Source organism: Dioscorea cayenensis, chromosome 6 (assembly GCF_009730915.1).
Source record: "Dioscorea cayenensis subsp. rotundata cultivar TDr96_F1 chromosome 6, TDr96_F1_v2_PseudoChromosome.rev07_lg8_w22 25.fasta, whole genome shotgun sequence".
In the NCBI taxonomy this organism is placed as follows: domain Eukaryota; kingdom Viridiplantae; phylum Streptophyta; class Magnoliopsida; order Dioscoreales; family Dioscoreaceae; genus Dioscorea; species Dioscorea cayenensis.
Window position 1 is genome coordinate 17,788,433 of NC_052476.1, and position 72,089 is coordinate 17,860,521.

Consider the following 72,089-nt stretch of genomic DNA (forward strand, 5'->3'; position numbering starts at 1 on the left):
TATTGAGGCTGAGAGAGCAAGAGAATTCACAAAATCAAAGAACATACAAGGTTTTCTGATTGTTAGAAATTTCAATGAAATTTATAGCACATTGGTCTTTATGCATATGAAATCAATATTGAACCAATGGTTGATATTCTTTCCGTTGTGTTGTTTGTTGTTCTCTATTCAAAAATTTATCAGTGAATGAGATTAATCTATTTTGGTTTTTTCTTTATTGGTATGGATAGTAGTCCAATATGCGGATCTTGGTGACTGGCGGTGCTGGCTTCATTGGATCTCATCTTGTTGACAAATTGATGGAGAATGAAAAATATGAGGTGATCATCTTTGTTGAAAGAATTTTATTTTGATTATTGTACTTGTAAACACTCTTATGCTAGATGGTTCCTCAGGAAATACTTAGATTGATTCATGCTTATAAGCGTTTGGTGAGTAAAGAAAATGTTTGTTTGAGAATTGGTTGAGTGTTACTTAAATTGTTGTAATTCAAGTTCTAATTAGGGAATAGAGATTTTTTTTACCCGAAATTGGAGAAATTTTGTGGTTTTCCTTATCTTGACTTGGATGACTGATGTATATGATGGTTCTTTTATTCAGGTAATTGTTGTTGATAAGGAAAATAAGATTCATCAGAAGTGGTGTAAGGTGACAGTTTAGCTGTTTCGAATTTTTAGAGATTAGTTTCTATCTTGAGACAGTATCTCCCTCTTCCTCATCATTATATCTTGAGCATGAAAACATGTCCTTAGTTCTTGAGTCTTAGATCTTTTTTCTATGGGAGTGTGATTTTCTGCTCTTACATGCCAATTTTAGGTTTTATCAGTTGTAAGCAATTGGTGGTGCTAGAAGGATCGGTGCATTAGAATTTTATCTAGGTCCACCATCCTTTTGTGAAGATGGTGTCTTGTGTGCAACATTTATCGCAGATGCATTGATTTATGATTCCAGATATGAGGATCCTCAATTTTAACATTCTTTCTGCATCATGTATTCATCTTGCATAGCTAATATAATAGCTCTAAAGACAGTCTACATGTATGCTTTACCATCTTGCTTTAGAAATCTTACAATTTTAAAAAAGATCCACTGAATATGATTTAGTATTTGGGCTTACTTGTAAATTTGCAGAATTCATTTTCAGAGCCGGAATAATGTATGCTTCCGATAATGCTGAAGATGCACAGCTTTTAAAATCAAATATGTTCTCCTTAAGTGGGGCTCAATTCTTTGGAGCTGTCAACCGTAGCATAAACTTGGGTAACTTTTGATTATGCCATATTTTAAATTGCATGCCTAAGATGTTCAAGAAATCCTCTTTTAAAATGCATATTATAGAAGCCCCTTATCCATGCTCTGCTTGTTAGCATTTTCCCAGTGGCTAAGAAGGATTTGCAAACTGAGAATTTAATCAGCTAACACAACCTTACTGTGCTTTCCTAAGAATAATCAAGAATGCTTTATGATGCATTGTAATTTGTAACAAAGCTTCTCATAATTGGCCATAACCTAAAGTTTATTTATCATAGATTACAACTGAATATCCTTTTTCATCAATTAATTGCACTTTTCGACTGGTTTTTTGTTGTAAGTATGAATAATAATTAGAAATAAAATGGTATTGGATGTAATTTTTTGTATAACCTGCATATGAGGCATAATACAGAACAGCGGTTAATAGGTGGGAAGCATTTGTCCAACATACTTGAAAAGCCATACAGAAAAAAATATGTGGATGACAGGGGGTCAAAGTTCTTTGGCTTTGCGATTGCTATTAGCAGTTTTCTCTTCAAAGATCTCTTCTAGTGTAAACCGGAGCAATCGTAAAGTCAAAGTGCTTTGGCTTTGCGATTGCTTTTAGCAACTTTATACAAATAAATTAGTATTTTAGTTTAGTTCAAGTGCACCAACCCTTCTGTACTTCTAATCATGAATTTGTTTTTTTGTATATATATATATATATATGATTTTAAATTTTGCAGTTTCGAACTGCTAGGAAAACTTCTGAAGAAGTGGGAGCTCAAATTGTTTTAGGAGATCGACCAATTGAAATAATTGTTGAGTATAAGCCAGGATATATGAATACTCTTACAAAATATCTTGCATTTAGCATCTTGTTATGAATCCTTGTAATTTACTTGGGATGGAAAATTTGCTTAGCTTGTAAAATAATTATATTTCAACATTTTTCTCTATGTCAAACTTATGTCTGCTAGTGAGTTCATTTGCAATTGTAAGTTTGTAACTATGGTATCCACTATCCAGTTTATTGTGCATGTGTTTGTTTTGATAAAGCTTTTACCTTGTCGAGCTTAAACGAGCTGAGCTCGAGCACCAAAAACATGGCTCGAACGAGCTCGAGCCGAGCTCAAGCTTGGTGATACTCGGCTCTGCTCGGTTCGTTTACACCCCTACTCCTACCTTCCTCCCATAACTATTGTGTGTAAAGAAGTTATGCCCGGGGTGGGTTTGGGGGCATTTGTTTATGTAGACTTTGAATAAAAATAATAAATAAAAGAAAGTCAATTTAAAAAAAAAAGAAGAGAAGAAATAAAAAAACAAATAAAAAGGTATAGGAGGGCCGAAAAAACATTTTAAAAAATTGTCACATGCGAAATACCAAAGAAATAGAGAATATATGAAGATTTTTTAAAAAAAAAAACAAAAGAGAAAATAAAAAAATTTGAAAGAAGATAAAAGGAGTTGATTAAAAAAAATTTTGAAATTCAAAATTTAAAATTCAAAAAGAATGTTTAAAATTTAAAATTTTAAAAAAAATTGGATTGAAGTTTTGAAAAAAAAAAAATACTCTCTCGCAACATATGGGGAGTTGGCGATATTGTGGAATAGAGAAAAAAAAAAAAAGAAAGAAAAGAAGGAGAGAGAGCTTTGAGAAGAAAAAAAAAAGAAAAAGAAGAAGAGGGCTCAGAGAAGTGGAAGGAGAAGAAAGGTGGAGTAAAAAAAAAAGAAATAGCTAAAAAGAATCCTTTTGAGAGATCTCCATAGCTTAGAGAGGGAAAACTTGGAGGAGTTTTGCCAGAGGACAACCGACGACAAGGTGTGAGCTTACTCTACTAACGTTCACCATCAAGGTACCGAGATTTATCTCCATAGAAGAAGGATACATCATATAATAGAAGCAATAGAAAGTATTTTCCTTTTTAAACCCAGGTTTACACAATACATGCATGGATGATGGTGTGTCCCACCAATTCATAATTTTTTAATAAACCATATGTCATGCATATCCAGGCTATCTTGAATACATATATGTATGTATGTTTAACATAACCCCTATTGTGAAGATATGCAAGCATGTTTTTTCTACAGGATTTCTTTGTCTCATATGGGTTAGATCATGTATGAAATCTTACAAAAAAAAAAAAAATCACGTTGTTTCCCTCCTATGCCCACGATGTCTCTTTGAATCCAACTAATAAGCTTGACAATTTTGATCAAGTTCCAAGAGAAATTAAATTATCTCTTTCTCTTCAAAATCATTTTATCTTTTCATTATGAGAATCAACCCTTGTACTTAACACCCAGCAACTCATGTTTATTTCATCTGACTACTACATGACGTGCCTATGTTCCTCCTTATCATGCCTCTCTTTTCCTCTGAACCTCTGTTCCATTGATGGCACCATAAAAAAGATCATAGTTTCCATGTTTGCCAATCATTTCCACCATCATCATCCATGTTAGTTTCCATAGATTCTCAAAGTAACCATATAGATAATGATATTGATTCAAGATTCTACTTGTTAAGTGCCATCTTAAGTTTGTAAATAAAGGGTCACTATAGAATCATAGCATGACAATGTTAAACACTATGGCAAATCCTTCATCCGTTTGATGCAAAAACACACCCGTTCTATGTTGTTACTATCATGGTATCTTTCTAAAAGTCACTACTAAAATTTCGTGTGTAGTTTGTTTGCATGAATTCATAAGGTGATGGCAACTAGAATCTTTTCCTGAATGGGTGTATGTGAAATGATTATTGGTGACAACTATTATCATGCAAAATTGGTGTTTTGTCATAGGTTATGATTATTAGTAAGTCATGTGAAGTAGACAGGTACTAATGTTAGGTGTTAGGTATAGAATGAAGAGAGTGCAGAAGTGTGGAAATATATATATTTGGATATGATTGTGGAAAGAAAATATTTAGGCCATGATGTGAAGATTAGAGTGCTTTTATTTGCATTAAAAAAAAGTGAGAGGAATGGGAGTTTGGGGGCGTATTTCGTGAAACTTGCAAGAAAAAAAGTATAAATGAATAAATGAATGTAGGAAGATTGGGCTTCTTTGCAGTTTAAAAAAATAAAAATAAAAGAGGTGAAAATATGGAGATTCAAGGCCTCAATTGCAAAATTCTTAGGTGTAATGTGAGAGATGTAAGAACTTCAGGTTTATTTGCAAAAGTGGTCAAAGATGTGAAAATGAAGAAATTGAAGGATTTGTTTGAAAATAAAGGAGGAAATATGGAAAAGTAAAGCTTTAAGGGGTTTGGTTGAATAAATCTTGAACTTTCATGAAAAGAGAAAAAAATAGAGAGAAAAAAAAAATCAAGGGTTGATGTGAAAAAATGGCATGGGATGACTTAATATGAAATCTGGAGAAAAATAGTGACTCTAATTGATATGGGGGTATTTTCATAATTTTCACAAAAACTCCTCTTGAAAAATTTTATGAGCACTTTCTTCAAACTTACCTTGAGGTCTTAACACTCTGGGGGTAGAGAAAATAAATTATAAAATTTCTTGAAACCCACCTTGAGGTCTTGACACTCTTAGGGGTATAGAGAAAATATTTATAAATTTTCTTGAAACCTACTTTGAGGTATTAACACTCTTGGGGTTAGAGAGAAAACTTATAAAATTTCTTAAAACTTATCTTGAGGTCTTGACACTCTTGGGAGTAGAGAGAAAATATTTATAAAATTTCTTCAAAACCCACCTTGAGGTCTTATTACTCTTGGTGGTAGAGAGAAAACTTTATAAATTTTCTTGAAACCTACCTTGAGGTCTTGACACTCTTCGGGTTATAGAGAAAACTTTATAAAACTTCTTAAAACCTACCTTCAGGTCTTGGCACTCTTTGGGGTAGAGAGAAAGACTTAAAAAAAATTCTTGAAACCTACCTAGAGGTCTTGACAATCTTAGTGTAGAAAGTAAATTTTATAAAATTTCTTGAAACTTACCTTGAGGTCCTGACACTCCTGGGGGTAGAGAGAAAATTTTATAAAATTTCTTGAAACCTACCTTGAGGTCTTGATACTCTTGGGGGTAGGTAGAGAGAAAATTTTATAAAATCTTTTGAAACCTACCATGACATCTTGACACTCTTGGGGGTAAAAAGAAAATTTAGAAACATTCTTTGAACTCACTTTGAGATCTTTTGACACTCATTGGAGTGAAAGGAAGAGTAAATGAAAAAAGTTATGAAAATCTCTCTTTGAACCAACTTTGAGGTCTTTCAACACTCATTGGAGTGAAAAGAAGAGTAAATGAAAAAAAAAATTATGAAAATATCTTTTTGAACTCACTTTGAGGTCTTTTGACAGTGAAAGGAAGAGTAAATGAAAATTTTATAAAAATCTCTCTTTGAACCCACTTTGAGGTCTTTTGACACTCATTGGAGTGAAAGGAAGAGTAAATGAAAATTTTATAAAAATCTCTCTTTGAACTCACTTTGAGGTTTATTAACACTCATTCGAGTGAAAGGAAGAGTAAATGAAAGTTTTATAAAAAATCTCCCTTTGAAATCACTTTGAGGTCTTTCAATACTCATTGGAGTGAGATGAAGAGTAAATAAAAATTTTATAAAAAATCTCTCTTTGAACCCACTTTGAGATCTTTTGACACTCATTGGAGTGAAAGGAAGAGTAAATGAAACTTTTGTAAAAATCTCTCTTTGAACTCACTTTGAGGTCTTTTGACACTCATTGGAGTGAAAGGAAGAGTAAATGAAAATTTTATGAAAATCTCTCTTTGAACTCACTTTGAGGTCTTTTGATACTATTTGGAGTGAAAAGAAGAGTAAATGGAAATTTTATGGAAATCTTTCTTTGAACTCACTTTAAGGTCTTTTAACACTCATTGGAGTGAAAGGAAGAGTAAATGAAAATTTTATGAAAATCTCTCTTTAAACTTACTTTGAGATCTTTTGATACTCTTTGGAGTGAAAGGAAGAGTAAATAAAAATTTTATAGAAATCTCTCTTTGACCTCACTTTGAGGTCTTTTGACACTCATTGGAGTGATAGGAAGAGTAAATGAAAATTTTATAGAAATCTCTATTTGAACTCACTTTGAGGTCTTTCGACACTCATTGGAGAGAAAGGAAGAGTAAATGAAAATTTTATAAAAATCTTTCTTTGAACTCACTTTGAGGTCTTTTGACACTCATTGAAGTGGAAGGAATAGTAAATGAAAAATTTTATTAAAATATCTCTTTGACCTCACTTTGAGGTCTCTTGACACTCATTGGAGTAAGAAAAAAAGTATTGACAAAAATTATCTTGAAACCCATTGTGAGGTCTAATGTTTGATATTCACATGGGTGATGAGAACTTTTGCTCTCTCAAGATTTTCATCTCAGAACTACTATAAGGTCTAGCGTTAGATGTTCACAAGGATGAATTGGAGAACTCAATTGATGACTTAGTTAACAGGACTCAAGTTCATAATTACAGCTTGAGATCCATTCTAAAAGCAAGTCAAAATTGTCAAGTTAATAACCCAATCACGTTGAACACCACGACTTGAAGATTTGATGGTAAAGGCTCAAAAGCATCGAAGAGTCAAGACCTAAATATTTCATATAAATGACGAATGCAACTTTGAAATCTTAAGACACAAAGAAGTCAAAGATCTTAGTAGTTTCACAAGTCAGAGAACTGAAGATTTCACAATCATAAAATGTCAAAGTCTTCAGTAATAAAAATGTCAAAGATAATTAAGTAGGCAACTCACAAATGTAGAGTGTGTGTGCAGCTTGAGAGTTATGCGATGTGTCATGATGCAAACGCACATAAAAAAAAATCAAATAAGGTCACAGTTACCAAGCTAAAAGGGTCTTTCAATATGCTTTTAGCAAAGGAGTCAAGAGCATCAACCAAGTCATGCAAATAAAAAAAAAGAGTCTGAAGAGCATGAAAAAAAATAGTTCTCTTAATATTTTTGTATTCACGCTCATGATTTTATGTACTCATATGCTCTTTGAAATCAATAGGAAAATTAATTTTATGTTTTCTCAGTCATTTTTTATTCACACTTGTTTCTTAATCGGAGGTTCCTACGACATTGTTTGGTGTAATTAATATTAGGGGATTGCCCCTAATAGAAGTCATGAACCTGTGATTATTTGAAATATAAAAATAATTAAAATTTGATTTGTGATCCATGATTTTTAACGGATCAATCCAAATTAAAGGTTGGGTAAGAATGAAGGAGGCCACAAGGATATATATATATATATATATATATAACAACTGGGATAACTAAAAGAAGGAAAGAAAATAGTTTTTTAATTGCACTTATCCTTGGTTAGATAGTTATGGGAACGAAAAAACAAACGTGTGAAAAAGGAAAAAGAAAAAAGACAGATTAATTAAAAAAAAAATCAGAAGGAAATAGAGAGGATAAAAAAGATAGAGATATAGAAGAGAAGGGAGGATTACCCTTTGTTGGTACAAAAGGGGAAAAAAGGAGGAGGGGAATGAGAAAGAGAGGGCAGAAAAGGAGAATTTAGGGTTTGAAAAAAAAAATATTATGTTTAGTTCAATGGATGAGTATGGAGGGATAATCTATTTATTTTTGTTTGGTTGGAGGGAGTAAGGAGTGAAGAGAGGTGTACAGTGTATTTTACTAATTTGTCTTTTTATATAAAATTGATCATAATTAATTTTTTTATACATATTTAGGATTATTTATGTACCAACTTTTTAATATTAATATTAGTAATATCATTATTTTTATAAAATTATGGTTTAATTCTCTGAATAATCCCTCTACTTTTTTAAATGTGCACTTTGGGTCCTCATACTTTCAACTGTAACCTTGTAGTTCGATTACTGCTTAAATTGAGCCATGTTAGTCCTTCTAAACCCTAAACCCTAACCCTAATAAGAACTAACATAGCTCAATTTAATCATAAGTGGGACTAAAAATTTACAGTTTAAAGTATATGGACCTAAAGAGCACATTTGAAAATGTAGAGGGACTATTCAGAGAATTATTCCTAACTTATTAATATTATGTAAATAAACAATATTATTATTAAACTAATACTATAATCACTTTTTTTAAAAATATTTTTTGGTATGTTTTACAAATGTTTGGTATAATTTATAACATTATTTTTAATCTCAAAAAAATTATAATATTCAATTGAGACATTAAAAATAACAAAAATAACATCAGAGAAATGAAATTAGATTTTAGAAAGATATTAAAGTAATTTCTTAAATTGATGAAAGGTAATATAATCTTTTTTATATAGGTTTTAAGTTTAAATTTTTTTCAATAATCCTACCCCACCCTAAGATCCCGATTTGGAGAGGTGGGTATGAGGGGTTTGGAGAGATGAAACGCCCCTCTAAACTATTCTTCCTCCTCCTTACTCCCTAATCAAAGAACCATCACTCGTCGTCGCTCTTTATTACCCTTTCAAAATTCCCCAACCAAACAATGTAAAAAGTCATAGAACACTTAAAGAAAGGAATAGCTCATTGTCATCAGCAAAGAAGGTGCTTTTCTTAACCAACAAATCTAAGCTTTTGAAAGAAAACACCATGAGACATGCATGTTTTCAAGATCAGTCCTTTGAGTTTTAGGACCATACTAAGGCCTTGTTTGGATTGGCTTATCAAAAAAGTGCTTTTTTTTAGTTTAGTAGAAGTGCTTCTGAAAAAAGTGCTTCTCCAGAGTAAGTTAAACAATTTTTATATTTTCTGTTTGGATTAGCTTTTATGTAGAAGCATAAGCTGTAAAAATAAGCTAAAAAATAGCTTTTTTCATAAGCTGGTCATGACTAACTTTTGAAAAAAGCTGCTTTTCAGCTTTTTTTCACAGCTTCTGCTTTTTCAAAAAAGCCAATACAAACAAGAAACAACATTTTTGGAACCCAGTGCTTAACTTATAAAAAAGCACTTCTAGGTTTTCCAAAAGCCAAGGCCTAAATTTGTAATGCCTTCATTCTTATGGTTGTGATTTGTGAAGTTGAATCCATTGATTTATTTTATGTTGCTTGAGGAATTTTACTCAAGATGAATGATGAAAAATTAGGACTTTCTTTATGATTAACACGTCTTGTTACTTATAACTTGAATTTAGGTGTGGTTGTTTTCATGTTTCATGGAAAGCTTACATTTGAGATTAGCATCTGTTCTAATTTATTAAAAAAATTTGTAGCCATTGATTATTGATTTGTAGAATTATTGCTTTATTAGGCATACATCAAATAAAAAGGAGATGTTGTGTAGAAATTTATTTGAAATTTTATGGACAAGATGAAAGTATGGGTTGATCTGCAAATAAATTAAAAAAAGAAAATAACATTTTAGGGTTTATTTATAAATGTGTGAAAAATGTGAAAAGGCGAAACCTTTGGGCTTATTTGCAAGATTGCAGAAAGAAAAAAAAAAAGAAAGATTGGGTTTTTTCAGATAACTCACCGAACTTTTTATTTTCATTTTTTTTACCAATTTTGTGAATAAACCCAATCTTTCTTTTTTTTTCTTTTTACAATCTTGTAAATAAGCCCAAAGGTTTCGCCTTTTCATTTTTTTTTCTCGCATTTATAAATAAACCTTCAAATATATTTTTTTTCTTCTTTTTTTTTATTTATTTTTTGATCAATCCTCATACTTTTCATCTTTGTCCATAAAATTTTCAAATAAATTTCTGCACAACATCATCACCATGATGTTTCACCTATGCCTAATAAAACAATAATTTTACAAATTAATAATCAATGGCTACAAAATTTTATAATAAATTTGAATAGACACTACTTCATATGTAAGCTTCCCACCCAACATGAAAACGACCATGTAATACCCTGAACCTGTGGATAACTGTTGGAAAATATATTCAGGGTATTACTACAGTGGTAGTAAGATTTTTCTACAGAATAATCTTGTTGAGAAACCCCAAGTGAAAAAAATAAGGACTTAAATGTGAAAGTTTATAAAAGATTTTGCGTTAAAGAGTAATAGAAAAAGGATTGATATGAAATGTTTCAGGAAACCAAGGACTGGAAGGTAAGGCGGTAGGGATCTTTTTGAAATATTGTGTTATAATCCAGGGACCATTGGATAATTTAAAAGCACCTTTTGAGAATACTATTTCATAATTCAGAGACTATTTGTGAGTTTGTCAGGGACTGTTTTTTTAAGAAATTGTATTTCGAGGAACTAAAAGTGAATTTCGGCTGAAGAGTTAATTGAGAGAAAAATCTAGAGCTTGAGTGTTGTTCATCTTCTTCTCCACCATTCTGCTACAGTAACCCGAGAAGAAAAAAAAATAAAAATAAAAATCGAAGAAAAAAAATGGAAAATTTTGATATCTGAATTGGAGAATTTGGAGATCGCCGGAGGGAGTTCGCCAGAGTGGTTACTTGCTTGGTAAGGGTTTATTTGGTGTAGTTTTTGTTTAATGTTTGTGTATGTATTTTTGGGCTGATTTTGGAGAAAATAATGAAATTGTTTTGAAGAAATTATGATGGAGTTTATGAGGGTGTTGCTATGAAATGATTTTTGTGTTGAAAACCATTGTAAACATGATGAAATTGCTTGAAATGGAGGATGAGATTTTCGGTTTTACTGTGGTATTACTGTAGCACTGAGATTAGGGTTTAGTTTGGTTAATTAAGTTGATGATGATGATGATTAAGGTGTTAATGATGATGGTTGGATTGAATTGGTTGAGTTAGCCAAGTTGATTTGGTTGGATCAAACCAAGTTAGAATTGATTTGGTTGAGTTGAATTGAATTGATTGAGTTGGGTTTGATTTGGTTGAGTTGAATTGAATTGATTGAGTTGAGTTTGATTTAGTTTAACCAAGTTCATTTTAATTGAATTGAAATTGGGTTTGGATGAGAATTGAAGTGGTTGGGTTTAATTGAATTGATCTGGTCTGGGTTTGATCAAATCAAGTTAAGTGTGGTTGGACTTGAATGGTTTGGTTGAATTAAATTGGTTGAAGTTGATTTGGGTTTGGTTTGGATGTTGGGCTAAGGGTGTTTGGGCCGAACCAAGTTGGTTCAACAGAATTTGTATAAGAATTAAGTTGGTTCAAGGCTGGTTGGTTTAATTAAACCTAGTTCAGTGAATTTGAGTTTGGTTCAGTGAATTTGAGCTTGGTTCAGTGGAATTGAGGTTGGTTCAGGTTGGTTCAGAATGGTCTAGCCCAAATTGAGTTGGCTTAAGTGCAATTGGAGACCAATTTGATTATGCAGGGTCAGGTTTGAACCGATTGGAGTGAGTGGGTCCAATAGAGAGTCTATTATTGTTTATTGTATTTTATTTTGAGTTTAAATGTGTTATTTATTTTTTATTATATTATTCTTGTTAGGGGTTGTTCAGTCTTGGGATGAGAGTTCTAGGTATAGTAAGAAACCCAAGGAAGACCAGGTGAGTTGATAGTGGCTATTATTTACATTATTGTATAAATATGATTATTCTGGAAATGATGGTTTAATTATAATTATTTAATTATTATTATTTTAAAATAATTATTTAATGGCTAGTATTTTGGAAGTGATGTTTTAATTATTTCATTTTATTATGTTTAATTGCGTATATTGTTGGAATATTATTATTTATTTGTTGTTATTGTGTCATGACGATCGTATTGATATACATGATTTTGTATAATTATACGTATTTTCAAATAGTGGAAATACATGTATATATAATTAAATTATTTGATTCATGTATTTATTTTTGAATGGGTATATATGCTTTCATTTGGAGTGATTTGCGAAACCATGTGAGCATATTAAAAATGTTTTATCGAGCATTGTTAGTGTAATTGGTTTTCCTTCCTGGTATAGGAATGGTATCGTGGATCTGGGCTTTACTGGTATTATGCATTGTTATACTTTTGGCATTGGCTTTGTGGAAAATAATGGTTATTTCCGTGATGTGAATGCTTTGTCCTGGATAAGGATCCTGTGATATGATTTATACCGATTGTATTATTGTTGTATCTACTTGATGATTTGGATGGTGACGGCGGGCTAAGGCCCGACTACTACAGTAGTGGGTCCCCATGGGGCCGACCTTTAGAGGTGGCGTGGTGGACCTGAGTATTGATTTCTACGGTCGGGTTCGGTGGGAGCGAGAGCCTCAGCTGGATATTCATCGGGTGGTCGGGGGTCACCGGCCGGTGAACCCAGATGGGTCAGCGTTAAGGACATGAGTTCCTCGACGGCTCGAACCTAGCCGCGGCCACGGCGAAGGTTTAGAGATTTTTCTAGACCATGTTATGCTGGGTGAGTGTTGGGTATTACTTTATTTTAAATTTGAGATTTATGTTATATTTTTTAATTGTGATGACAGAAGTCTCTCGCAAAATTTGTGTTTTCTGGGAAAATCGATTTGATGTTGATTTCTATTGAATTTATGTTTTCAAAAAGCTCTTTAAAGTTGTATTTTTCTAAAATACTAGTATTTGTGAAAGTTGGGAAAATTATTTGAGAAATTGATATTTATATGCTTTATGTATATTACTTTTAAATTATTTGAAATTATTGAGCCACTATCGACCAACTGAATGTGTCTGTAGTTGCAGGAGAAGGACCTTAGTAGATCACTGTTCGACTATAGAGCTAGTCAGGGTTGAGTCCAGGACTGCAGTGGATTCCCCCTTTCTTTCTTTCTTGTTATTGGTGTTGTAATCTTGTAGCGGTTATACCCTCAAATTTGAGTAGTTATATTTGTTGTATTTATGTATTTGAACATGTAGTTGGTGTAAAGTTGTAAATTGTAATCTGTAAGTCTGATTTGATTTTGAGGAGCGTCAAGTTTCCAATTAAAAAGGAATTTTTAACTGATGGGTGCCACATTTACCTTGGTGGAAGGGGTGGGTGTGACAGACCATATCTAAAATCAAGTTATGGTAATAAGAAGAATTAATTATAAAGGGAACCCTGATTTTTATCATTCATCTAAAATAAAATTTCTCAAAGAACGTAAAATAAATGAAGGGATTCATCTGATTTTCTCAAATCACAGCCATATGGATGCATTACAAATTTAATATGGTTTCAAAACTCAAAGATCGATTTTGAAAGCATGCAAATTTCATGGTGTTTTCTTTCCAAAACTTGAGATCTGTTTGTGAAGAAAAATACCTTTTCATGTTGGTGAAAATGAGCTATTTCTTTCTTAGGCGTCCTATGATCTTCGCCTTGTCCCTTTTGAAAAGCTTGATCCCCTCCTCTCTTTCATTTTTTTTTTTCTCATCAGTTTCTTTTGATTATTTTTTTTTCGGCATTCTTTGATTTCGGGATTTTTTTCACTGATTCTTTAACATAAAAGAGATATATATATATATATATAAATCTAGAACAGAAATTATGACCTAGATATCGTATCGTATCAAATGGAGATATTTTAGATCAATGAGCAAATCGTTAAATTATGAAGAATATAACGCAAAAAGATTATATCCTAAAATTTCCAATCCAAAACCTTAATTCTTCTCAGAAATTGGGTTAATTTTTATTTAATTTTATAATTTTTATTTCCTTGAAAATATTAGTCAATCTAACCATATTATACACGCCAATGTAAATATGAATTTTTCCAGGGCTATATATAGAATTTTCCCATTAAAATAAAAAAGGGATGAAAATGAAAAATCCACAATTTGGTCATGACTGAACTACAAACTTCGAACCCAAACGTTAGACTCACGGCAATATGGGTTTCACCCTGATTAATACTATATTATCTATATATATATATATATTAATAGGTTCTCTCCGAAGATTCTTAAAACATTCAAAGAGGATGAAAGATAGAAAGGTAGAAGAGCAAGACATAGACAAGGTTGAAGAGAGAGACCGGACACAAGAACAGTAACAGTGGTGAAAGTTTTAAATAAAAAAAGTGGTAAAAGGTTGTACTCGGTTTGTTCGTTTGTTTAAAAAAAAAAAATCTCTCCTGGTGGTGCAAAATTTGTTTGGATAACTATATGAGATTGCATAGGCACTGTTGCGATGGTGAACGAGTTATGATACAAAGAGCTGTAGATCCCACTTTACAAGGTTAGCCTCCAACTCCCTCTAGTGCTATAAAATATATAGTCAGATGTTTGGCACGTGTCAATGGATATAATTCAAAATTCGCTCAAAATATTTTTTTTTATATACACTATTTCATGTTTTAGGTTTGTTTTAAATTTGGTCCCTCTTTCTTTGTTTTTATATTTTAAAAATCTAGTGCCAAAATCCATATACAAAATTCTATTTAAATATTAATTTTTATTTTACAAAAACTAACTCTATATTCTACAACAATTTTTTGTTTATGTTTTTACTTTTTATCTTTATTTTTAGATTTTAGAAAATAAACTTTATTATCTTCTACAATTGGAACAATTTGTTATTTTTAAAAAATGTAAAATCTTCATTATCTTTATATGTTTGTATGATCTATTGTTTCAAAAAATAATTAAATGAAGAATAAATAGAGGTAATTAAAAAATATTTAAAAATTGATTCTCAAATTTAAAAAAATTAAGGAGAATATTTTTGTTTTTAATCAAACTTCAAAGTGTTGCTCATGTTAAATTTCATAATTAAACACCATGTAAGATTTCATAATAAAGAAAAATATGTATATTTTGTCTAAATATATTGAATCTTGACCATTGAAAATATATATGACACATATCAAATATCTAAATATGTATTGAAAAATAATGGAGATCAGAACTTACATTAGAGGGTGGAGCACTTTTTCATTGTGTATCACATTAAGGACCCAATTGGCTTACAGTAATTACCAGAATACTATGCCCCAGAATACTATATGCTTAGGAATATTGTGGATCTTATGGTAATTTGTGATTATCATTCCCAAAATACCCTTGTATCTAGAGCAAATTTAGATTAAAGTCAAACAAAATTTGGGATCAAAATAATTAAATTATAACAGATAAATTTTTGTATATTTTCCCAATGCCTTTATATAAAATTTTGAGCAAATTGAAAATTCAGATAAAATAAAATTTTTACTTGGAAAAAAATTAATTATAATAAAAAAAATAAATTTCTGAAGTTGAAGATATTTTCAAAATAACGTCATCCAAAATTAATTTTTTTTAATCCAACAAGTAAAGTATGTAGTCTTTTAAAATTATTTTTTTTAAACAAAGGGTATATTTATCTAAAAAAACTTTAGGCTATCTTGCTAATCCAATATAGTCATTTGTTTTGGTGGTAATGGGATTATCATGTTATAATATTCTAAGGTTAGTAATCACAAATTACCATTAATATTACCACCGTTATTAATCTAATCCAAACATGGTAACACGTAATGGGTGATAAAATATTATCTGGAATTAAACAACCCCTCAATACTATTCATAATATTGTTGATGCATTTTATTCATTCACTATTCACCCAGTTAGGTGATGTGTAGCCGTTGGATGCTTTTCTACGGACATTAGATTGACCCTCAATCTAGTTAATAAAAAACAATGTCACCAAAAAACATTAGCTACCAATTCCACTCTCAAAACCATCAGCTTTAAAATCCACTAAATACATTTGCTTAAACAATGGATTACAAATCAGCATGCACCCATTTTCAAAAGTCAGAAATTGTGGCTTGGTTTGGTGAGGTGTAGCACACCATTTCCTCTCTATAAATAGAGAAGGATGAAGCTCATTTATCTTTCATAACTTGAGTGAATGAGTGTGAGAGTGTGAAAGTGAAGAAGTGGGAGAGAAAATAGAAGAGTGAGAGTATAATTAAAAAAAAATGTATATATTTTGGAGAGTCGGTATTTCTCCTAGTATAAGAAGGAGTAGTTGTTTTCTCTTTATTATTAGAGAGAGTTTGTAACTCATAATTTTTTTTTTCACTTAGTAAATTTTTCTATCCTTTCATATGGTTTTTACTTTAATTATTTAGGGAGGTTTTCACGGAACATCCGTGTCATTTATTTTTCATCATTATTATTCATTTCTTTTGTTGTGACCTTGCTCTATTTGATCCTACTTTTTATAACAAGTGGACCGGTAGAAGAAAAAGCTGAAGCCACACCTATTAAGGAGAGAAATCAGCACAATCAAGAGCCTCATAACTGAAATGATTCTAGATTAATATGCCATCATGTAATCATCTTTATTTCTATTTATAATCCTAGAATTCTGGATCGTAGCTAGAATTGTCGATCGTGATAGCAAGATAGAATACATGTATAAATGTATGCTCTTGTACAATTGAAGAGATTGAAAAAGACATTAGAGTAAATTCTCACATTGTTCTTCACAAACATATCAAATTCTTTCATGGTAGCAGAGAAAATTGTTCTTGAGACCTAAAGAATCCAGACCAAGCATCAAGACATTACTTCATGGGCAAGGAAGACATTCTGAAATTGGAGGCCGACAAGAAAGGGTCTGTAGTTTCACATATCTCAAAAACATGGGAGAAGTCAAGCCATTCTCTCTACATACACTACACAGATCAAGCTGGAGTTGTTCTTGTCCCACAACTCTTGATGGAAGATAATTACACCGATTGGACACTATCGATGATAATGGCCCTAACAATCAAGAACAAGAAAGGACTTGTTGATATATCAATCAAGAGACCCTCCCACAATGAGGCAAAGCAACAACAATGGGATAGAGTGGACATGCTTGTCAAAGCATGGCTACTTGCATCCATGTCGAAGGAGATATCAAAGAGTGTTTGGCATTACGGCACTGTAAGAGCTATGTGGCTCGAATTAAAGGAGAGATTTTTCTCGTACCAACACAATTCAATTATTCCAACTTGAAAAAGCTATTCATGATTGTGAGCAAGGAACTACCTCTGTCACCACATTCTTCACAAAGCTAAAGGCGTTATGGGATGGAAAAGATTCTGTTTGTGCATTTCCTTCTTGCACATGTGAGGCAGCTGCAGACACAAGGAAGTATATGGAGACACAAAAAGACTATACAATTTTTGATGGGGTTGAACAATCATTTTGCTTTAATTCGAAGTAATGTTATTGGCTTGGATCCCTTACCTAAACTTAACAAGGCATACTCCACAGCCTTACTCCATGAGAAACAAGCAGAGGTATCATATGGCAAGGCTGTAGCACCGGTGAAAGCTACTGCATTTGTTGCCAAGAAATTCAGTAAAGGTGCCACAAGGTCAAAAGGAGAATTAAGATGTGAAATTTGTAATTACACAAATCATAGCACTAAGAATTGCCATGCTCATCTCAAATGTACCACTTGCAATGGACAAGGTCATACACAAGAGTATTGGCGTGCACACCTTAAGTGCATTCACTGTAATGGGAAGGGCCACACACAAGAGACTTGTTGAAAAAAGAGGAATGCCAAAGCTAACCAGACAAGTTCTTCAAGCAATGGTGAGTGATTTCCTTTGTCAAGGACTGAATGCCAACAAATGTTGGGGTTTTTGAGCAAAATAAAGAATGGAGCAGGGACCTCAAATGGAGATTAGTTGCTTAAGATACTAGGCGCAGGCAAGGAATCTGTGGCCAATGTGGTTGGTAACATTCCTAACTATGAGAAAATCTCAGGTAAAGTACATGCTATTTATCAAAATAAAGGAACATCCATATGGATCCTTGATAGTGGTGCCAATGACCACATAGTCTGTTATTTTTCCTTTCTCACCACATCCAAGCCCACACACAATCATTTTGTTAAATTTCCTAATGAAACTAAACTCAAAGTCTCCCACATTGGAACGGTAACATTCACTTCTGAATTCATTCTCCATAATGTGCCCTGTGTCCCAGATTTTTATCTCAATCTCATCTCAATCAGTAAACTTACATTTGATTCATTTTATATCATGATCTTTCTAAGACAAATATGTTTTGTTCAGGACCTACAATCAGGGAAGATGATTGGGATGGGAATTGAGGATGAAGGACTCTACTACCTCAGATTTTCCAAGGAAGGAACATGCAATGTAGTGAACTCCCCATCACCTGACCTATGGCACCAAAGGCTCGTTCACCCGTCAAGCAAAGTATCATCTTTATTTTCGTTTCCAGCACATAAATCTTGTAATACAAGTACTTGTTCAATTTGTCCTTTAGCTAAGCTTACTAAACAAAGTTTTCCTTTAAGCAATACCATCAATCCTTCTTGTTTTGAGTTAATTCATGTGGACATATGGGGAGGGTATCATACTCCTACATTCTCTGGGGAAAAATTCTTCCTCACTATTGTTGATGATCGTTCCCGAGCCACCTCGGTCTATCTCATGAAACACAAATTAGAAGCAAGAGGCCTTCTCATCCAATTCATAAATTTAACTGAAAACCAATTCCACAAGAGAGTCAAAACAATTAGGAGTGATAATGGTCCTAAGTTCAAATGTTCAAAATTTTATTCCTCTAGGGGTATTCTCCACCAAATTAATTGCATCAACACCCCACAACAAAATAAAGTTGTCTGAGTACCAACACAGACATTTGTTGAATGTTGCACGAGCCTTACTTTTTCAGCCACATTTACCTAAAGAATTCTGAGGTAAAGCCATTCTTACAGAAGCATATCTCATCAATCAAACCCTCACTCCTTTTCTTGAAGGTAAAACTCCATTTGAGAAAATTTTTGATAAAGTGCCGAATTATTCTCATCTCAAAGTTTTTGGATGCAAGTGCTTCACATCTACACATCCACTCAGACCCACAAAATTTGATCCAAGAGCAAAAGAATGCGTGTTTATCAGCTATCCCTATGGACAAAAAGGATATAAAGTCTCTAGTTTGCATGATCAAAAGATCCTAGTTTCTAGGGACGTGATTTTTCATGAAGATGAGTTTCCATATAGACATGATACCCATCACTCTTTACCTTTCCATTCACATGATTCTCTACCTCCAATCCTCTTGTTCCCTTCTCCAACTCAAACACCTCTCATTGATGATGACATATGAAAAACCCCATGTGAGTGCGTACCGCAAGTGCACGAGTTATCAAAGTTATAAAGTACCCTGCTGAGTGGGTAGTTGTATCCATAGGGAATAGTGATCGTAAACACAAGTATTGCTATTTAGTTATAGTGAAGATTATTTAAGAGTGATGTGAACAATATCAATACAAATAGAAATAAAGTAAAGAAGATAGAGACACAATCGAATTAAGTAGAGGTAATCGATAGAAAATGGAACACCGGACGTTGCTCACCATAGGACTATTGTTTCAAGTCCAAGACTCCTCATTATGTCTCCTAACTGATGTCTAATGAGTCATGAAAATCCTAAGACATATGGTCCCAAACCTAAGCTCAACCGTGACTAACCCTCACACTATGCCCCGGTGGAAAGGGATACTCTCGACGCCTCACACTTGGGAAAAGATGAGAAAAAAGGGATCCCCAAAAGGATGTGAAATCACAGCTTAAATAGGGATGGAATCGGGCATCCACACGGGCCTGTGGAATTTCCAAGAAGCTGATTTTCTACTAGCTGTGAACAGTAACTGCTACAGTAAATTACTGCATTACTTTACCAAAATACTTCCGAATCCACATTTTCATCGAGTCCATATGAATGGGCACACATCCATGCGGTAGATCATGTTGTGTTTTCAATACAAGCCATATTGACGAAGATCTTGCTAGCATTGCACAAGTTGGAACACATGAGTGTGACTACCTTTGTGCCACTCCAATTTGTATGTTCGCTTGAGCACAATGGAGATTAGCAACACTCACATGTCTTTGAGCACAACTTGTGTCTTCACGTTTGTTCAATCCAAGACTTCATCAAAAATTACATCAACGATCTAGTTTTGGTTCCTTTCTTCCACACTTGTCTCTACAACCCTTCATGCACAAAAAAACACAAATACACATGCATAAGCGATAAAATATGAGAAAAATAATTCTCAATGTAAGAAAAGAATACTTCATATTACAATTACACAAGCACTTATCAACATACCTACACAAAATCCTCTCATTACTTTAGATCCTACCCCTTTAGCCATATCTTGACTAAGTCAGCCTCTTTCAACTTCAACCCCTTCCGCTGACGTTCACTCACCATATTCTTGTAATATTCCCATGAAACATCATCCCCACCAATTACATCTCCATATTCCCCATCTCCAATTCACCCGGAACCACTTCACCGGTCTACTCAACCAACAAGGCCTTCCACTACATTGCAAGGCTTCTATATTGAGGTTGTACCTCCCTCACGTCCCGGTCCATCGGCTTCCTCAACTGAGGTCGAACAAACATGTACCACCACTCACCCTATTTCAAATGTCTTGTCTTATAATCATATTTCTCCTAACCACAAAACCTTCACAGCCAAAATTTTTTATTTTAAAAGGACCTAGAAATTTTTTCACAGACCTTCTTAAATCCCAAATGGAGAAGAGCAATGAGTGAGAGATCACAGCCTTGCAAAATAACAATACATGGAGTTTGGTGCCACCTCCCTATCTGAAAAGGCCAATTGGATGCAAATGGGTTTACAAGATCAAGTATAAACCAGATGGCAGTGTTAAACAATATAAAGCTCGTTTAGTGGCCAATGGATACTGGTCAAGTCAAAGGTATTGATTACAGAGAAACTTTTGCACCAATAGTCAAGCTCACAACAATCCGCGTGCTTCTTAGTATTGCTTCAATACAGGATGGCATCTCCATTAATTGGATGTCAATAATGAATTTTTAAATGGTGATCTTTATGAAGATGTGTACATGCGGTTACCACTTGGATTTGGACGCAAGGAGGAGCGTAGAGTATGCAAACTACATAAATTGCTATACTGCTTGAAGCAAGCTTCAAGGCAGTGGTTTTTGAAGCTCACCACTGCATTCCTAGCTGTTGGATTTTGACAATATTGGTCATATTACAGTCTCTTCATATGGGCATCACAAGGCAAATTTCTGGCCCTCCTCGGTATATGCTGATGATGTTATATTAGCAGGAAATAGCATTCAAGACATTAAAGAGATGAAGCAATCTTTGTAAAGCAATTCAAACTCAAAGACATGGGAAAGTTAAAATATTTTGTGGGGATTGAAGTAGCAATTGCAGGTAGGTATAGTATTTTGCCAAAGAAAATACGCCTTGGAAGTGCTAGAAGAAGCAGGCTTTCTTGGTTCAAAACCTTCAAATTTTCCTATTGAATAGAACTTGTCATTAACGCGAGATGATGATGCGATATTGCAGGATGCTTCACAGTATAGGAGGTTAGTTGGGAGGCTCATCTGCCTCATGATCACAAGACCAGACCTTGTTTATGCAATACATATTCTAAAGTTAATACATGGACAAACCACGTCAACCACATTTGGATGCAGCTCACAAAGTTCTACGCTACATCAAATCTTCACCAGGCTAAGGTATTTTTTGATCTTCTTCTGGTTCGATGCAACTCAAAGCCTACTGTGAAGTAGACTGGGCAAGGTGTAAAGTTATGAGACGTTCTACAATAGGTTATTGTATCTTTCTAGGCAATTCATTGATATCTTGGAATATTGAGAAATAGACCACCGTCTCTAGATCGAGTGCTGAGGCAGAGTATCGATCAATAGCTACAACTTGTTGTGAGGTTACATGGTTACTCAATGTTTTGGAATATTTAAATGTTGATTATAAAGCTGATGTCCCATTATTTTGTGACAATCAAGCAGCCATTCACATTGCGTCTAGTTTTTCATAAACGAACAAAGCACATTGAGATTGATTGTCATGTTGTGCATGAGAAGGTACAAAAGGGCATTATCAAAACCTTTCACATCCGAACATGTGAACAACCTGCAGATTTGTTTACCAAGCCCTTGAGTTCCAAGTAGTTCACCTTGTTCTTGAGCAAGTTGGGTTTAATCAACATACACACCAACTTGAGAGGGAGTATTAAGGAGAGAAATCAGCACAATCAAGAGTCTCATAACTGAAATGATTCTAGATTGATATGCCATCATGTAATTATCTTTATTTCTATTTATAATCCTAGACTTGTGGAACGTAGCTAGAATTGTGGATCGTGATAGCAAGATAGAATACATGTATAAATGTATGCTCTTGTACAATTGAAGAGATTGAAAAAGACATTAGAGTAAATTCTCACGTTGTTCTTCACAAATATATCAAATTCTTTCAACACCAATGCACGAGGTACAAGAGTCAGCTCAATATGAAGTTTTAGAAGTTCGGTGGTTAACTCATACAAGAAAGATACTAAGTTAGCATTCTGAATATATTATGGAGGATAACATTACATACTGTCTTCTAACTGAGGATGGAGAGCCATCAACTCTTCAAAAAGCACTAAATAATTCAGATGCATCTTATTGGTGACAACAATGCAAGAAGAAATTGAAGCTTTTCATAAAAATAGGACATGGAAACCACAGTCACTACTACAAGGTCGAAAGCCCATTGGCAACAAATGGGTCGATAAGATGCAATAATGATGATCAAGTATATTATTATTGTGCTAGATTGGTGGTGAAAGGATATATATACTTAGAAGGAAGGAATTGATTTCAACAAAATATTCTCACTTGTGGTTTGATTCACAATAGTCCGAGTAGTCTTGGTGATGTGTGCTACATTCGACTTGTAGCTTGAATAGTTAGATGTCAAAAAAGCATTTCTTTATGGAGATCTTGAAGAAGATATTTATAATTTACACGCTCCAACCAGAGGGATTTGAAGAAAAAGGTAAAATGTTTGGTTTACAGGTTGAACAAATTTCTGTACTGTCTAAAACATGCACCAAAATATTGGTACAAGAGATTTGATTCCTTCATCATGAGCCTTGAATACAACAAATTCAATATAAACCCTTGTGTATATGTCAAGAGGTTTGAAAAAGAAGATTTTGTCTTCTTGTTGCTGTATGTTAATGACATGTTAATAGTAAGCCCCAACAAAGATCATATCAAGGAATTGAAAGCACAATTGACTAAGGAGTTTGAAATGAAGGACTTGGGACAGGCAAACAAGATTTTAGGGATACAAATTCACCGAGACAGAGATAATAGGAAGGTTTGGCTTTCTCAGAAGACTCATCTAAAGAATATCTTGCGGCATTTCAACATGCAAGATTGTAAGCTAATTTCTACCACGCTTCCTGTTAATTTCAAGTTATCCTCAAGTTTGTGTCTTAGTAGTGAAGGAGAGAGGATGGAGACATCTCGAATACTGTATGATTAGCAATGGAAAGACTAATGTTTGCCATGATTTGTATAAGACCAAACATTGCACATACAGTGGGAGTGGGAAGTCGTGGTGAATCCTGGTTTAGATAATTGGAATGTTGTTAAGAGAATTTTGTCAGTGGATATGTTAATGCTGATTATATAGGTGATCTTGATAAAAGTAAATCCACTATAGTATATGTGTTCACACTAGCAGGAGGAGCTGTAAGCTGGGTTTCAAAACTACAGTCAGTTATGGCTACATTATCGACAGAAGCAGAGTGTTTGGTAGTTACACAAGCCAGTAAAGAAGTAGTGTGGCTAAATATGATGTTGGAAGAACTCGGGCACAAATAAGAGAACATTACTCTATATTGTGATAGCAAGAGTATTTTGCATCTTACAAAGAATTTGGTATTTCATTCAAAGACAAAACATATCAGAGTTCAGTACCATTTCATTTGTGAGAAAGTGGAAGAAGATATAATGGACATGCAGAAGATTCATACCAATGACAACTTAGCAGACTTCATGACAAAAACAATCAACGCTGACATATTCATATGGTGTCGATCCTCTTGTGGCCTATCAAGACGTAAGCAACATCTAGTGGCAAGGTAAAAAGAATAGTATCAAGATCTAATTGTCTTTCAATTATATCTTCAAGTGGGAGAATTGTTAGTCAAAAACAATGTCACCAAAAAAAAAAACACTGGATACCAACTCCACTCTCAAAACCATCAACTTTAAAATCCACTTATGGTATGTTTGGTTAGATGTAGTTGAAAATGCAGTGGATTTTCAATTACATTGTATTTGTAAATCCGTGGATTTAAAAATGCAGTAGAATCAAATTTTGTGTTTGGTTAACTGTCTTTGAAAATGTTGGATTTCAGAATTTTGTGCTTGTTTGGAAGAATTTGTAAATCTGGATTTTAAAAACATGTGTTTGGTTGGATGTATTTCTAGGAAATAAAAACCTTTGGTGAGGTTACCCCCACTTTAAGTTATCATTAGGTTTAATTATAAATATACAACTAAATATTATTAATAATAAAAAAATAATTATGGATATAATTACTCAATTTAACATATAATTAGGTTTTTATTACAATTTATTTTTATTTTTAACAATTATATTAAAAATGCCCCACTTTTGGTGATCATTAGTTTATTGATTATAAATATCATTATTAATTTTAATTAATATAATTAAATACTTCAAATAATATCTAAATTTAATAATTTATTGATTTAATTAATATATATCAAGAGACATTACATTCACAACACTCCATTCAAGTTCACACCACTCCATTCAAGTCAAACCTAACCATGAAAATAAGTAGTATTGATTCTTAGAAAAATACCAAATAAGTAATTATACCATTAATAATGAAGGTTTCTATAATAAATCAATGCAATTGAATTAAAACTAAACAAACTAGTAATTGAAAATAAAAAATGAGATTGATGACTATTGTATCAAAATATTTGCTACCATCTCCACACCTTAAAGGTCACGATTGATATTGGCAAAGAATTTGTTCACCCAAACTTTGAGGAATTCCTCACATTCCAAAAAAGGTTCTAGCTCGCGCATCATTGGGCATCAAATACTCATACACCATGACAGATTGTTCAGTGGAATACCCATACTGTGTCAAATTCATACACTCATCTTGAAGCTCTCTTGCGAAGTTCAATGATCGATTGGACTTAACAAACTCAAATGCATCTTTAATACACTCGTCCGAGAGTTGAACTACTTTAAGTGATACCTAACACCTCTGTAAGGGGGTATAAAACCAGGTCTTGTGGCGTAGCTAGCATCAATTAAGTAATACTTTCCTAATTATAAGAAATAAAATATTTTTAATAAGTTTCCATTGTCATAAAACTGGGTCTATAAAAGAAACAAATTGGATACCTTCAAGGACTTTTAGTCCATTAGCTCTTTTTAGTGCATCATGAAGAACTAAAGAATCATGTGTCGATCCTTCTCAACCAGCGAGAACAAAAGTGAAACAAAGGTCAAAATCTACAGCTGTGAGGACATTCTGCATTGGGTAAGGTTTTCTTTCCTCGAAATGCAGCTACTTCGGATGTGGGGACAGAAGCATGTATATGTGTCCAATCTAGTGCCCCAATACAATCCTAGTGTTGAATGTTATATGTCAAAATTATTGCTACCAAAATACAATTATTTAAAATAATCCTAGTGTTATTTAAAGTCTAACGTAAAAGTATTTTGAATTAAGGATAAAGTGTGCACCTTGATGTTATGTATGGTAGAGTTTGAGAACTTGGTGGTCATATATACTCATGTTGCAATTCACCGATCACAAACAACACGTGATTAAAGTATCAACTAATAGTCTCACCGGACCTTAGGAAATTATGTCCAATAACACGGTTGCATTGATTGTGACCTATGGTGTGCAAGAACATTAATAATTACTCCTCCACGCTTATATGTATTATATCTTTTAGAAGCCCTTTCCACGTAACATTAAGCATAGGTTGAAAAAAATGGACTTGTTCATGCGAACCATGTTAATACTAGTGGCATCTTTCCCATCTATCAACATAGACAAATATTTTTCCCTTATTTGTAGCCTTTCACATGATGGATCTCTAGAAATTCTACACCTTTTATTGTGTACCACTAATAACACAGCATAAGCCACAGCTAAAACTGTTATTTGCATGAAGTATATTTCATCATCTTCCTCGAATTGATCCATCTTATACAGGATTAGTAGGAAATAAATTAGCTTTTAAACTATAAAACAAATATAAATAAGAATAGCATTCCTAACGTAGAATAGGATGAATGGGCTCAAAGAGTCAACAATAATCAACTGGTAGGTTAACAAACATAACTAGCAAATATTATTATACTACTTAATAGATTAGTACTAGGAAATCAACAAAAATATTAGATTAGAATTCCACATAGCAAATTATGAGCCTAAAAGGATCTTATCTTCCGCATTTAATGGCATATCATTACAATCATGTTATAGTTAGCTTGAAACTTTTCTCTAAGATTCTTGTCTTTCTAAACACAATGTTGGTTGGGTAATCTCCATTTAAATGCTTTAAATCAGATCTAGATGCTTGCAAGCATGTGACCCATCTCTTTTACCCCAAGTTACTCCACTTTGGTCAAAGTCGACAAGAGTCATGCTTCTACAGGAGACATATGCATGTCTTAACTAGTGATCATAAGTACTTTGTGATACATATACACATGCATCCATAATTTTCTTTCATTCATATCTTTCTTCTTCTCATGCCAAGCTACACAAAAGCACTACTATTCAATCATTTACTAGGAAACAGAGTATGCACTGCAGACATTGTAGAGAAGGAAAAAGAAACTAATGGCATTTGTTCTTTCTTATTTGGTTTTGCACTTGATGCATTTAAAAAACTAATGGCATTTGTGGTCTAGAGAAGTGCTTGTCTTGTCAATGGTCACACTTAAATAAATGTTCAAGTTAAATCAATCAAATCACCATTCACATTTAAAGTTATCTATGGTCCACAAGAGAGTTTAATTTTGAAAAGATCATTGACATGTATTTCTGAAGAACATTTTTATATTAATGTATATGTACTCTTGACTAGTAGTAAAACATCTTTGTTGTACAAAATCATGTCTTTAGAGATCAATAAGAAGAGGAATCTCGAGTCTTAACTAAACAGATATCACAATATTACAAGGGTTCGAATCCAATCCACCTAATATAAATAGAGAGGTTCGTATTCACAATCAACCTCTCCAAGTGAATAAAAAGCTTACAACCTTGATGTGAACTATAAAGGGTCTACTCTACCTAGAATACAAAAAACAAAACCATAAAAATATATCATGTGCTGTAAACTTTGAAAATCTATCATTCCTTCCTACTAGCTGAATTGCTCAAAACAATGCTACCAAATTTAGACATTAAGCATCCTCCTCCATTGATTACATAGCTTTCCTACTTGACAATTCAAGAACACTCAACTAGAGCCTTATCCGTAATGCTAAGTAATCAAGCACCGATTGCAAATAGTAGACACTAGCTAATTAAATTCCAACCAGCAGTAAGCATGTGCAAATAAGCCCACAACAACCATAACAACAAAAATCAACACAAAATTGATAGCAATTAGCGGGCAACAAAATTAATAATACAACCTCAACAAATTTTTATTGCATATAAAAATACAAATAACTCACCGAACAATAACAAACTCTCAAATTCCAAGTCTAGGTCTTCAACCCTCCTCTCCAATTTCCTTTCTTCAATCTTCGGCTTGGAAAACAAAATGAATTATGATCAATTTCACTCCATATTCCACCAAAATATAGTTATTATTCTATAACTCTTTCACATTAAAAATTATGGAAAACTATAAATTAAGGAAATCAAAATACATACATATATATATATATATATCAGTGTTAGGGAAGAAGAAGAACATGGATTTACAACAAATTCTCAAATCTAATTATGAGAAGAAGGAGGAGAAGGAGGAAAAATGAAGAAAAAACATCACAAAAATTTTTGCAAGCACCTTGGTTTCAAGTTGAAGCTTCACAAATTAAAATCTTGAAGTCACCGGGGCTGCAAAGAACTCTCTGATCTATAAGTTTGTCTAATCTGTCGGATGGCTGAAGATAAGAAGAAACAAGGTCAAAAGATCGTTTCACCCCTCTTTGATGAACTTGTGAATCCCTCATGTGACAACCCATGTGCGGGATTTCAGATCCCGGATTTCAGTTTACGCCCGTTTTGGCATGAAATTAAAATCTCTCATTTATGGGATTTCAAATTCAAAGCAAAATCAATATCTAGGAAAACAAACATGGGATTTAAGAATCCTTAGGATTAACAAATTCAATGACGATGAAATCCATTGATATAAGCACACCCTTAATCCATTTGCTTAATCAATGGATTACAAATCAACATGCACCCATTTTCAAAGGTCAGAAATTGTGGTTTGGTATGATGAGGTAGCATACCATTTCCTCTTTGTATATATAGAGAAGGATGAAGTTCATTTATCATCCACAATATAAGTGAATGAGAGTGTGAGAGTGAAGAAAGTGGGAGAAAAAAAAATTGAAAAAGTGAGAGTATAATAATAAAAAAAAAATTATCAGAATTGATATTTATCTTAGTATAAAAGAAAACTGTGGTTTTTTTTTATTATTAGAAAAAGTTTATAATTCCTAAAGTTTTCTAACTCGGTTACTTCTATCTTTACATGAGATTTTTACCTTAATTATTTAGGGGTCGTTTGGTTCGTGGTAATAATATATTACCACGTAACGAGATTACCATAATAATATGAGTGAGAATGTTATATGGTTGTGAATATTGCGATAATTTAATATAACCATGTTTGGTTGGGAACTCTTATTACTGGGAATAGTTCATTACCGTGTTTGGTTGTCATGGTAATCAATTTGTTAAAATATAAAAAATTATAAGATTATTGTAAGGGCGCCGCGCGGTGATCGTTGGGGCGATCGGGAAAGCCGTGACAAGTACCATGATAATCCAAGATAAACAACAAATTTGGTGGTAATAAGATTACCATTTTCTTGGTAATATTTATAAGTTAGTAATGTGATATTACCATCCACATTACCACCGGTGTAATGCCAAAAGTGGTAATATTTTTAGATTACCACATAACACGTGGTAATCTTTTTAGATTACCACGAATCAAACTTCCCCTAAATATTTTTCTGTGTCATTTATTTTTCGTTTATTTTTTTTACTGTGAGTATAACAAATCTCTCTCTCTCTATCTCTGTGTGTGTGTATATATATCATTAAAATATTAGTCTTTAACGCCTCCCAATTTCCGTTTCGATCTCCTCCTTCCCCTCTTCTTGCCCGTGCTCGAGATCTCCACCAGCAATGGCGACGCCGGACCTTCTCTTCGGCTTGCGAAACAGCTTCTACCTCGGCGCCTACCAGGCCGCAATTAACAATAGCGACGTTCCCAACCTCCCTCCCGAGGAAGCCGTCGAGCGAGACTCGCTTGTCTACCGCTCCTACATCGCCCTAGGATCGTACCAGGTCCTGATTCCATTTGTATTCTTTGGGATCGGTGATCTTGTTTCTGGTCTTTCTTTTGCGCTTTTGGATCTGATTTTGGTTTTTGTTTTGCAGCTTGTGATCAATGAGATCGATTCCTCGGCGCCGACCGCGCTTCAGGCCGTCAAGTTGCTTGCGCTCTATCTTTCGGGTGATAAGGTTTTACTTCTTGTTCTGATCTCGATTTTAGTCTATGTTTTCTCAGATCCATGTTGTGGTTTTATTTAGTTAGATCTGAGTGGATCTGGTATTGTTGGATGTTTTATTTTCATTTCTCATGGATCTGCTTCTTTGATTTGAGTTTTGTTTATTTGGAATTGGAAAGAGAGTGTAAGAATTTTTATACTGAACATTTAGGAAATTTGATTGGAAAGTGTTCTTTATTGATACCTTGGTGTCAAATGACATTCATTTCCTGTTTATGCTTATGATATAGTAATTGCAAAAGGTGGGATTCAGTAGGTTAATCAAGCAAAGTGATGAATTTCTTGAACATTGGCAATTAGAGGATTGCGTGTGCCCTCTGCAGTTGTTCATCATGCACTGTTTCTGCTGCATCATAAGGAGCAAATTCTGGAATAAATTTTGAATATGTTTGACCCTCAAGAGATGTTGATGGAGTTCTTAAATACTATATACACTTGCTCTTCTTTAGTTGTCCTTTGATTTAGTTTTGCTCAAGTTGGTTGTCAAATGTGAAATAAATTGATTCAATCAAACCCAAAATTTTGTCATTTCCCCAATCTATTGTAAACTTGATCAAAGTTGTAGATCTTTTGATTGGCATGGTGTTTCCACTTACTTTATCAACTGTAGCTTTATAGAGTGTATATAGTGTTGATGTACTTGCTATTGGTAAGTGCTTAACAACTATTGAATGCCTCTAAATGAGGCATTATTTAACAATAAGACATTTAGAGCATGAGTTACCAATATTTTATTGGAGCTGGTTAATGTGAACTTAATTAAATTCTCATGCTTGACCTTAATTATTTATCATGTTATGTGTAGGTCCTTCTCTTTTTTTCTTTTTTTTTTTAACTATGCACATTTTGCTTTATGTAATTAATATCTTTGAATTTTCTTTGCATGTTTCCTTCTCATTGGTAATCGGATGTTTCCCTTTGTTTTTTAACCTGTGGTGTTATCACAATTCATTCATTTCCTGGTTTAGTCTATCATAAATTTGTCTTGCATAATTCTTTTATAAATGTTGTATAGTCTTTTGCCCTTATGAGGTTTTGCCTATTGTTTCTTATCCTAAAGGAAACTGCAATTTCAAGCATCCGAGAATGGCTAAGTGATGCAGCAATAACAAACAATCCGATCCTGCGGCTTATTGCAGGAATTATATACATGCATGAGCAAGACTATAATGAGGCTCTGAAGCATACAAACTCTGGGGGTACTATGGAACTGTGAGTGCCAACTGCTGTTTATCTTTTTCTTTGTGAAACAAATGTCTTTCACTTTCTCTAATATTTAGTTTGAATGCAAATTCATTTTGCATTTGCTGAAGAGACTTTGTCATTTCCATATAGCTTTGTACCAGATATCAATTGGAGGGATAAGTTTGGTATCTAATTTATGCCAAAGATTACTAAATCACATTACCTGCCCCAGATGAACTGCATTAGATTCAAATAGTTAAAGCACTGTATTTGTTATCTAATTAGTTTTTGTACTGATCAATATTTAATAGTTTTGAGGGGCTGAAACGTATTACACCTTCTTAGTCTTTATAAGTTCATTTTATCTAAATAAACCCGCTCTTTGAACTTTTATTCATTTTGATTTGCTAATTTCTTTACATATGCTTTGAGAACCTGAGCTATCTGTTTATCAAGTCCAGAGTCCTGTTCATTGTTCTCTATTTCTGTTCACCTTATTTTTGCAAGTTTTCACTGACCATATGTACAATGAGTAATAGAATTTGTAGTGAAAATGATTTGATACACATGAAGATTGTCCACAATGGAATGTGCAATTTTCCTGAGTAGTTTGTTGTTGCAGTTAATAATGGAACATCTACAATCTGATATGAATGTGCTTTTTGCAGGCATGCACTGAATGTTCAGATATTCCTTAAGATGCACAGGTCAGATTATGCTGAGAAACAACTTAAGATAATGCAACAAATTGATGAAGACCATACTTTGACACAACTTGCCAATGCATGGTTAAATCTTGCAGTGGTAAGCTTCTTTATTATTTTGTCTTGCAAGTGAAGTTCTCACACCAGTGCGCTTTAATGGTTGTTGTTATGGAATTTCAGGGTGGTTCCAAGATACAGGAAGCATACCTTATTTTCCAAGATTTTTCAGAGAAGTCTCAGATGACTGGGCTGATTCTAAATGGGAAGGCTGTCTGTTGCATGCATATGGGTCGCTTTGATGAAGCCGAATCCCTTTTACTTGAAGCGCTGAATAAGGCAAGTATTTGATTGCATAATTTTGATCTTTTCTTTTGTAATTTTTTACCCATAAAGTAGACTTCTGATGTCACTGTTTGCACAGGATGCCAAGGATGCTGAAACTCTGGCCAACTTGATTGTCTGCAATCTTCATCTCGGAAAATCATCATCCCGTTACCTCAGGTATCAAATTTCTAGCTTAAAAACCCAAGGTGATTCTATGTGTAACATGCATCCGTTATGCTTCTAGTTCACTGTTTCCATGTGCAAGTACCTTCCTTATGATGTTGCCTGTGCAAGCTCTGCTTAAACATGGTTTTTGTTCAGATGTGACTTTTATAAATTTAGGGCCACCTTGGGAGTTGGGACTTTGGAGAGATGATTGCAATTTGGATTCAGATAAATGTTTAGGCTTCAATATTCTTAAACAATTTTATTGGATTTCAACCATCTTGCCTCTGGGATTTCTCATTGTAATAAAAGACTGCCAGGTTCTTGTCATCCTCACAATTGATCTGTTTCAAGTGATACAGGAGTGTTAGTCTGCCTATTAGTCTGCCTAGTCTTTGGCCAAATGCTGATCAAAAGGAGAAAACAGGATAATTTTTTGGATGTTTTATCTGTAATACTGCTTGACAACAGTATAAATTGATAGTTGCTGCTTTGGATCCAAATTTTTGTGGAGCTGAAGGGAACTGACTGATTGTTGGCCCTATAAATTCCATATAAAATTAAATGCTATGCAAATAATTAAAAAAAACTTTTTTTTTTTGAAACATCACTCACCTTAGCTGTCTCACATTACCTTTAAGAATCTTATTTCAGTAACATTGCGATGGCTATTTTATCATCCAAATCTAGGCTTCTTTAAAACCTTCTTTTAGCCATTGGCCTTCTCAGATGTTCTCTTCATCATGTTCTTGCAGCAATAGGTCATGCTTATGACAAAAACTGGTTGTTCTTCTACCGTAGAACCAAATATTATCGGGTTTCATACAAACTCTACCGCTTGAACATATCTATCTTTTTTCGATGTCTTGAATAAACCAACCGTTCATGCATATAATGTGAACTTCTTGTCCTCCCGTTGGATGTGTTTCCAACACTAGGATAACCATTACACTCATCTTTCATGTAAAATCGAACGTCATCTAAAGCTACTGACTCTACAAATCCAGATGTTTGTGACCACCTTTGTTTTGATTCAACTTTTCACTGGCCTTGCCTACCTATAATCTTCTATTATGTGCTCATGCTATTAATCTCTCAGTTTTGATGTCTAATCTCTCAGTTTTATTCACTGCAGCCAGTTGAAGTTATCACATCCTAATCATATGCTTGTGAAACGCGCCGCTTCAGCTGAAGATAACTTCGATAGAGCTGTCCAATCCGTTGCATAAAGATCTGCCATGTGGCTTACCACCAGATAGAGCATGAGTTGTGTTACTCTTGTCTAGGAATATTTCATTTTGTTATAATCAATGCTGGTTATGTTCTGAGCCTTTGTCATGCTTTCTTTTGATCTTATTTGGATTCAATCACAATTAGAGTTGTAATGCAATTGAAATCAACAAAGATTCTCATCCATATTTGTATGAATTTTAAATGCTTTTTTTTATCTGATGATTAAGTGGTATTAGGTTTTGTAGATTCGCATACAAGACCTGGAGTCAGCCTGCAAAATATTGGATGAATAAGCTGTCAATTTGAAGTAGGCCATGCTTGAAGTTCTGCAAGGTATCTATATATCTTACAAAGTTGTAAATCCAGTTTTGGCATCACTCTTCATTTGTTTTCTTCTAAACAGTTAGTTTTGGTATCATTTGAAGGGCATATTACATCACTAGTTTGTCATTTCTCATATTGGTGTTTATCTGTGTCTAATATTTGAACAAATATTGATGCTCTTTTGATTCTCAGAGCAGCAAAGTACCTTCTGTTAAAAGACACCAATCTCATTTCTGTCATAATCATGAAGCTATGGTGGTAGAGAATAAAAAATAAAAGATTATTTTTCCTTTATTTATTTATTTATTTATTTATTTTTGTTTTGAAATATTGTACTCCTGGAAGAGCTCATGATTGAATATATATTATATTATATATACAGTATACACCTGATGTAAATTTTGTAATTGAATGCATAACCAGGAAAACAAATTAATCTATCAATATCTGCATTTGAATTTAGGTTTATTCACAAGGGAATAGAAAGAGAGATACATCAATAAGAGTTTGCAGCAATCAAATATATCAGTTTTGTTACCTTTGTACATTATATTAGGGTTCATCAAACCCAAAGCTTACATTACTTTTATATCTATAAACTAGGTTTTATTCACCATGTTATATACAAAACCGGTATATGAAGTCCGGCAACATTTTCAAATAATCTATACATATATCTTATGTAGAAACAATCCATTTGGCCAGAAAGAGCCAACTAGCAAACAAATAAACAGTGTAAAAACAATTCCATGATGAACATTTACCCTTTCATATGTATATATATATAGGCTTGAACATAAACACAAGTCTCATATCATCTTCATTAGTTTCCAAAACTAATTTCAAGAGAGATCTATAGGCTATATATAGAGAGGATGGTTGTGGGTGGTTTCACGGAGGAGCTGAAAAGCAGGGTATCTCCGGCGAGGCTTTGGAAGGCAGCGGTGAGTGATGTTCACATAATGTTACCCAAGATTGTACCAGAGTTTGTTGGGAGCATGGAGATTGTTCAAGGAGATGGCGGTGTAGGCACCATCAAAGCTACTACCTTTACTCATGGTTACTAATCACCATTCATCTTTCTTACCTTCTGTGCATATATATATATAACTTTTGAAAAAAAATAATTATTGACATATAGTAAATAAATTTAAATTTACTTATTTCATGGACCTTTCACATTTACAGAATAGTAACTCTTTCTTTTGTCAAGATTCTGTAACTCTTTCTTTTGTCAAGTGAGATGTCAAGAGATCAATTTTTTTTTACAATATTAGCTCAAGTGAGTGTGAACAAATAAAATGGACTAACACTTTTTACTGTTTGATTATTGCAGTTTTAAGAAAAAAACCCTAACATTATAGTTTATCTATATTTTATAAAAAAATTATTTAAATTAACAGATTAAGAAAGAAAAAAAAAGAAGCTCGTTCTAAGACTTAGTTGTCTTTAAGAAAAATTTATTATATAAACGCTTTTACATTAAAACAATAGCAACTCTTTCTCTTGCCAAGAGGTTGAGGAACCCTCTAATAACATTTGTTAAGATGAATGGTTTTTCCACCCTATCAAAATATACATGTAATATATATATATATATATATATTACATGTTGGAATTTTAGTTATTATTATTATTATTATTATTATTATTATAAGTGTGACAACTTTGTGATGCAGCCGTTAAGGAGCTGAGTGTGGTGAAGATTATTGTAGATGAAATAGATGAGGAGAAATTATACTACAAGTACTCAGTTATAGAGGGAGGGAACCCGAACTATGAATCAACAAGCTACACATACAAGTTTGAATTATCAGAAGATGGAGGGTGTTTGTGCAAACTCATTGGTGAGTTCAAGACCATTGGTGATTATGAGCCCACTGATCAAGACAAGGTGCTAAGCAAGGAGGGCTTTATCACTACCTTCATGGCCATTGATGCTTATCTTCAAGCCAATCCAAATGAATGTGCTTGAATTTCTTTGTTTTCAATGAATTTTAATCATGTTTTTTGTGTGTGCTTTGGTCCTGTTGTTTGTTGAAGTGTTCAATTTGAAATGAAAGTGCTTGAGTTATGGTTTCTGAGATGTCTATGAAACAAAAATAAAAGTGAGGGACTAATTAGAAATTTCATAGCATTCATGGGCAAAACAAGAAAAGAACAACTCCATTTAAACCTGGTTTTCCATTCATTTGACAAATTATTGAAGAAAAAGAAACAACATCACTTGAAGTTCCCAAACATTTAAATCATGCTAAACAGTTACTTAGATTGGTGCATCAGCACTTGAAGAGAATTTCTCAAGGACAAACACTGGATCTCCCACCTTAACAACTTTATCTTTGCTTGAACCAGTGAGTGATTCCTTACAAACTAGATTTTGTCCAAAATAAACCTGTCAATCGATAAACAACTTTCAGATTTCAGATTCATGATTGCCGTAAATGCATGCAAAGTTAACTTTGATCTTTTCGGACAAATAAATGGGTGTGTTTGTTTGTTTACCTTCCCTTGATGCTTCCCCTTCAAGTGCAAAACACGGTCCGAGCGGAACTTCATTAGAGTCTGTGTTGGTTCGATCCCGCCTATCCCGTTTTCTTGGTTGATTGTCGGGACCTGATGAACATGAATGTATTCAATTCAAGATGATGACCATGATCAAATTGTATAGATAGTTTTGGGAAAATTATAAATGGTGCTGATGTGCTGCTTATTTAGATTCAAGAATTCAGTAAAAATATGCAGCTTTATAGCATGTCTATCAATTGATGTATATGAGTGAAACACTGATTGTAACAATCAGAGAGTTTTCTTTTAATCTGATCTGCCATTAATACTTAGGAAGTTTATGGTAAATTGGTTGTCAGAAAAATTATATGAACTAAATTTTAACTTTACACATACAAAAAATGCCCCTGCAAGATTTTAATAACTTGATGGTGTTTGATCTCAATTAAATGAAACAAAGAAATAGCTATCAACCCAGCTCTGCTAGTAAACACAGAGATATATACAGAGAAGAGTTCTATTTGGAACATTCTCTACACTGGAGAAGAAAATAAGAACAAGAATCAGAAAAGTATACTTCCAAACAAGCAAACATTTGATGTGTGGATCTAATTAAAGATAACATTTCACCGAAGGAAGTGGAATACATCACATTGATTGAGTATTTGTTGTAGTGCATATACCATACTCTATATTAGTGACGTAAATTAAAAAAAAAATCCTAAGAATAAAGGTATTAGTAATGATATACTAATAAACAGAATTGGTTACCTTACAACGAGAGCATAACTTCACTCCATTGAAACTCAGCTTGTTTAACTTCACTGATTTACATATATCCTCAGAAAATGGTTCACATCCATCAACAAGAATACTGAAAATTCATTAGAAGTAAAGTTAATACAGATGAATACAAGGAAAACTATCTCTGCAAAAAAAAATTTTCTAATGCTTACTTTGGTCTGAAACGATTAATTGAAACTGGTTCGCCAAGAAGTTCATTCAATGCATTGAGTGACCCCTACAGATCCAAAGACAGAACAACAATAAATGCTGCTGATAATGAATATTATGATTGCCGGCTTCCATTATTAATTCAGCTAACCTGGGATATCAGCAAGAAAGGGTACCCGTCAGAGAACATGGTTTTGTATCCTTGGGCATATTTAGGATCTACATATCTGGTTTGTGATGCTGCAGAGAATGTGAGCCAGAAATCTTTAGTCAGTTTCCAAATTTAGTGACAGAGTTGAACTTGTAAAAACTCACATCAAAAGACTTGTAAAACAAAGAAAGTCACATTGCCAGTTTTCATGTTAACCCTAGTCCAAAAATTTGGATAAGGTTTAATAACTTTACAGATGGTTCAAAGAAATACATCATCTTTTTCACAAAAATGGTTATTCTTAAACAACATTACTTTTAAGCGGCGCTTTTAACCTCAAACAAAGTATAATCCTGCTCAAACATATTGACAGTCCTTATAACCTTATTTACTTCTGAGGATTAAAATCCTGCTCAAACAAATTAACAATCACTTCAAATCTAACAAATGTAAGAAGACAAGTAATTTGGGAAAATATCCAAGTAGAGACTTGGTAATTGAATTGAATTCCTAGAAAATTTGAGCTAAATCTAAAATACTAAATCCAGTAGGGCATTTCATAATACTAAATCCAGATAAATCTCTAACAAAGAGAAGAGAATAATCCCATTAATCACATCAGATGAGCAGAAGAAATTTCAAGTCTTCAATAGATAGCTCAGGCAGATAAACTAACAGGTATTAAAACGAACTAAACGGCTTGGCTTCCCAATGAAATCAGAAAACCATTTGGATGCTTCATCTCCTTCGTCAAAGGCAGAACCAGCCCACTCCCAAACAGAGACACCATCAATCACTTTGCATGTTCTTTTTAAAGGAATCTTCAAAATGTCCATTCCAGGGGCTCGTATTACTGCAGAATGTGAAAGGAAAAATAATAACATCTGGAAATATAGTATATATAATGCACTCGAGAGAAATATGTGATTGCCATATTAATTTATGCCACCAGGAAATACACAATTATACAACTTAACAATTAAAAAGCTCAGCAAGCAATTACAGAATTTCATATTATGATATTCATAATGATGAAGTCAAAGATACTTACTGTACCTTAGAAGCAAGGAGCATGATAGTAGAGAAAGAGCAGGACATTTGGCTTAAGTATGCTTAGACTTTTATGAACTGAAGTGTGATACAATAAAGTGTTATCAAGCATTTAAGCAAAACAGCAAGTCAGTTTCTTTAATTTGAAGAGTTGAGACAAAATATATCATCTATAGCTCAAGGAGGGTTCTTCAGCAACACAAGCATGTTTATACATTATAAGAAAACCAGAAAGAAAAACATATGTTCTTTGAAACTAGGAACCAAAAAGAGTACGAAAAGGCTGCAGACTATTATAGAGGGCTTAATTGAAATAGTGGAGTCATTAAAAAAAATATATACAAATTTGCATCGAATTCCAAAGTTCTAAAAATGCTCCTGCTTAACTTAATATGAGAAAAAAACAAAAAGAAACCCATCTGTCTTTCAAATACAAAAAAAAAAATTGTAGCTAAAGACTACCCATTGCTTCAAATATCATGCAACAAACAAAAGGCGTATATATATATATATATAAATATATTTTAAAAAAAAGCAATTTTTGGCACAGATCACAAATAAAACTGATATCTAAATCTAGAATTTGAACATTTCTCCAATATAATTCAATGACTAAAATCCTACCCAAATACGCTAAAAAATAGTAGCAGAAGACTACCAATTGCTTCAAATATCATGCAACAAACAAAAAGTGTATATATTAAAAAGCAAATTTTGACACAGAGATCATGAATAAAACTGATATCCAAATCCAGAATTTGAAAATCTCTCCAATATAATTAAAAGTCTAACAATCCTACCCAAATTTGAGCTTCCAACAGGCTCCCAATCCTCATCAAACGCATCCTCCGGAAGCTCTACCTGAACCAAAGCAAGCCTGGGTTCCACTCTCTGTGTATAAGCCCTACCTTTGCCATTCACAACCAACCACTGTCTATCCCATCTGAACCCTAACAGCAAACAAATCCAAAACAAAACTCATAAGCAAGCACAGACCACAAATCAAAGAAACAGTGAACACTTAGTGAACAACTACCAGTTGGAGAGATTGGTGCTTGCGATACAGAGATACCCCGGCATGATTTGATGGGGTAGATGAAGATGGAGGTCACCTTGGCATGGGGTTCTTCTTGAGCCATCATGGGAGAAGTGGAAAACCCGCAAAAAAAAAAAGGCTTCTTCTTCATCTCTTCCTGGAAACCATATAAATACAAATGAACTTTTAAAGCAACCTGCCATTTTAATTTGATCATGTGTATCACCTTTTAGTCCTATTTTTCAAATATAAATATAATATATATACACACACAAGGGCCCATCATTCAGGGACATCTACAATAATTTTTGGATTATCATTCAGCAGTTAAAATATATTCATAAAAAATAATTAATAGTGTTAAACATTCCATGGTGCACAGTGATCAGAAACATCAATCTCGGTTGGATTATCATTCAGACGGCTATAAACAAATATTTTTTAAAAATAATAATCTATGTAGTTGCCTAAATGACTTTAAGTTTATATATATATATACCAAGTGCGATAGTTACAGCCATGTTAAGCAGGGATTTGAACATCATACCATGTATAGGAGGAAATGCTTTATTTATTGTGCTAATTTAATATTAATAAATATTAAAAAAAATTTGAAATTTTTTTTATAAAAAATTTATAAAAATAACATTGTTGTGGTTTTCATCTCGTAGTTGTGAAATATTAAAAAAGAACATTATTGTTATAAAATTAAGAAAGCAAATGAAGGAAAGTAAACAAAACAATACCCAAACGGAGAGAAAAGAAATAACCAACTTGTTATTCATTTCCTCTTTATCCCAGGATGAAAGGAATATGAAAAGTCACATATATTAAACTTCTATGGGAGATGAAAATATATGAAAATATATGAGAAGACGGAAAGTCATAGGAGTTTTAGGAATTTAGAAGATGAAGAGATATACATTAATAGGCATCCACTTTAATTAATGTTTCATAACAATTATAACATTGCACATCTATTTCTCATGCCATTTTAAAAAGTTAAATGTGCTAGTTTGAATTCTATTCTGAATTAATTTTTTGTTGATATTAATCCAATCTGGATTCAAACTCAATAAAGTGGTCCATAACTTTATTTAATGGAATTCTAAGTTAACTCTAATTGATGCATTGGATAATGATCTACTTAAATTTTAAGTTGAATTAATCCTTTGATGGTAAGGATTATATATAATACAACACCAAGGGTTTCCGTTCTACTGTTCTCGAGAATACCCAGCCCCATCGACGGGAGAGAACGAGATAGATTGGAAGTGCCTTTGGTTTCTTCAAGTGCAGATCTTAGTTCTTTCGTTTGTCCTGTTTGATTTGTTATGGCTAGAGGTAAGTGATCCTGCTTCCGCTACATATTAATTATCTAATTAATGTGACTATTAGATGTCATACTCTGGTTTTATAATAAGATATATTTACATGCTTTGATGTCATATGCTATACTCGATTAAATTTCAAACAAAATATTTTTAATTTTATTTTAAAATAACATCTCATTAGGCCATATAATTTGTCAAGTGAGCATTATGTTAGTAGCACTTCAGATGTCACATGAGCAATGGCACCATGTCACAAGGTTACAGGGTTGATGGTTAAATTATCTAAGAGTTGGTATTCGTATCATTTTATCAATAAATATTAAATTTTTATCTATTAAATTATTTTTCATGATAATTATAGTATGATATGAGATCCAGAATTCTTTTCACTTATTATTTTAATTATTCATAATATATATTCTATAATAAATAATTATATAATCAAAATAATTACTTAATATATTTCAAAAAATATTTTTCTAAATACATTATTGAAAAATTTAAAAATATATGCCAATTTTCATAAAATAATAATGAGAAAATATAGGTGAAACCCGGTTTTATCCGATAAAAAAATTAGATGGGCCCCACATAATTTGTGGCTACACTTTGTTTCATTATCTTTATGATTGTTAGTTATAAATCAAATATATTATAAGGGGAAATCAACCTCAGAACTTAAGCAGAAAGGATTCGAAACCAAGCTTATATATTTATATATATATTTTTTAAATCAACCGTTGCAAGACTATTAAGTCTTTTCACACTGATCATGTATTGTGCACAAACTCAATGGTGCTTCTTTGCCATCTAAATCTTAACATGTGAGTATTGGACTGTAGATATCACAAAGATAATATTTATAATTTTTTTTTTTTGAATAATAGACGACAAACGTCTTTTTTTATGAATATAAACAGTACTAAACAGTACTGAACCCGGATGTATAATATATGTACAGTATGAGAATAATATAGGAATCCCGGGTGAACAGTGTATGAACAGTACGGAGGAACAGTACTATTGGGGGAGAGATTTGAACCCATGACCTCCCCCTTACACTTTGATGTCATACCATTAGGCTATCCAATGGTTGACATAATATTTATAATTATGAATATCTTATTATATTTAATTTTAAATAATTAATTGTAATTATCAAATTAAAATTTGAATAGATCCTAATTATTTAATTTTAAATATATAGATTTACATAAGTGTGTAGAATTTTTGTGGGCAAAAGCATAAATGTATTATAGGTAGACTTATAATTAGTCCTATAAAAATAATTTATAAATAGGTTGTGGTCTTTGACTAAGCACGTGGTTCTTACTTGGCACGTAATGATATTCAAAATTGGGTTCCTCTGAATTAGGGTTTTCATTTCTTTGTAATCAGTTAGAACAACCAAAAGACCTAATCATCATTGAATTCAATTCAAGTGTAGATACACTTCAGCTATTTTTTTTTTCAAATAATCTCCGAATAAGAAGATCTAGGGTTTCACAATGTTTATACACATTCGTTACATCAAATGGTATTAGAGCCAATCTTGGTTTGGAATTGTTTGGGATTTTTTTTATTAAATTTTGAATTTATTGATCAATATATATAAATATGATTTGATGGTGATATATATATATATATATTTATCCAAGTGCAGGTTTCATGTTTTTTTTAAATAACCCATTCATCTGTATACCATGTAAATCAAGGTTTGTTGAAAAACATGCCGTGGTTTACAATTCCAAAAACATAGATTGGAAATTAATCTATATACCATGTAAATCAAGGTTTGTTTAAAACGTGCCGTGGTTTTCAATTCCGAAAACATAGATTGGAAATTACGTTATTAGATATATATATATATATATATATGTTTCTATGATAGTGATGGATTTTTTTTATGTATTAAAGTCACGCGTTTTCAAATATAGGTTTACATTTATAGATTTCCATGATTATCAAAATCTTGGTATCACAATTAATAATTTGTATTAATTTAAATTTTACCTTGATTTGAATTAAAATAGTACAACAATTTAACATTTAGATTTTAGTTAAATTATTGAGTATGTATTTTAGATTACTATGAATTTAATTTTTGTCAATGATTATAAAGTTATTTTAGGGTAAATTTTTTATTATGACGCTATACTTTGACTCATTTTCACTTTGATCACCGAAATTCAATTTATATCAATTTAGTCACCCAACTTTAATTTGATTTCAACGAGCAATAAATCAAATATTTCAACTTTCAATTGATTACATGATTGTTTGAAAATCCAAATCAGTCCTCCCCATGATACATTATTAAGTTTATTGGAGGTGTCCATGTCTTCAAAAAAGAGCCACATCATTCATTTGGGGCCGAAATCTCTTGATTTACTACCCAGTGAAATCAAATTAAAGTTGAGTAATTAAATTGATACAAATTGAAGTTCGATGATCAAAGTAAAAATAAGCAAATATTAAGTGACCTACTACAAAATTTACCCAGTTGTTTTAATAATCATTAGGAAAATAACAACTTAGAATTGTTTTTATAAGCTTTCTTGGCTATTTACTGTAATTGGTGGATCAATCACCATCACCAAAGTGACCTATGTTGTAGAAACCTTTTATTTGTGAATAATCATGGTGTTAGTGCATGCTTATTCTCATGTAGACAACATGCCGCCCCAAAAGAAGATTGCTGCCTGGTAAAGATTTGTTTGCACATGTAGTAATAAGTTTTTTTTATAGTTATAAAGTGTCTATTGTGAGTATTTAGTTGGCCCAGAGGAAAACTTTATACTTGACTGGATTTTACTATAAAACTTGATTATTACAACAAGTTAATTACTTGTGAATTGAATCTCTAACCAAAGACTAGGTTTAATGTCACACTAATTAACTTGCAGATGGGTTGTTGTTATTTATATGCTTGATTAATAAATTTTTTTTACTATTTAATTGTGAGCTAATTTTTGTTGATTGCTCTATGTATAGTTGATATGATGAGAGTTAGGCAATGTTGTATGAGTGATCATATTTCTTACCATATCTTTAAGGGTTCTGTTTCGTCTCTCCGTCACACCATTCATGCTAGGACAGCTTGGCATGGTGTATTGAGGAAAGATTCCACACTCCTCTAGGTATTGAGCAAAAGGGTCTAGACGTTGTTTACCTAATCCATCAAACCTACCGTAGTATTCACCATCACAATTAGATCTAACGACCTTTATAGTCTTGCCCAATTGATTTTCAACCTCTACCTTGAATAACTTAAAAAAGTCCAAAGCCTCTGATTTCTCATGTAACAAGTGGAGGTAACCATACTGAGAGCAGTCATCAATGAACGTGATGAAATACCGTTGACCATTCCAAGACGCCATAGAGAAAGATTCACATGTATCGGTATGTACAAGTTCTAAGACTTCTTTACTTCTCTCAGCCCCTACTTTCCTCTTGTCTGTAGTCTTTCCTTTAATGCACTCAATTCACACACTATTGTTGGTTTTGTCAAGTATATCAAGAATTCCATCTTTTACAAGCCTATCAATTCTCTTTTCAAAGATATGACCCAAACGCTTGTGTCATAATGAATAGGAATTTTTATTTAGTAATCTCTGTTTTATTCCTTTAGTTTCACTATTATGGAATTCATTGTTTGTATCAACCACATCAGGTAAATAAAGATTATCAATTTCACTTAATGTACTGCTTCCAACCAACATTAAATTAGAATGTAGAACACATCATTTATTACCAAATGAACAAAAATAACCTTCTTTGTCTAAAACTGAAATTAAAACTAAATTCTGTCTAAAAGATGGTACAATGAATATGTTATTCAACTCTAAATAAAACCCAGTATGAAGTAACAATCTAAAAGTCCCTATGTCTATGGCTTCTGCCTTTCGAGTCCCCATATAGATGTATCTTTCACCATCACTCAGTGTTTGACAGTTTAGGCAACCCTACATTGATACACTTATGTGAGTTGTGGCAACTGAATCCAACCACCAAGTATATCTAGGAACTAAAACCATATTAATTTCAATACAAACTAGAGGAAGAAACATACCTTTCTTTACATGCCAAACATGATACTTAGGCAATCTTTCTTTACATGAGAAGCCTTCTTGCAAAAGAAGCATTTCAATTCTTTATGCTCTTTTTTTAGGACCTTTGGTCTTCTTATACTTTTTGGTGACGCAGCTTTGTCATATTTTCTTTTCTTTTGAGAGCCTGAGTTAGAAGATGCCAAATTCACACTCTCAACTTTATGTTGTTTTGTTCCATCTTCCTCCTGCACTAAATGTGAGATGAGCTCATTCAATGTCCATTTGTCCTTCTAACAGTTATAACTCACTTCAAATTGACTGAATTATGGAGGGAGGGAAATCAAATCCAGATGCACTAGAAAATCTTTTGGCAACTCAATTTTTAAGCCCTTCAATTTCCCAGCTAGATGAAACATATCGAGAATGTAGTTACATATGTTTCCGTCACCCTTATACCTTATAGAGACAAATTTCCCTAGAATAGCACACATTACTGCTTTATTACTTCTTACGAAGCGTTCTTAAAAGATGTCAAGGAAGTGCCTAACATACGTGAGTATGTTCTTGATATTTTTTATCTAACTGGGAAATTGAAGGGTATAAAAATTGAGATGCCAGAAAATGTTATGGTGCTTATGGATTTGATTTCCCTCTCTCCTTGATTCCGTCAGTTTGAAGTGAGCTATAACTGTCAAAAAGACAAGTGGATATCGAATGAGCTTATGCACATCTAATAGAGGAGGAAGATAGAGAAAAACAACATAAAGTTGAGAGTGCAAATTTGGTATCTTCTAACTCATGCTCTTAAAAGAAGAGAAAATACGACAAAGCTGCGGCACCAAAAACGTATAAGAAGACCAAAGGCCCTGAAAAAGAGCATAAAGAATTAAAATGCTTCTTCTGCAAGAAGGCTTCTCATGTAAAGAAAGATCGCCCTAAGTATCAAGCTTGGCTTGTAAATAAAGGTATGTTTCTTACTTTAGTTTGTTCTGAAGTTAATTAGGTTTTAGTTGCTAGATTTACTTGGTGGTTGGATTTAGTTGCCACAACTCACATAAGTGTATCAAATGCAAGGTTGCCTGAACTGCAAAACACCGAGTGATAGTAAAAGATACATCTATATAAGGATTGGAAGGGTAGAAGTCATAGGTATCATACTGGTTTTTATTTAGAGTTGAATAACATATTCATTGTACCATCTTTTAGATGGAATTTAGTTTCAATTTCAGTTTTAGACAAAGAAGGTTATTTTTGTTCATTTGGTAATAAATGATGTGTTCTACATTCTAATTTAATGTTGGTTGGAAGCAGTACATTAAGTGAAATTGATAATCTTTATTTACCTGATGTGGTTGATACAAACAATGAATTCCATAATAGTGAAACTAAAGGAATAAAACAGAGATTACAAAATAAAAATTCCTATTCATTATGACACAAGCGTTTGGGTCATATCTTTGAAAAGAGAATTGATAGGCTTGTAAAAGATGGAATTCTTGATATACTTGACAAAACCAACAATAGTGTGTGAATTGAGTGCATTAAAGGAAAGACTACAGACAAGAGGAAAGTAGGGGCTGAGAGAAGTAAAGAAGTCTTAGAACTTGTACATACCGATACATGTGAATCTTTCTCTATGGCGTCTTGGAATGGTCAACGGTATTTCATCACGTTCATTGATGACTGCTCTCAGTATGGTTACCTCCACTTGTTACATGAGAAATCAGAGGCTTTGGACTTTTTTAAGTTATTCAAGGCAGAGGTTGAAAATCAATTGGGCAAGACTATAAAGGTCGTTAGATCTAATTGTGATGGTGAATACTACGGTAGGTTTGATGGATTAGGTAAACAACGTCTAGACCCTTTTGCTCAATACCTAGAGGAGTGTGGAATCTTTCCTCAATACACCATGCCAAGCTGTCCTAGCATGAATGGTGTGGCGGAGAGACGAAACAGAACCCTTAAAGATATGGTAAGAAATATGATCACTCATACAACACTGTCTAACTCGCTTTAGGGTGAAGCATTAAATACCACAGTCTATCTCCTAAACAGGGTTCCTATTGTTAGGTAATATCGTAAAAAATCAAATAACATCAAAAGGGCATGCGGAAGCAATAATAAATTTGTGATATATTATAATTGTTTTAATGAACACCGCAATTTAACTAAAAGGCCTAGAAAATTATCTCTTAATGTTTAAAAACTTTTCTTTGATGTGCTGAATTTGTCTCTCGGATTGTCGTAGATCTCCTAGCGTCAAACGAAAGTCCTACGCCACTAGATCACAAGCCGGAATTAAGAGACAATCTCCTCTTCTTCTGTAAATAGCGACTAGGGTTAGAGAGAAAGAGAGAGCTTGGGGATTTTCTCACTAGAGAATTAATTAATTGATTCTATGATTAGAGAGGAGTTATATTTATAGAGACTTCATATAACATAATAAGCATTATTCAATTATGAGTCCTATTCAAAATATGAACCTTCATAATATGATAAACATTGTTCAATTATGAAGTCCTATTCAAAATATGAACCTTCATAATATGATAAACATTATCATAAAAGTTTTATTAGAAATATGAGTCCAAATGTAACTAAAATCACTTTTGTTTTTGAGTCCTTATAATTTTGATTATCTATTCGAGTCCATCGAATTTAAATCAAAAATTAAACTTAAGACAAAAACCCTAAACCAATTTACAACTTTACTCATCCCATGAAGTAAAATTGAAAATTAACAATTTTACCCTTGCACTCAAAACGAGACTGATTTTTTATCCCTTTAAGAGTGACTTCCTAGGTTCGTTCCAATTGCCAATGGAAGGATACCAAAGGACGTGGGTGACACCTAGCCAGTCCCGTGACCCCACGTCGTAACTCAATTGAACACGAATGAGTAGATCATTACGAACCTTTCTGATTATGATTACCATATGTGTATAAACCCTTCGTTCTTGTATCCCAACTGAGTGAGAGCCATGGTAATTGTCAAACTCACTAAACTCAATCGTATGCTAATAACTATAGTAGAGTAAGATTACCAAGCTACCCTTCATGTCCCACACGATTAGTTTGACTGCCTTGGCCAAGGTCTTCTAACAACCAAAAGGGTCTTTAGATATCTTTGGAAGACAAAGGATTAAGCGGTCACATACAAGAGGTTGGATAGGCTTGAGATGATTAGGTATTCTAACTCCGACTTTGTTGGATGCTTGGACAGTTGAAAGTCAACATCTGGTTATGTCTTCACTATGGCTGATGGTGCTATTTCATAGAAAAGTGCCAAGAAATCCTTGGTTGCTTCATCAACCATGGAGGCAAAATTCATCGCATGTTATGATGCATCCAGTCATGCTATTTAGCTACACAATTTCGTTGAAGGATTGCGAGTTGTCGAAAATATAGAGAGACCTATAATGTTGAATTGTGATAATAGAGTAGCAATTGGTTCTCAAACTTCTTCTAGGTCTAAGCATATAAATATTAAGTACTTAGCTGTTAAAGAAAGGATTCAAAGTGGTTTTGTTAGTATTGAGCTTATACGGACAAATTCCATGATTGTGGATTGGCTTACAAAAGCATTGGTGCCTACAGTTTTCATGAACATGAAGCTAGCATGGCCATCGTTAGTATAAATGCTTTTGATTAGTTGGAGTTTATTTTGATATTATGTAGCTTGATACTCATGTTGATGTTATAACACATTCAATTAGTTTTTTATGAAGTTTATAGTTTACTTTTAGTTTTTATTTTTGCTCTAAACTATAATCTCATAAAGTCTTTAAAGTTGGACTAGTTGGAAATCGACAAGCATAAATCACATTAGCTTATAACTTCCATGCTACACATCCACACTTGATCTATGTCATTAATTAAGTCGATATATGTGAGCATTGTGAGTTTAGTTGCATTATACTGGCGACAACTACCCCTATGTTCCATGTATAGATAAAGCTGATGGACAAGATTGATTTATATAGTTTTTCAGTTGTAATTACATTTTGGTTGTTGATGGTAATTCATACACAATTTTTGAATTTTCGAATGTGCATGATTGTATGGTCCAAGTGGGAGATTGTTGGGTTGTGGACCCCATATCATGTAAGGATATAAAGATATATGTGCATAAATTGTGTAGACATACACAGCTAATGTTTATAATTATATATATCTTATCATTTTTAATTTTGAATGGATCCAATTGTGGTGATCAAATTAAAGTTTGGATATGGTCCTAGTTATCTAATTTTAAATGTATGGATTTACATAATAATAATAATAATAATAATAATAATAATAATAATAATAATAATAATAATAATATGATGTATAGAATTCAAAGCAAAATCGTCAAGTCTATGATGTGCAGACTTATAATTAGTTCAATAAAGATTTCTTATAATTAGGGTGTGGTCCCTAACGGAGCATGCAACGATTTGAGATTCAGAATAAGGGTTCACATCTCCCTCTCTGCGTATGATCAGTTAGAAGGACCACAAGGTCCAATCATCATCGTCATCATCAATGGATTCAAGTGCAGGTACGCTTCCGCCACTTTTTTTGTTCCCAAGCAATCTTTGAACAAGAAGATCCAGAGTTTTACAGTGTTTATACCCATTAGATCCATTAGAAATGTCTTACAAAAATCCATCCACGGGTAAATTTTTTGAGAGGTTACCAAACTATACCCTTTTTTTCGTTTTGGGGTCCAAAGTTCAATTTGAATCAAAATGGTGACCCGCCTTCTATTTTATTTCACCGGCTAGTTACCCGAAGAATTCCGTCCAATTTATGATGATGTGGCACCGGAAAACGTATGTTCATGACTCTTGAAATCATCATTTTGTTCATAAATGAGTTTATTTAAAATGTTTGTAAGTATATATAACTTGTGTTTGAAACTTTGTTCTTGAAATGTATCTTCAAGTATTGATTGCAAATAATGTTTTCTTGGAGGAAAAGGTATTGTTTCACGATGAAATGTCATTTACTTGAGTTGATATGTTTAAATTATTCACTCTTGGAGTGAGGATTGTTTATGTGAAAAATTGTGAAATTATGATGAGATTCTTGTACATTATGATGATTTACATATGTTGGGCCTTCGGGCAGTACTTTGGTTTTGATGGTGACCAAACGGAGCCCTTCCTTGCTATAGTGGGTGATCTTCATGGCCAGCCTATTAAGGTGGCGTGAAGACCTGAGTTTACTGTCCAGTTCATGTGGCACGTGGAACCCTAGTTGGATATACATCAGGAACCCGGAGTCACCACACAAATTCCATGTGGATCAACATCAAGGGCAAAAGGACATTGACGGCTTTGAACTTAGCCCTGACCACGGCTAGTGCTTAGAGAGGTTTTTAGACCACCACTTGATGATTAAGATGTTGTTTCATACTTTTAAATTTTTGATGTTTTCATGCAAAGAAACTCAGAAATGTGGTATCTTATAGAACTTTAGATTATCGTTTTGATAAAGCATTTTACGTGTTGGAGTTATTAAAACTTGTGTTATGCAAATTGTGGACAAAAATGATTCTAGTATGATATCCATGTCTTTCACATAACATTGATTTTACGAGTTGTGGGGAAAATGATGTTCATTAGAGATGAAACCTTACTTTGACCAACCTATGTTATAAAATGCTATCATTGGTGTATATTACCCCTTGCAAACAAGAGTTTTACTCTATACTTAGTATTTTCACATTTTTGTGTATTGGTGAACTCTTAAACATTTATTTTGATATATTGTTTGTATTTTGAAATGTATGACTTTATAGATCCATGTTAATCCCATCACTGAGTAACTTAGTTACTCACCCACTCTTTGCTCTTCCCAGGTGATAGTATAGCATAGCAGTGCGAACACGTCGTGCTTGGCAAGAGTTTATTTTCGGTGCATCTACTCTAAGTTTGTGTATGTATATTTCTAGTCCATGGCATGTATTGAGTGGGATTTATTAGGGTATTTTGTCGACTTATTTGTACTCATTTCCCCTCTTTGGAAACCGTTGTATTTGGTGTTGTCTAAGTGTTGTATGAGAAACCATGCTCAGGGTTTGGTTTTTTATTATAATTATATATCTTGCGTTGTGATTCCCTATGTTTTGATATCTTCATATTGTCAAAATGGTCATGTATAGAGAGTTTGTTATGTATATATTGTTGTGTTCATCCTTGTTGATATAGTGATTATAAGCAGGTAACAGGTTAGCCTACAATGATCTAAGGTTGAGGCGGGGTTTGGCCTCGCTTGGGTTATTGTGGTGGTATGTCACTTGTTGGACCTCCTGGTAAGGGCGTGACAATAAATGAATAGAAATCTAAATTTCTACATTCAAATATATATATTTTTTAAATCAATTGGTGCCTGACTATTAAGTTACACTTAACATTGATCATTTATTGTGCACAAACACAATGGTGCCTCTTTGTCAACTAAATTCCAGGCATGCAAAAATCTCAACCTAAAATGTCCTTAAAGTTGCTTAGCTGAAGAGAACCATTTGGTTCATTATTAATCTTCGTAGCCTACAATATCCACTGATGATAATAACTAGCTTTATCTTCTATTAAAAACATGTCCAACTTGTTTCATATTCTTTTCATTTTATAAATATGGCAAGTACATACACAATCAACGTGTATGCATAACTGACAATTTCATCGTTCCACTCATATATGCATCCTCATCATGTGATAAGGGGTGGGACTTCAAACCTGCACTCATAACCAGAGATTTATTATCATCACTGTATTAAGTGAAATTTGAATTTGGTACTCTTTCTAGTGGGCCCAATGCTGCAAAACCATTTCAAAATTTACAACAATACGGAGTCATTGTTGTTGCAAATATTGAACATGATAAAAGATCAGGGGAAGAATAATTCAATTTGAAGAATCAAGACCATCTTTCTCATTGGATCTACTAAACAACATAAAACTATTGTTGTATCTTGAAATTAACCATGAATTTTTGAATCAACTACAACTTAATGATAAATATATGAGATTCATGTTCTCTCATTCTCCCTTTAATAGTTGTGCAACCTGGAAGGTATGGCATTAACAATGGAGGATGCTGCTTCCTTTCATAACTGTAGTTCGATTTAGTCCCACATCACCTAATTGAGCGGAAGTCTGATTATATGTGTGGGGGAGAGACAACTCTGCCTTATTGGATAAGTCTTTTTGGGTTGTGGGTCCTCCATTGTGTACATCATTGATGGTGCCAAACGAATGCGAAGGTTCTTGTTCTCAACGTCATAAAATTATACAAAAGAATTTTTATTGAAATCTGAGAAAAACCAAAGAACTTTGGGTTGAGTAGCAAAATGTCCAAAAATGCATGAGTGGAGACCAAAGGTTGCATCTCTGGGAGCTTGTATGAGGAATAAATTTTGCAGTTCAAAAGCACGTGGGATTTGAGAGATTAACTTCGCGCCTGTGCAAACACACCTCTTTAACTAATTAAAGCTAGTCGACAGATGTGCTGCTAGTGCAGTCGATAGAGGGAGCATTAAGGTAACTAACTCTACTATACCGGTGTCAGACTCTCTAACCCATAATAGCTTGCTCACCTTATAAAAAAATCATGAAAAGAGATACATAAAAAAATTATTATTATTATTTAACAATGTGCATAAGTTACTATATACACATCAAATATTTAATGATGTATTTGGAAAAGAATTAGTTAAATAATAACAATAATTTGTAGTCTTCTATGCTTGCTTTTTTTAAAATAAAAATAATAATTTTTTATAAATTTTTTTAAAAAAATTAAAATCTAATAGTTTTTTTTAAAAAAAAATAAATAGTGTTTTTTTAAAAAACGGGTAAAAAAACATTAAAGAAAAGCTTGAAAAAAGCTTTTAGGCTTATTCAGATATTCTAGGTGCCAAATCAGTGGTTGAAAAAAGTAGATTATTTTTATTTAAAAATGCATTGAAGTAATATTTTTTAATAAAAAAATATTTATTTTATAAAATAAATACTTTTAAATAAATAATTAAAAAAATAAATAAAATTTTGGTGCCAAAAATTCATAGTCCAGAGGTATTGGCTTCATAATTGGTACTCTATTGCAATTTCTGGCCATGCGTAAAACATTTGTCATTAGAATATAAATAAATAAAAGGGAAATTACATAAAAGTCCCTATGAAATTTCATTTTTCCTCTGCAGTCCCTCTGACATTTGCACTTCCCATCTAGTCCCCCTTTTTACACATATTCCTTTAAGGTCCCTGCCATCACATATGTTAACGAGCTTTCTTTGAAATGCCTGAATTGCCCTCTCTCCCGCCCAATCACGTCAGCCTTTTTGGATAGGTAATGACAGAGATCTCCATCCTTTTTTAGTGTCTTTAGTCTTCATCTTCATTCTTTGTGTCTTATTCTTCTTTTCCTTGCCGGTGTTCTTCTCATCGTTGTCATTGTTCTTCTTCTCCTTGCCAGTGTTCTTCTTCTCCTTGTTGTCATTCTTCTTGTTTGCTTCCTTCTTTCTGTTGTTCAAGTAAGCAATATCTTCATTCAGTTTTGCTTACTTCCTCATTCCGGGTGGTTATTTTTTTAACATATGGGTTTGTCCAAGGTTTACGCAGGTGTTAGTCATCATGGAGACATTTTATGATGTGGCTCGTTTCAAAGGCGAAGAACGGGTACTCCAATTCACAGTCCTCACCGTATGAGAGATTGTTGTGGCCGAGATATGTGAGCGGTAGTCACTGGACGCTTCTTGAGTCATTTTGAAGTTTGTGAAACCTGACTCATACAGCAAGGTTTGCCCAATTGAGTCAGATGTGGATTTCCAACGCATGTGCCACATACACCACACTTACAAGAAGAGTGTGGTGGACATTGTGGTTGAAGAAGTCAGTGGGGCACTAGAAGCAGCTATTAACAGCTCCGTACCAACATTGTAATTCAGCAACATACACTACACTTATTATGTCGTGTGTCGTCGTGTGTATTATCTCTACTTTTCCGTGTAGTTGTATATGTTTATGTGTATTACAATATCTTTCATGTGTATTATTTGCATGTCATGTGTATAATACGCATTTTATGTGTATTATAATGATTTCCTATGTATTAGTTTGTGTTTCCTGTGTATTGTTCGTGACTCGTTCCGTACTTTATGCGTTGGCATCCGTAGGGAGTCAATCTAAGAAAGTCTAAATGTGGACATGGTGACGTTTTTGTCCCAACATCCTCATGCAGATGCGCTCAGTATTACTTCATGTTCACAGATATCTTATGGACTCACATTGCAAGTAGGATAATGGTTCGAGAGTGTGGATAAGTTCAACAATACCTTGCGCATCCATGCCATACGACACAATTTCGATTTCACATTCATAAAAAATGACAAGCTTCGGTCGACTGTGAGGTGTGCTTCTCTAGATTGCCATTGGCGTGTCAACGCATCTAAAGAGAGGAACGATGAGATGTTCCGAGTAAAGACAATATAAACGACACACACTTGTGGTGAGGACATCTGTATAAAAGTCCACCCAAAAGATAGTAAGATATGGGTCGGTGACCGTATTATACAAAGACTGAAGGAACGACCATTGTATCGACCAGCTGACATACAGAAAGACATCCTTCGAGAACACGGCATGTGATTGTGCATTGATGGGTAGGGAGGTCGCTCGGTCCGTCATTCACGGTAGTAATGTGAGGAGCTATGATTTGCTATTGTAGTACGCCGATAAAGTGGCGGAGATGAATCCTGGAAGCATTGTTACAGTTGAGAAGGATAGGGAGCGATTCAAACGCGCTTTCTTCTCTTTTAGTGCTTCTTTGGTTGGTTTCAAATAGCGTGTATACCATTGCTATTTGTTGACGGAACTCATTTGTTGGGTAAGCATGGCGGGATTCTATTGGGGGCAACCGGCAAAGACGGTAATGAGGCTATCTTCCATGTGGCATTTGCTATTGTAGACAACAAAACTGATGACAATTGGACCTAGTTTCTCGCCACACTCAGTGAGGCAATATACGGTGAAGACGACTACTGTGAAATTATTACTTTCGTATCGGATCGGTCGAAGGGCCTTATAACCTCGAACAGCGAGTGTTCCCATCATCGCCACATGGTTATTGCCTCCGACATTTGGAGGCTAACTTTATGAAAGCGCATGCTAAACTTGGCAAAACATTGCACGAGCAATGTTGGGTTATACTTATAAAAATTGCATACGCTTACACAGGCAAGGAATTGCTGTATGGATTTAACTTACCATTTCGAGAGCGTCAGCATCGTATGTCAACGATTGAAGAGAAGAGTAATGTAAATATGTCTACCCTACAATTTCGAGGACACCCAGATGGCAGTGCCCATGAAGGACGATAGGCATAAGTATCAAGTCCGCATTCTTGTGGCCGAAGATGACGTCCGACATCATGCACAGTGCCTGATCGGTGACATATCCCGACTTCCACATTGCATGCGCCAACGACAAAGTGACAACGACACGCCTCTTATGCGCGTTGGGGTTTGTCAGCAACTCCTCACGCAGCATTAGGACCAGGACGGTGACGACATCATCGGGCACAAGTTCTTTCCCTTCAAGCAGGACGAAGAGATTGTGACGGGTTGTGCACCCGTACTCATCCCTCCATATGACAGAATTGCGACATAAACAGAAACACTATCATCAAAATTGATCTATATATATTACACTGGAAATAAAAATAATTACACATAAACTATAAATATTACACAGAAACTACAAATATTACACCGAAACCTATAACATTTACACATGACGAAAATTTTGTTACACATGAATATTTATATATACGGAAACGGCATTTCTAAATTATGTACTTAAGAATGAGGAAGTTACCAATCGACTCGATTGTTTAGGTAGAGATCAAGCGCTGACTTTTCAAGTTGTTTCAGCATTGTGAAGCCGAGGTATATCTTTTTCCTCGATATGAAATCATCCTTACCTGGGATTTGTAACTCAGTGTAAGGCTACATATCTGACTTATGCTCGTACGGTACGATCGTAACTTGTTCTCTGTCATCCTTTCTGACACTCTTCCCTCCTAAAAGTATCTGAAGGAGATTGCCAGTGGCGTGCATGGCCGTAGGAAATATATCATCCGATTCACCAGACGACTGAGCCAAGGGGCAAGCTTCTGTGCGGTGGTCATCGATGACCGGCCTCTCCTCATGGTCATTTTTTTTTTGCTGTACTGGGAGTATGTCGGCCGATCCCTCGGAGGACTGTAACCGAGGCGGGGCATGCTTCTGGGGGCGCCCTCGATGTCCAGCCACTCCTTAGAGGTATTTTTTTTGGCGAGGGCCTCGGCTGTGGTGCCCTTTTCAGCGGAGCCCTCTTAACTGCGACCTTTTCAACGGGACTTTCCATGGGACGACCAACGGGACTGCCATCAAATGCCTCATGGGCTGTAGCTTTTCCTTCCCCATCTGTCGGTGACAGGTCCCCTTTAATCGCTTGTTCACCTTTTAACACAGCCTCCGGCTCCTGCCCCTAGACTTCTGCTAGACCTTCTGTTGGCACTGCAGGATCCGGGTACTAAGCCTCAATTGTCGCTGCAGGGGTTGACTCGTCGGTGGACTTGTCGGCACTATGTTGTCCAACAGTCTTGCGCGCTACCCTTTTGAAAGGTATACCCAACCGAGGATGGGTACAAGAAGGAGGCGGACAGAACTCGTCTTCATGCCGATTTACTACATCTTCAACTGGTGAGGTCCGCTTGTCAGGCCCGTCCCGTCGAGCATCTTTGGCGTTGTGCTCATCTATACGGGCATGTAGCACATCGAACTCGGCGAGTAGGCGGTGAAGTAAACCACGCACATTATTGTTACTGCTAAGAGCATCAGCAGCTCTGTCAAGGCCTGTCGGTCACCAACTGCGGCCGAGACCTTTTTGGGAGATTGACATCGGAGGAATGGTCCCTACCCCATTTTCCAACAGCTCGCCGGCTTGTCTTCTTCGGATCCTCTTCTCTTTCTTCCGATGTTGGGGCTGCTTATTCCTTATTAACCTTCTTGGAGGGGAATACCTTGGGGCCCTCTTTTTTGAGTCGTCCAATTGGGACGACCCCACATAACTTTCCTTGGCCTTTTCTGTTCCACGGCCAACAAGTGCAATTTCCTCATCATTGGATGGGACAAGAGCACAGAACTACAAAGGAAGAAGGAGATAAGATGTCAACCTAACATTATAGTACATTAAACATTGATATTACACATAATAGCATGATATTACACATAAAGCTAGTAAGTATATTACACACTACTAGAATATATTACACAGGAAAAGAGTATATTACACATAATGTGAAATATCTTAAACAGGAAATTAATATATTATACAGTAAACAAGAATATTACACAGTAATAACAACAACAAATTACACAAACAGTATACAAGGTGGTCGACCAGCAAATTATACAGCTTGAACATTGCACAAGATTAAAAGAAAACCTCACATCTTTCCCTTCCAGGGATTTTAAAAGCGGATCGATTGACGACGCCTTGATAAATGTACTCTCCCCATAACACAGTATACGGGCTGTCCGACCAACGCGTTGCTTCTTCATGCTTCCAGTCACCTCATAGAACCAGATAATGAGGGTGATTGAGCACCTTTCAGGTATCCGGTACTGTGGTACTTCCCTTGATAGCGCAACTGCACCCGTGCGGCCGTTTTCGGAAGATCGTCATCAGCCATCTGTGGATGGCATGCGCCCAGGCATAGTTGCCGATAATCTCTAGGTTGTCCGCATACCTGGCCACGAAGGTGGGCACATTAAGGGAGGTGTTCGGGAAGAAGATGGTTGTTATGAAGAACATGGCGAGGAGCTTTACGAAAGTCTCCTCCATTCCGGACTTCCCTCGAACAAGTCTAAACATGTTATCCTTGATGGCATCGCGATGCCGATTGTGCATTTTGTTCTGATAAGCACACTCAAATTCAGATAAGACCCCTTCCCCCTCATGTCTGAAGAAGACAATCTCTCCTACGCATGGGAAGCCCATAACGATGGCCACGTCCTCGAGCCTGAACGACAGTATGCTGTCATCAATCTTGAACCTTTCAATTTGGCCATCATATATATGAAGCAGCGCATCCACAGCCCCCCTTTCTTGGACCACGGCTGCCAAGTCCATCATGTGCGCAAAAGGGGTCCGGTGGAGTATCTGCTAGTGTGTTTTGTTCATCACTTTCCTCAATCCTTCTATCGTTTCCATGATAGGGACCAGGTAACACCTAACATTGACCAAAGTGGTAGCCATTTCTGTATTCAATTGAAATTACACAAAATGATCAGATTTTACACAGAAGAAAGATATGATACACAGGAAAAAACATATATTACACAGAAAAAAATCTGAAAACCCAAAGAAATACACACGAAAAGCATGAAACCCACACTGCCGAAAGTCAGATTCTACACATGAAATCCACAAAAATACATATGAAAAGCACACGAAAGTCGTCCGACTTCTCTTTATCTTTTCGCTTGTGTTTTTCTTTGTAGGAAGGCGCACATGTTTTCTGGGAAGCCGAGACTGCAAGGAGAAGAACAAGCTCGTCGGCGAACGAACAAGGAGAACTCGGTCCTAGGCGCAAGAACAAGAACGAGAACAAGAATAAGAACAAGAAAAAGAAAGGTTTCCACTGAGACCTCACATATATGTAAAACACGAACAATCGCCTGGTTAGTTAAGGGCTATGGGTTCTCAACCGTTGGTTGGCTTCCAACACTCGTTGAGGGTATTTTCATCATTTCCCCTCCTTTTGATTTTGCAACTTGAGCAAGGGATAAAGATGACATTTCCTCTCCCGTTTAACAACATCTAAACGTCCCGTTTGTGCCATCAGGGTTTTATGGGAATTATTTTGAAAAACGAAGGACCTCGGACACATATGGAGGGATTTACAGGTAATAAAATAAAATAATAAATAAATTGATGAGGGTACCTTAAATTTTAGGTCTTCTCAGTAATTTTCTCAAAATATTATTCAGTAAGATTTTTGGTCCTTCTTCTTCCATTCTGGAGCTCTGTTCTAGTCATCACTGAGCAGAATTCACTCAAAACCCTAATTCTAGAATGCTAGCAATACAGCTCCCTGCTCGTCTTGTCGTGAGATCCATCACCAGCTTCTCCTCCACCTCCACCACTGCCGCCACCGCTACCACCTTGCAGGAAATCGCCGCCACCCGTAAAGGTTTCTTCTTTTTATGATTTCTTGCTTTTATATGCCAAACTTTGTTTCTGGCTTCTCAATCTTCTTATTTCTTGTTTGATGTGTCACTTGAATGGCTTTGTATTGGAATCTCTCGAATGCAATGCCCTTTTTTATTATAGGAATGAAGCAGTTGACAACCAAACTCTATGAATTGTTTGAAAAAAAGATGGGCTTGCAGGTCTCCTGTTGAATGTGCTTTGAGTTTGAGAAGTTTTGTGATTGCGTTCTTTAGTGTGATTATCACATGAATGAAAATTTGGCATTTTATTGAAATTAGTTCAAAGATAAACCTTGAGCTTTCAGTGTACCATGGGTTTTTAGATTTTGAATCAATCTAAATATCTCTCTGGCCAAATTTATTATTGCTTGTGTTTTTTTTTTTTGGTTTGATTTATCAATGATCATGCACTTATTGTCATTCTGAATAGTCTCACAAATGCCTAGTCTTACTTGTATCATCTCCTTCTTAGGTCTGGCTAAGGTTGTCTTGAAAAAAGGCAAAACACAAATTTTTCGTGATGGAAGTCCGATGGTTTACAGTGGTGCAGTTGATAGAATAATTGGCAGACCGCCTCCAAAAACTGGCGACATTGTTCTGGTGGCTGATGGGTTAGAGAAGCCGATTGGTTGGGGTTTGTACAACTCAGTGTCCATGTTCTGTGTTCGTCTTATGCAACTTGAAGAAGAGGCCACTAGGTGATTTAAAAAAAGCATCCCAGCCTGGTTGTGTTATTTACTTATTTGAGGCTGCAGATATTGTACTTTGACTTGTGTATCTACTAATCATAGAAGACTGCTTGCAGGGATTTAAATTGTGCATTGGACATGGAAAAGCTGCTTGAAACAAGGTTTGACGCTGCAATAGAATTACGTAGAAGTCTGGGTCTTCCATCAGTGGATACCACTGCATATCGTCTTATCAATAGCGAAGGTGACAGGTTTGGAAAGTGGCTTTTTTTTCACATTTTCTATTTGGTATTTATTTCTGGGATTTACTGTGAAGATAATTATATTCACTTCTACTATATGCTTTATCTAATTAAGTGTTGGTTAACTGAGATATAGAATAGTCAAAAACTTAAAGGTACATCTGAGGTTTTATGTACAAAATTTATTGAAAATAACTTTGTTCACTGCATCAGAATGTTAAGCTATAATGCAATTAGTGTGAAATCCAAGTGAGGTGCTTATTTGGAATTTCAACCTAAAGGCATGTTGTAGTGTTTGTTTGGGAGGAAGTCCAACAATCTGTTTGTGTGTTGGGACTGTTGATTGTTGAAACTGAATTTATTTTATATAGTTATCTCTGTATTTTTTTGTTGGATTTAGTTAAAAGGATGAGTAAGTCATAGAAACATATTTAACTCAATCAAATACTTGTTTGTGTAATTCCAAGTTCCAACAGATTGTTGCTTTGTAGGTATGAAGCCGTGTGATCTGAAATTTTGTAATATTTGATTTGACACTAATGACAAACTTCAATTATAGCTTTTGATATTAATTTTATTGATAATGAAACTGCTTCATTATTATCCTGTTTTTCATTTCCATTCTTGCGAACCTCGTGGCCAGGAATCACAGTTAGTGGCATGTGAACCTATGTTTCTGACTCATTAATGGCAATATTGTAAATGATGATGATTCTTTGTTGTCCGTAGTTTTTCAATTTTTGTAACTAATATCTTATCATAGTGGATATATATTTTATTTGCAGGTTGTCTGGCCTAATTATAGATGTTTTTGGAGATGTTGCAGTAGTAGCTTCATCTGCTGCATGGGTTGAACAGTACAAATCAGAGATAGAGTTGCATATCAGAACTATGAAGAATATAAAACATATAAAATGGAGACCATCAATTGATATCTTAAAAGAAGAAGGTCTGGACATAACAGATCAAACAGATTCTGATTCATCTATGCTTTCTGAAGTAAAGGTAAAATGTTAAACTAATTATTAAAGGAAATATTAGATGTTTGCCTTGCCATACTGAATTGGTAAAATTGCTTGTGGTCTTTGTGAAGAGGAAGCAATCTTCTTTTCATGCCAATTCAAGGATTCATGGAATCAACTTTCTCCAGTTCAGGCCAACAGAAAGCCTGTGCTCTTGGCTTAGTTTTTTCATAAAAATATAAAAAATAAATATAAAAAAAAGTTATATCATTAGTTTCATGTCACTATTTACAGGTGATAGAAAATGGCATATGCTACAATGTCTCCTTAGCAGGTCAGAAGACTGGGTTTTATGCAGATCAACGTGAAAATCGTCGTCTCATATCATTAATTTCAAAGGGTCAAAAAGTTCTTGATGTTTTCTGCTACAGTGGTGGTTTTGCTCTAAATGCAGCAAAGGGTGGTGCTGAGTATGTCATTGGTAAAACTTTTGTAAGCTCAGAAACTGTTTCATGACAACTTCTGATATAGTAATTATAAACTTAAGGTAATTTGAAAGGAAAAACCGAAGAAGTTGTGAGATGTATATTAGTTTTAATTCTTTGTTCATCTTGAATTGCTGGTGATATCACTGATGATGACAGCCTATTTGTGTGGTTGTCTCAATGGATCTAGATCAGTGTTGGGTCAATGCATTGGAAGTTATATTCTTCTTGACGTCTTAAATTTTGTAAGGCACTAAATAAAATTATGACCTCTCAGGAATTGATTCTTCATCACCTGCTTTGGAGCTTGCTGAAGAGAATGTCCGTCTGAATAAGTTCAATCCCGAAAAAATTTCATTCATGAGAAAAGATGCAACTGAATTCATGAAAGAAGCTGCATCCAGACAGAAAGTTTGGGATATAGTAATTCTTGATCCTCCAAAACTAGCACCTCGAAGAAAGGTATCACCTACTTTTGCCAAGAGACAAAAGGATGGATTCATGAATATATATTTATAATTTGTAGATTATAGCAGTTTCAGTGATGATGATTTTTTCTTTTTTGTTTTTTTTTGTTTTTTAATTTTACACAAGTTTTAAAGCAACCAAATGGATGGGATTCAATTAGTTCCCAGGCCATGATTCAACATCTTGTTTCTTATTGAAAAGCATTAGGTCCTTTCCATTCTTGGGGAGGTTTAGAGAGTTTTGCCCTTAATCCATTTCTTCTGTGAATTGTTGCAAGCTGTGTCTGAGATTATGCAATTTAGCACCGCCATGAATAACGATCTTTGTCTAGATAAAAACCAAGTAAAATAGCGGACTAAATTTTCATGTATGACGCTTCATAAATACAATTTGAAGTCATATCCACTTGTAGATATGTAGGTACTGTCTGGTTGTTTTACCCAAGCCCAGTAACTGATTGTTAATCTTAAGTGTATTGTTTGAGGTATACATCTTGATCAGACTAGGCCATCTAGTTCAATGCCCTGGCAGAGTTTTTAGCATTAATTCCATGCCTAAAATAGGCATCCAGGACTTCCATTTGATTTAGGAGTCTATTGCTTACTATAAAAATTTGGGTTAGATCTAGCTGTTATTCCATAGTTTTCACAAACTAGTTAGTTTGATAATTTTCATGTGAGAATTGGATTGTTATTTGACAATTAGCAGACCTTCAAGTAACAAATTACTTATTTTGCTCTAATTTATAGCACAATGGTTTTCTTTTTAATGATTCTTCTTCTTCTTCTTCTTCTTCAATTCTTTTTTAGGTTCTGCAAAATGCATCTGGTATGTATAGAAATCTGAACTCATTAGCAATGAAAATCACAAAGAAGGGCGGCCTACTCATGACATGTTCTTGCTCAGGAGCCATCACTCAAAGTGGAACATTTCTACGTATTCTTCAGGCAAGTCCCTTTTCGATCAATACACACTCCCTGGTTTTATATAAATTCAGAGGAACAACACCCATAGTTGAAAACGTTTGTTGTCTTAGAAATTATCAAAACGAGGACTTAACATCTTAGCATGTGTGTTAATAGCTAATACATAACACAAAAATTCTCAACGGAAGTTTGATGCAATCAGGATGTTTTAACTACTTTCGATGTAGACAAATAACCAAGGATTCTTGACCTCAGTGACGAATAGTTTAGAGTGCAGATTTTGGAGGTAGTTCAGTGGCGTTGATTTTTAACTTAAGCAATTAGGCAAACCTTCCTGTGTGTTTACAATAGTTATCTTGCTACCATTTTTTTACTTCTAACCTTGTTACCCTTTTGTGCACCCACTTATTATGTGAACATGTAGGAGAAGAAAATACAGTATTTTGAAACAATGTTATGTTTTCTGGTTTCTTTTTTTCAGGGTGCTGCATCATTGGCAGGTAGAAAAATCACAATTTTACGGCAAGCTGGAGCAGCGTGTGATCATCCCATTGACCCTTCTTACCCTGAAGGTGCGTATCTAACTAATTACTTGCTCAGAGTACTGTGATAATCAGTCCTTCCTGCTGAAACAGGAATCAAAAATATGTTATGTTGTCCAATTTCATTGTATTTCTTCAGATCAAATTTTTGTAATATTTTTCCGGTAATGGTGGTTGATTAGATCATCATATCTTCAAACCTTGTGCCTCGCAAATTTTGATTGAGAAAAAAATAGAGGAAAGAAATGGAACGAATTACATCTTTATTTATGTTTTTTTTAGCAGAGAAATTTACGTGGTGTTTACTTTATTGCTATGTTTTTCTTGATCATATTTATGCTTGTAGGAGGGATTTCTTTTCCACCTTAAATTAGTTAACCAGCCTCAAAAGTTAATTAAGTTTAATCATCTTTTCACCATATCTAGATAGTGGCATTAATAAAAAAAAAAACGTTTTAAAAAAAGAAACCAAACTAGAAACAGCCTTTTAACTAGGGATGGGCGTAGGACAAGGACTCCCTGCCCTGTTAGGGAGCGAGGGAATCCTCAGTTCCCTCCCCAGTGGTGTGGTAACAGAGAGCAGGGAAATAAATTTTCCTAATCATTGTAGCAAGGCCGGAGAGTGATTTTCCCGCCCTAAAATGTTTTTTTATAAATATATATATGGATATTTTTTTAAAAAAAGGTCGTATTTGTAGACTGGGTGAGAATCCCCACCCCCACAGAAATCCCTGTGGAACAGGAAGTGGGGATTTTCTCGTCCTTGATCTCTCAATGGATCGAGGGAGATGATCCCCATCCCGCCCCACCACAGTGCCCATCCCTACCCATCACAGAAAAGCAACTTGTACAAATGGTAAAAAAGAGCTCAGAATGGCTGGATTTTGATTTTGCAAATTACACCAACAGAATACACAGCCAGGATCCATGATAGCTGAAAAAGCTCAGGTCCCATTTAAGCAAGCAAGTAAATCTCTCATCACAATTAGTCATACCTACTAATTCTAGAGAATGATCCACCAAGTTTCTATGCTACATTATACATGCATTTGGCCAATTTTCAATTTCACCAAAAACACAAGCCCCAAAGAACAAACACATTATCCTTCGGTGCACTTGCTTTTAGAATATACAAAGCCAGATAGAAGCATATGAGCACACAAACATAAAACATGAACCAACCATAAAGCCCTTTCTCGTATAACCATTATCTAGAATATTTAACGTCCAGCGCCAGTTCTATTCCATGATAAATATGATGTATCTCCAAGTTTCCTGAAAACAAAAACATAAGATACATAGTTACGATAAGGATGTGTTAATAATATAAGAGAAAGGTCCATTGATGATGGGGCCATTGGTAGAGGAACATAGAGGAGAGGGAGAACTGAGAAGACTATATATTAAAACCTCCAAGCTCACCCAACACTTGACTCATAATTATAGAAAGTTTGCCTATTATAAAATAGAAATCATTCGTAAATAACAATAATACCAACAATAAACTCACAAAATATATCTAAAATGCTGAACATATTTTAATATAAGGTAACTAATGCCCCACATTAGTTAATTCAATATATTGGGATTTATTATATAAACTTGGACCTCTAATGCTATCAGCTTTAAGTTTCTGGATTAAATCAAGATGAATTTAGCCAAACTAACATGTGCTTGGTTTTGCATCGAACATTATATCAAAAACTAATATATAGATAGTATGTTTGCAATATGTATAGCAAAAAGACTAAAGCATATCAGGGAGAGGGTGTATTAGAATAACTAATGGTCTTATGTGGATTGAACTCAACTAACATGTGTTTGTTTTGCATTTGACATGATATAACTAGCTTGTTTGCAACATGGCTACCTAAAAAGATTAGCACATACAAAGGAGGATATTAAAGCTAAAAAGATGAACATGCACCAACGGGAGGACTAAGAGTCACTAATAGATCCATATTGGTTAATTTAATAAATTTTAATTTTAATATAAACATATTTGGTCTATTATCCCATAAATTTAAGCTTTTGGATTGAATTAAGATGAATTCAACCTTGCTAACATATGTTTGATTTGTACCTAGCAAAATGGAATACATATTTATATGGTGTTTGCAGGTTGATAGACCTTCAAAAGCAAAAACATGATCAACAACATAACAGACACATCTGGAATTCATCCCAAACAAAACCGTTTTAACTGTGAATTTGAAACTTCATTATTCAATCACGGGGTATGTTACAGTCAGCAACAATGAAGTACAGGAAATTGGATACCAACCAAATATAAAAAAAAATATATATATATTAAAAAGATCCAGGAAACTTAATCCTGCTAAGAGTTAGGAAGTAGGAACTTAAACATGCTGATCAAATATAATCCCCTTGCCAAGGACTCAAGCTTCATCTTCAATAATTGAAGTTAGGGAATGAAAGATAATCTGGTTCATTTGACTGCCGACTCACATAGTAAATTTGGCATCTTCCATATATTGGGTCAAAAGAGATTAGTCATGTATAAGATAAATGCTGGTTTAAGATTCAATCATTCAAAGCATATCTTTTCATAGAGGTTTGCCTCTGGGATGAACTGTCGACTCATGCATTATAATGGTTAGTTTCCATTAGGGCAAACTGGGTTGTCATAGAGGCTTGAGTATCTGAAGAATCTGATAAGTTGGAGGATAACTTCTCATGTTTTTAACTTTCAAGTCATCTATGGCTTTCAAGAACCCTTACACTCTTTAATGAATTCCTGTTAACCAAAAAAAAAAAAAGGTAACTGCTACAGGTTTAAATTTAGATTTAAGTCACATTTTGCTTCAATTTCTAATTGAACAAGGGAATAAGTGAATGTATTGTTCCCATGCAATCAATAGAGATATATAGATCAATATTTTTCTAAAATTTTACAATGTAAAATGTTAAAAGATACTCATGACAAAAACTAACTGTTATGTATTTATGATTCAGCTTAAGTGATCAGATCGAAATTTGCAAGCAACTTACCTTGGTTTCACAAAGTATACAACGGTGAAGGCGGCAGCCAAGAAAAAGCACAATCCACCAACAGTCAAATATCCAATACCAAGAAAATCATTCTTTCCTCCAAGCCAGCTTGTCGTGGACAAGACAAGCTTCTTCTTACCACTAAAACTGTAGGTGTTGTAATTGTTCTTTAACACCACTGTAATGATATCATTCTTCTTAAGATCAACCTCTATCTTCCCGTACAGCTTCCTAAATGTTGGAAGGGCTGCAGTACGCATCCAAACAATGAGGTTCTCCTGCTCACTCAACTATTCAAACAAAATCATGACAAGTCAGTATTGTGCCTAAACAGTTAAGCATAATAAAAATGACTAGATCAATTACAATAGGCTTTTTGTTGACTAATGATCCATTGGAACCTAGGAAATAAATTAAAATTCTTGCAATCTTATTAAAGCAGGCTTCCTTCAGTTATATTAATTTATTAAATAAGGAAATGGGAGGTTAACAACTAATCTTCTAATTATGGATGCTGGGGAAAAATGTAAATGATAAACAAGCTAAACATAATACGGTAAAATCAGCATAAAAGCTATAAATTAAATACAGTTAAACCTAGCATAGAGAACAAATTACCAAATTAATTTCCAAGATGAAGTGTCTCATGTGATGCATGGTCATAATTTGTCACAGAAAATAGAGGGAGGAGCTTACAGACTTATTTAAATCAAGGCTTCCACCACCTATGAGAGTACCGTTCTGGAAGTTCTTGGGAAAAACATTACTTCCAAACTTATGGTCTCGGTCACTTTTCCAGGATATATTTGTCTTGTTCACTGTCAAGGATTGGTTGCCACGGGTAAAGGTGTATGTGTCATTGAATAAGCTCCATGCTATTAGACCACAAGGAACAATTGGGCTGCCCATTTGCAGTGGTCTTCTCTGGATCACAGCCACTGGTCTCATTTGCTTTTTTTTCATCCCGAAGTTGTGCATCATTGCGACTCTTCACATACCTTAAATGATTTCATAAGTTTAAATGAGGACATCAGCTTCAACAAAGCTGCCGAAAATTTTCCTTACCATTTAAAATTTTCAACCTCTAACATTCGATACTTTGGGTAAACAAAAAACATAAATTTCCTGTCGGTCACTCAAAAATCAAACTATGAGCCAGAGATTAATTCCTGAAGGTCAAACAATTAACAATTCCAATTTACTCAAGCTGACTACTTGTATATATATATATATATATATTGGCAATAAGGAATAACCACATTTTCCAACTATGATTTCATGAAGAAATGTAACATCATTCCAAAACATAATTAAAAAAATAATGATAAGAAAAATATACCATAAGTTACAGTCTTTAACAGCACAAACTTGGAAAATCAAATCAGAAGTGTAAATAAAAGAGGTCCGACAAGATCATACCTCCTATGGTTTTGATAGAAGTTATCAAGCTGATAATACACATAAATAGGCTGATCCATATCCTTGGGCACCTAAAAAAAAAAAATACACGCATGATCCCTCTATTTTTTTGTTTGGAAGAACAACTTAGTAATACAATGTGCTTAACCAATCTGTAAGAATAAACAATTACCGACATACCACTTAGTCTAAATCCAACTATGGCATTAGATATTTACTTCTCACATAATCATATCATGAACAATAAAAAAATGCTCTGCAAGAGAACTCACTCTAACTTTCCGAATACAAGTTTTGTTGATTGCCTTATTCTGTATGTATGCAATCTTATTGTCGGTCATGTTCTTGGGAATGCATTCAGTATCATACCGATCAACTATCTCAACAACCTAAAATAAAAAAAAAAAATTTTGAAAATAAATGAAGTATCAACAAACAAATCTTTAACCACATGAATTAATACCAATCCACCAAAACATACATTATTGGAAGCAAACAGCGAAGCAACACCAATGGGAACAAAGATCAATCCAATGAGGGTGAAAACAGAAATCACCTGCAACAAAGCCAGCTATTAGAACCACACAGATACAACCGAATTCCAGAGTACCAGCATTGTTTCTAGGTTTTCTTACCCACTGTGGAGTGAGAATCGGCTTGCAAGCTGGAAGCTCTTGCTGAGTGAACTTCGAATCTGAAAACACAAGAACACAAACTACATTGTAGATAAATTCACAAACTAAAATAATCACCAGAAAACAAAAATCCAAAACCCTAATGAGATTTAAAAAAAAAAAACCTGAGAAAAGAAAGGAGAAATCAAACAGAGATCACTGAGACGAATCAAATCTGAGAAAAAACAGAAACAACAACAGATCGAGAGATTGAAAGGGAAACAAATGCATACACTTAGGGCGCTTCGAATTCCGGCGAGTGGCCGATGCGTCGGCACTGGCGGAGCTTGGCCCTGCGTAGCTATTATTCATCCCAGATCACTCGAGAAGAAGAAGAAGAAGAATGGGATCTAGGGTTTCTCTTGCTCTTCGCTAGTGCTCGATGTCGGTGTATGCTTGGAAAGCAAAGGAGTACGGTGAGGGCAAAAGGGTCAAAACATCACATAGGATTTAGAGTGCCTTTTTCGCGGTAATTTTTTTAAAAAAATTAATTAAAAAAAAAGAATTTTTTACATTTAAATCTATTTAAAATTTACCAATTTAATCATTTCATAATCCATTCTTAAATTTACAAATCTGTTGTTGGATTTGGTGAGCAAGAAGGAAAAGCTTATATCTTATCCTGTATTTGATGAACACAGTTATTCATTTAAGTTTTTTTTTAAACCATTTTGAATTTTAAGAAAAAAATAATTATGTGAAAATTAGAATGTTGAGGAATCAAGGCATAGCCTAGTAGTTTTCTATCTTGCTTGTGCTTTGGGAAGGTCTCGAGTTCGAAACCTCTCAAAGCATAATGTCAAAAATAATAAAAAAGTGCTTGTCGTTAATTTGTCAAAAAAAAATTAGAATGTTGAAATAATCTTTTAAAATATGAGTGGATGCATTTTTAAAATAAATACTTAATTTACATTTTTTAAGATATAAATAAATAAAACTTTTGCATATTTGGATGAATGTTTATTTAAGTAATTATTAATTTATTATATTTATTAAGATGTATGCATAGGAAAGCTTTTTTACATAATGAAATTACAACTAAGGTTGTGACTTGATTTTGTTGAAAAAAAATGTTTCAATTATTTGTTTTCCATTGAATTTTTATTTTTATTTTGTCTAATTATAGTCTACCGGTTTTATTCAATCTCGCCAAATTCATCATAAACAATTTTTATATAGGAGCTTCTATATAAAAAAATGTAGACCTTACAATTTTATTCATGTAAAATTATAATAAATTCTCACGATTTATGACTTTTTTAATTTATGTATTTATGGCTTTTTTTTTTCTTAAGCACTCCCAAACCATCATGTTTTCAGCAAAGTGTTTATATTAATTATATAAAAATATATTTGCGAAAAAGAACATAAGTGCATAAACGACCTAAATATGACACACAGTAAAATCTTTTAAAATAATATGATAAGATTAAAAAAATATATATTAAAATTTTAAAATAATTAAATGTTTTAAATTTATATAAATCAATAATAATTTTTAATTCGAACCCAAAAGATTCTAATTATAATATGCATTTTTTACATACCTAGTGCCTATGTGAAATTTATTCATATTTCACATTAATTCAACTAATTCCACATATTACAAAAATAAAAGAAATGAATAAATTTATAACCTCTAATCTATTACCATTTATCCCCTGCTAGGGTATTCACATTCTACTGAGGAGGTGAGTTCAAACCTCACACATTTGATGAGAATCTGTGCCTTCGCAAATCTTTAACATGCGACTTGTCCATATTTCAGGAAGAAAAAATAAGTGAATAGATTATTATCAAAGTTTTGAATATAAATTTTATAATATAAATCTATTTTTCATTTTACCTTGTCTTACTCCACTAGTTATCCACATTCATGTTTCTATGAGACAACAACTATTTTATGAATAGATATAAAAAAAAGGACAAACTTATATAACTAATCCTATCAAAATAGGAATCATCCCAAAGGACCCAAACTATTATGGGATCTTCAGGTGAACCACCCCCATTACCCTCCTAGGTGGACATTGCTAGTGTTGTCCGTCATCGTCCGGGCTTGTCATCATTGATCGATGGAGCAACTCTCGCTCGTTTGAAGGATTCCGTCTCAAATATTGTCCGCATTGATGCTAATACTAGTATGAGAGGCCAAATGCACTTTCAATTCACTATGTATGGCAAGTTGTTTGGAAATTCGCTATGTATGGCAAGTTGTTTGGAAAATCTCTCCCTTTCGAGGTCATCAAGAACATCTTATTGGGCTTATGCTAGGTGTATGGACCGACACATATCTCTGATATGCCCAACGGATATCTATTAATACGCTGTGAATCGGAAGATTCTAAGTAGAAAATCCTTTTCGGAGGACCTTGGACGGTGAATGGAATTGTGTTGCAACTGGTACCTTGGCAGCCGTTCTTTAAACCGGCTTTCACGAAGCTCACGAAGACGATAGTCTGGTTGCAGCTGCACAACTTTCCTGTCGAGCTATAGGACGAAGATTCTTTGGAAACCCTAATGGAACCTATAAGCAAACTCATAAAAGTGGATAAATATACTTCATCCTTATCTCGTACCCAGTTTGTGAGGGTTTGCATGGAGATAGATTTGGCTTAACCTTTGAAAAGGGGGTTATGGGCATTGAGGATGGAGATACTAGGGTGTTTGCAATGATATTATACGAACGACTCCCCACCTTTTGCTTCAACTACGGCCTGATAGGACACAGTGGTAGTAGCTGCAATCGTCGATCGAAGAACCCTTGTGCAAAATAGCCGATGGAGATCTCCATGGAGGATCAAAATCCTGTTAACATTTCTGAAATCGCCTGTGGGAGCTCGAAGGTCGGGAAGGTAGCGTCTTTACAACTGGCTGACACTACTCCTCAGAATGAGACCGGGGACCACCAAGAGATAGATTTTGGTCCATGGATGCTGGCCACTCACCGAAAATACCACGGACAAGGCCACGGTAGCGCCGGAGTTCAGACTAACCGCGACGATCACATGAGCAAAGCTGGGCAGGATGCTCCACTTTCTACCGTTAGATCCTTGAGCATTGGTGCAAATCAAACCGTTAATCCTGATCAGCGACACGTGGGAGGAACAACTCTTAAAGGAGGCGCACGTGGTGGGAAGGTGAGCTTTGGGAGTCGGCGAGATAGCTTTTCACATCACTCCCCTGCCCATTTCTCTTCCCTAAGATGTGATGATGGAGAGGTCAACACTCAGAACAACGTGCCAACTAGTAGAAAAGAGGGCACTATGCTAGACGACTCTCTTCTCAATGGTCCTACTACTAACCTGATACCTCTGTCGCCTAGGGATGGTGAAAGGCCCAAGATTAGAGACATTGGACTTATCTCCCACCGCACTATAAAGGGCAAACAAGTCCTCATTGAGGCCTCGGGATCGGTTTCTCAGATGAGGAAAATGGCTTCTTTATCTCAGACGAGACTTGATCCCCAGCAGGCCGAACCCTTTTGGAGCAACATCTACTCTCAACCAAATCTGATGATTAGTGAAGGCAACTCTCTCCAGCCGCATCAGGATGAGGATGAGAAGCATCAAATGGTGGTGGACTGACAAGATCCCCTTGCGTATATCCCGCAAGTGCACGGGTTTGTCGAAGTAATAATCCCGGGTGAGCGAGTATCGAATCCACAGGGAGTAGGGAATAAAAATA

General features: G+C 34.3%; 5 protein-coding genes across 8 annotated transcripts; 3 read left to right on the forward strand and 2 right to left on the reverse strand.

Moving 5' to 3' along the window:
* The first annotated feature begins 29,251 nt into the window (after positions 1-29,251).
* Positions 29,252-33,507, forward strand: LOC120263447 (coatomer subunit epsilon-1). Its single transcript, XM_039271350.1, has 7 exons — positions 29,252-29,491; positions 29,585-29,668; positions 30,776-30,927; positions 31,569-31,704; positions 31,785-31,940; positions 32,026-32,105; positions 33,229-33,507. Exons 1-7 carry the CDS (start codon positions 29,330-29,332, stop codon positions 33,320-33,322), a joined length of 864 nt encoding a protein of 287 aa, XP_039127284.1. The 5' UTR covers positions 29,252-29,329; the 3' UTR covers positions 33,323-33,507.
* A 71-nt stretch (positions 33,508-33,578) lies between these two features.
* LOC120263448 (major strawberry allergen Fra a 1-2-like) lies at positions 33,579-35,736 on the forward strand. The gene is made up of 3 exons (XM_039271351.1): positions 33,579-33,659; positions 34,510-34,709; positions 35,330-35,736. Exons 2-3 carry the CDS (start codon positions 34,526-34,528, stop codon positions 35,623-35,625), a joined length of 480 nt encoding a protein of 159 aa, XP_039127285.1. The 5' UTR covers positions 33,579-33,659; positions 34,510-34,525; the 3' UTR covers positions 35,626-35,736.
* Positions 35,737-35,791: 55 nt separating this feature from the next.
* LOC120263446 (mitochondrial amidoxime reducing component 2-like) lies at positions 35,792-39,487 on the reverse strand. Its single transcript, XM_039271349.1, has 8 exons — positions 39,350-39,487; positions 39,114-39,263; positions 37,940-38,116; positions 37,264-37,352; positions 37,115-37,179; positions 36,930-37,032; positions 36,156-36,266; positions 35,792-36,045 (listed from the first exon to the last, which is right to left on the reverse strand). The coding sequence occupies exons 1-8, from the start codon at positions 39,453-39,455 to the stop codon at positions 35,917-35,919; spliced, it is 930 nt and encodes a 309-aa protein (XP_039127283.1). The 5' UTR covers positions 39,456-39,487; the 3' UTR covers positions 35,792-35,916.
* A 19,258-nt stretch (positions 39,488-58,745) lies between these two features.
* Positions 58,746-66,363, forward strand: LOC120263380 (ribosomal RNA large subunit methyltransferase I). Of its 4 annotated transcripts, none has more exons than XM_039271254.1 (9): positions 58,746-58,964; positions 59,456-59,681; positions 59,789-59,916; positions 60,678-60,919; positions 61,171-61,357; positions 61,639-61,823; positions 62,639-62,776; positions 63,237-63,327; positions 66,274-66,363. In XM_039271254.1, the coding sequence occupies exons 1-9, from the start codon at positions 58,847-58,849 to the stop codon at positions 66,276-66,278; spliced, it is 1,320 nt and encodes a 439-aa protein (XP_039127188.1). In that variant the 5' UTR covers positions 58,746-58,846; the 3' UTR covers positions 66,279-66,363. The 4 variants fall into 4 exon arrangements, with proteins under 4 accessions (XP_039127188.1, XP_039127189.1, XP_039127187.1 ...); XM_039271255.1 differs by lacking the exon at positions 66,274-66,363 and having other exon boundaries at positions 62,639-62,657; positions 62,736-62,776; positions 63,237-63,567; XM_039271253.1 differs by lacking the exon at positions 66,274-66,363 and having other exon boundaries at positions 59,789-59,923; positions 60,700-60,919; positions 63,237-63,567.
* LOC120263381 (ALA-interacting subunit 1-like) lies at positions 64,233-68,813 on the reverse strand. Its single transcript, XM_039271256.1, is given in 9 exon segments — positions 64,233-64,572; positions 66,310-66,599; positions 67,006-67,215; positions 67,217-67,307; positions 67,729-67,799; positions 68,001-68,117; positions 68,210-68,284; positions 68,364-68,422; positions 68,636-68,813. Coding segments are annotated over 9 exon segments (1,047 nt in total). The 5' UTR covers positions 68,715-68,813; the 3' UTR covers positions 64,233-64,517.
* Between the last annotated feature and the right edge of the window lie 3,276 nt (positions 68,814-72,089).

What these genes read in the sequence shown, in the direction of transcription:
- LOC120263447 (XM_039271350.1), top strand. Translation starts at nt 29,330, where the DNA reads ATGGCGACGCCGGACCTTCTCTTCGGCTTGCGAAACAGCTTCTACCTC. An exon ending in TCGCCCTAGGATCGTACCAG is followed by an intron (nt 29,492 to 29,584) that starts GTCCTGATTCCA and finishes TTTGTTTTGCAG; the next exon opens with CTTGTGATCAATGAGATCGA. An exon ending in CATGGTTAAATCTTGCAGTG is followed by an intron (nt 31,705 to 31,784) that starts GTAAGCTTCTTT and finishes ATGGAATTTCAG; the next exon opens with GGTGGTTCCAAGATACAGGA.
- LOC120263448 (XM_039271351.1), top strand. Translation starts at nt 34,526, where the DNA reads ATGGTTGTGGGTGGTTTCACGGAGGAGCTGAAAAGCAGGGTATCTCCG. An exon ending in AGCTACTACCTTTACTCATG is followed by an intron (nt 34,710 to 35,329) that starts GTTACTAATCAC and finishes TTTGTGATGCAG; the next exon opens with CCGTTAAGGAGCTGAGTGTG.
- LOC120263380 (XM_039271252.1), top strand. Translation starts at nt 58,847, where the DNA reads ATGCTAGCAATACAGCTCCCTGCTCGTCTTGTCGTGAGATCCATCACC. An exon ending in AATCGCCGCCACCCGTAAAG is followed by an intron (nt 58,965 to 59,455) that starts GTTTCTTCTTTT and finishes TCTCCTTCTTAG; the next exon opens with GTCTGGCTAAGGTTGTCTTG. An exon ending in TGGTGCTGAGTATGTCATTG is followed by an intron (nt 61,358 to 61,638) that starts GTAAAACTTTTG and finishes ATGACCTCTCAG; the next exon opens with GAATTGATTCTTCATCACCT.
- LOC120263446 (XM_039271349.1), bottom strand. Translation starts at nt 39,455, where the DNA reads ATGATGGCTCAAGAAGAACCCCATGCCAAGGTGACCTCCATCTTCATC. An exon ending in TGTTGGAAGCTCAAATTTGG is followed by an intron (nt 38,117 to 39,113) that starts GTAGGATTGTTA and finishes CACATTCTGCAG; the next exon opens with TAATACGAGCCCCTGGAATG. An exon ending in AGTTATGCTCTCGTTGTAAG is followed by an intron (nt 36,267 to 36,929) that starts GTAACCAATTCT and finishes CATGTTCATCAG; the next exon opens with GTCCCGACAATCAACCAAGA.